Source organism: Diadema antillarum, unplaced genomic scaffold (assembly GCF_040938485.1).
Source record: "Diadema antillarum isolate AM-2024a unplaced genomic scaffold, OU_Dant_1.0 seq00000083_RagTag, whole genome shotgun sequence".
Lineage (NCBI taxonomy): Eukaryota > Metazoa > Echinodermata > Echinoidea > Diadematoida > Diadematidae > Diadema > Diadema antillarum.
In genome coordinates, this window is record NW_027271176.1 from 115,001 (window position 1) to 179,035 (window position 64,035).

The 64,035-nt window shown below is 37.4% G+C and overlaps 2 protein-coding genes across 2 annotated transcripts; one reads left to right on the plus strand and one right to left on the minus strand.

Annotated features, from left to right (window-relative positions):
- Nucleotides 1–6,729: 6,729 nt before the first annotated feature.
- LOC139726436 (uncharacterized) lies at nucleotides 6,730–32,781 on the minus strand. Its single transcript, XM_071637393.1, has 7 exons — nucleotides 32,610–32,781; nucleotides 31,244–31,295; nucleotides 22,101–22,216; nucleotides 17,128–17,247; nucleotides 16,077–16,100; nucleotides 10,735–10,758; nucleotides 6,730–6,839 (listed from the first exon to the last, which is right to left on the minus strand). The coding sequence occupies exons 3-7, from the start codon at nucleotides 22,186–22,188 to the stop codon at nucleotides 6,730–6,732; spliced, it is 366 nt and encodes a 121-aa protein (XP_071493494.1). The 5' UTR covers nucleotides 22,189–22,216; nucleotides 31,244–31,295; nucleotides 32,610–32,781.
- A 3,760-nt stretch (nucleotides 32,782–36,541) lies between these two features.
- On the plus strand, nucleotides 36,542–54,697 carry LOC139726437 (uncharacterized). The gene is made up of 16 exons (XM_071637394.1): nucleotides 36,542–36,669; nucleotides 37,700–37,798; nucleotides 40,400–40,500; nucleotides 41,348–41,443; nucleotides 42,158–44,414; nucleotides 44,757–44,852; nucleotides 45,660–45,821; nucleotides 46,117–46,769; nucleotides 47,043–47,816; nucleotides 48,517–48,731; nucleotides 50,334–50,569; nucleotides 51,337–51,522; nucleotides 52,234–52,421; nucleotides 52,854–52,971; nucleotides 53,879–54,053; nucleotides 54,542–54,697. Exons 1-16 carry the CDS (start codon nucleotides 36,542–36,544, stop codon nucleotides 54,695–54,697), a joined length of 5,640 nt encoding a protein of 1,879 aa, XP_071493495.1.
- Nucleotides 54,698–64,035: the final 9,338 nt, after the last annotated feature.

Consider the following 64,035-nt stretch of genomic DNA (forward strand, 5'->3'; position numbering starts at 1 on the left):
TCCACACCAGCAGAAATAATTATGGCGATTAATGACCGTGTCGGTAGCAAAGATTGCACACTGTGAAGAACGAACAGGAAGCAAGAGGGTTGATACGCATGATTAAAAACATGGCCTACCACACCCTTTCGGGGACACCAGATTCTATGATACAATGTATAACACTATTAAAAGCAGGCATCAAACATGTTTCAAAGGGTTGCTCAAGGATTTTGAACATTCCCACAGTGCTCAATCAGTGATGTTGAAATTAGAACAACGCTGCAGCGTTGGATTTGTTCATGTATGTTTTATATATATAACTCGGGACATTGTTTTTGTAACCTAATACAAGTAGAAGCAGGCTCCATATCAAGAAATATCAGAATTAAGGTTTGTTCTTTATTTTGGGTCGTTTTATGACAAGGATAACTTTTTTATATATATCTATAAAGCTGAAATATAACGTTTTTTATTTCTGTTTATGAAATGAATAGGAAATAATGAGAATATATCATAGTCAACTTGGTGATTTTAATATTCATAAGTACTGGTCAAGGAATTTTTTCCTTAAAATTTGAAATTTTGAAAAGTCATATCTTACTTATTTCATATCTGATATTTGTCATTTTTTAATTGTTCTGTAGGGAATATTTTTCTTTTTCTCGAGCTTACTTATCAAGGACCAGTGATGGCGAAATAAACACATGCAGGCTATGTAGGTCTGTCCAGGTGCGCTCGTGTATGTGTGGATGTTGATACATGCGCGGGTGTGCATACACATCGTAGAGATATATACTAATAATATATCCCTATGATACACATCAATCACTCACCTCACTCACCTCATTCTCTATACATATATTGTCTATACAACTTTTGTTTTCGCAATGTGATGCCAGAATGACTCCGGTTTGTTTGTTTTTTCTTTCTTTTCTTTTGTTGTCGATAAGTTTACATGGTGTATGTTTTGCCCATATTCTTTTTTTTTCTTCTCTTCTAAGGCTGTCGCTATCTTCAAGCTATAGGCCTATGCTTAATTGACGACAGTCTTCTGCATTACACTCCCAATACATGCGCCATAATTCAGTCAGACCATTTGATTCACTACATCCAGAGTGGTTCCCAACTGACGTGTTCTTTTATGCTTTTCTTCAATCTGTAAATGTATATCTCTGTTATGTTCGGATGTATACACACTGTATGTTTTATCGTCTTGAATATAAAAAGAAATGACTGTATTTCATTTGTAATAATATGTTCAATGCAAAAATTCCCAATAAATTCATTTGAATTGGAAAAAAAAATCCTATCACATTTGTTTGAATGAATGTGTAATGTGTAATACGATTTATGTAGACTGTAAAAACCTTTGACTTTTCATAATCAAATAAATTAGTGAAATATGTTTTGAAAATTAATTTGCATGTTAATATGTATACATTTGCGTGTGTATCATAACAATATGTAATAGGCAGCTATATAGGCTGTATTCAAAAGCACCATTAATGTGAAAATCATTTGAGATTTTCTAATGTTCTTCTACTTCTTAGAAAGCCTTTCACCAACTCCATGTCACACACTCTATATAATAGCGCCTTGGGGGATTAACTGTGCTATATACTCACGTGGGTCATCCGGCGTCGCTGTGAAAACAGAGAAAAAAGCAACAGACAAAGTCTGAGAAAGTTGATTGGAAAGTAAAATCAAAGTTAATATCTTTCACATGATCCAATAACACAAGATTGCGAGTGTGGAAGACATTATTTCGATAATTCAGAATTCAATTGCTTATGAATTTACATCATTATCCCGACAGAGTCCTTGTTATTTTTTTTTTTGTTACGTAGTAAATGTGCGTGATGTCACAATACAACTCATGCATGTATTATCAGGAATAATTGATGACAATGTAGACAAAATTGACACGCAATCCACACCAGCAGAAATAATTATGGCGATTAATGACCGTGTCGGTAGCAAAGATTGCACACTGTGAAGAACGAACAGGAAGCAAGAGGGTTGATACGCATGATTAAAAACATGGCCTACCACACCCTTTCGGGGACACCAGATTCTATGATACAATGTATAACACTATTAAAAGCAGGCATCAAACATGTTTCAAAGGGTTGCTCAAGGATTTTGAACATTCCCACAATGCTCAATCAGTGATGTTGAAATTAGAACAACGCTGCAGCGTTGGATTTCTTCATGTATGTTTTATATTATAACTCGGACAAATTTTTTTTAAATAAGTTAATACAAGTAAAAGAAGGCTCCCATATAAAAAATATCAGAACTAAGGTTTGTTCTTTATTTTGGGTGGTTTTAAACGGGATGGCTAGTAACTGATCAGTGGGAATGTTGGGGGATGATTGTTCCAATCCTTGCGGGATTAATTTAAGATTACATTATATATCCATTGTTGTGTGAAAATTATTACTTGCTTCAGAATGGTCTCATATTTAAGTAATGTGCAATTTAATGTTTCCAGGTTAGCATGCCTGTACAGTGACGGGCGATTAAACTGCCCATTACTTGAATATGAGATCATTCTGAAGCAAATAATTTTCACACAACAATAGATACATAATGTACTTTCAAATGAATCCCACAAGGATTGGAACAATCACCTCCAGTATTCCCACTAATTCCCACTGATCGGTTACTAGCCATCCCCTTTAAGACAAGGATAACTTGTTTTATTTCTACACTGTAAAAACATCGGTGTTAGATTTAAAACCAGGGGTGTTAAAATCTAACACCGATTAAACTTCAATAAAGGACCACACCAACAGGTGTAGAAAATGCACTGTGATGGTGTTGAAAAGTGTTCACCTGACACTTCGTGGTGTTAATTTGACACTGTACCTGGTGTTATTTTGACACTGTACTGGTGTTAATTCAAAAATGACACCACATGGTGTTGATTTGATATTTGTTGGTGTTAATATCAATGGTTTAACACCCGTCTAGCTTCAATAAGAGACCACATCAGCTGGTGTTACTGTGGTGTAAATTTATTTTGACATTTTTTCAAAAATCTAGTATTTTAATGTAAAATTCTTGATCGTCTTGTTTAAATCAAAAATCAACAAGAAGTGCAGTTACTAAGAAACTCTTCAAAAAACAGTTTAAAGTTTGGAAATGACACCCGGAGGTGTTAATTTAACACCAGAAATGAGCACCGAAAATTTAACACCAGCTCGGTGTTCACTATTTAACACCGGACTTTTTGCAGTGTATAAAGCTGAAATATGACCTTTTTGTTATTTCTGTATATGAAATGAATAAGAAATAATCAGAACATACCATCGTCAACTTGGTGATTAATATTCATAAGTACTGGTCAAGAACTGTTTTCCTTAGAAATGTGAAATCCAGAAATGTCATAGCTTATTTATCTGATTTTTGTCAGTTTTGAATCGTTCTGTAGGCATTTTTTTTCTTTTTAAGAGGCTTATTTCTTTTTCTTTCTTTCTTTTTTTTTTTTTGGGGGGGGGGGGGGGTGGATTTCCTCTTTGAACGTAATGTTCTTCTACTTCTTAGAAAGCTTTTCACCGACTCCATGTCACACACTCTATATAATATAGCGCCTTGGGGGATTTATTGTGCTACTCACTGCTTGTGCCAGGTGTCATCGCTGTGAAAATAGAGAAAAAAGGAATAAATAAAGTCTAAGAAAGTTGAAAGGAGAGCAAAATCAAAGTTAATATCTTTCACATGATCCAATAACACAAGAGTGTGGGTGTGGAAGACATTGTTCCGATAAATCAGAATTCAATTGCATATGAATGTACATCATTATCCCGACAGAGTCCTTGTTATTTTTTTTTTTTTACGTAGTAATGCTCGTGATGTCACAATACAACTCATGCATGTATTATCAGGAATAATTGATGACAATGTAGACAAAATTGACACGCAATCCACACCAGCAGAAATAATTATGGCGATTAATGACCGTGTCGGTAGCAAAGATTGCACACTGTGAAGAACGAACAGGAAGCAAGAGGGTTGATACGCATGATTAAAAACATGGCCTACCACACCCTTTCGGGGACACCAGATTCTATGATACAATGTATAACACTATTAAAAGCAGGCATCAAACATGTTTCAAAGGGTTGCTCAAGGATTTTGAACATTCCCACAATGCTCAATCAGTGATGTTGAAATTAGAACAACGCTGCAGCGTTGGATTTCTTCATGTATGTTTTATATATATAACTCGGGACATTGTTTTTGTAACCTAATACAAGTAGAAGCAGGCTCCATAAATTATGAAGAAATATCAGAATTAAGGTTTGTTCTTTATTTTGGGTAGTTTTATGACAAGGATAACTTTTTTATATATATCTATAAAGCTGAAATATAACGTTTTGTTATTTCTGTTTATGAAATGAATAGGAAATAATGAGAATATATCATAGTCAACTTGGTGATTTCAATATTCATAAGTACTGGTCAAGGAATTTTTTCCTTAAAATTTGAAATTTTGAAAAGTCATATCTTACTTATTTCATATCTGATATTTGTCATTTTTGAATTGTTCTGTAGGGAGTATTTTTCTTTTTCTCGAGCTTATTTATCTCTTTTTTTTTCTGGGGGGGGGGGGTCAGTAGATTTCCTCCTTGAATGTAAAATTATGAAGAGCATTTCGTCCTCAAGAACTTAATGGACTCACTGCTCATCTTCTTGACGACATGAAGATAATGCCTGCAATGTCTGATACAAACCGTATTCAATTGTATTAGACATTGCAATCAAGTTGAGCAGCATAATCTCTCTGCGTATACTATAACCAAAACATCTCTTTCCCTATATATGCTCATCAGGGTCTCGCCCCCGAAACCTATACATAAAGATAAAATATACCACATCATCAAGTTTGGCTGCATATTGGACATTCTACATTTAGATTGGACATGACAATTATTTTTTTTATTTGTGTAGGTAGTGCTAAATATATAAGACGAAACATACAACTGTGAAAGCATTAAATTGCACAATGTACATGCTAATAAGTTTGCCCAAACATGACGGGAATTTACAACATTCATGTCAATAGTCAATTATCTATAGATTATTTCACTCTATTTAATGGCTGCCATCTTTCCCACATTATAGTTTAATTTCAGACTCTCTGTGATGGGATAAACATAAGGTAGGAACTCTATCATATAAGGACAGGGCAAGACATATATTTTATCCCAGCGTTCACAGCAAAGCAACACAACATCATAAGTTGCCGGTCTTTATTCAATTATTTTTTTTTAGATCATTGCGGAGAAACGGAATCGTGTATTTTTCTTTACACATGTATCTCATTTTATTTCTTTGTATTATAAAGATTCACAAACAAGAAGAACCATATGGGAACATAATGAATATGGGCACAAATAACTACTCATAAACATGCTAACGCGTGGTTTTAGACTCCTGTCATGATGACATTTTACTTGAATTCTTTTCTGAGAAAACAAAATCTTTCAACCGTTGACATTAAATCTTTACTATTACAGTACATATCGATCTCAACTTAAACACTGGTATATAATTGACTCCAAAATTGTGAATGCGATGTTGCTGCTTCAAATTCAGTTTTATTCTGGTCCATTCAGTATACTTTCAAAGTTGGATGTCGTGTCGCAAAAATCTCACAAGCATCACGTTTAGGTCTCGGTTTTTGCTGTATTCACCTTCAGTCTCTCAAAAAGAAATGATAAGTACATTGTACTATGTATTATGAATTAATCCAAAACGAGTCAAGGAATACCGATAAGTGATCATATTTCCTCATCCTTGACAATATACATGTATAATGTAAATTTTATGCTATTTTCTATTCATTTTCTTTTTCTGTAGTGTGAGCACATTTCTCCGTACTACCTCCTTTTTATCATTTTCCCGATCTGAAGTCCAGTGTCTTACAGCCCATTATTTCTAAACTTTCAAGAAGCTAGTAAATAATATTTGGATAATTTCTGATACACGTACAAACAGAAAAAGAAAAACAATTCTTTATGTGTGTTTAGCACCAAAACTGTATAAGTAACCACAGATTCTCTTTTTTCGTAGGTGGTAAAATATAAGAGTAAGGAGAAGAGTCACGACGTGTACTCGCAAATTTGTGGTAAATCGTGATTTGCCGACATGCTTTGAAACGATGTGCTAGCCCAACACTACGTAGAGTTCATAACTTGTTTCTATAGTTCATAGGCTAGGCCAGATATTGGTACCACCTGAGGTGGCAAAACCTTATTGTGTCATTTTGTTTGTCGGACATAGTTATACGCTTATCAAGCTATGTATGAGTAGCTTTGTCATAATAAATGTACTTTCAAACAATTTGGTCTCGATTTTATATCCCTATACTTCTGAATCGAGACTAATCGCTGTACAAAGAAGAGTCTTCTGTATGTCCACATCCATCCAACAACGAAAGATAATGCAATTATACAATGTACCGGTACACTACAATGAATTATAACTAATAATATTGTAAATGAACGTAATGACTTAAAAAAGTAGATCTGCTTAAAGAAGAAAAGGCTTTTGTAGCTGCGCCTAGTCTTCACAATATCCACCTTTATGTTTGAAGAATTAGGGGAGGGGATCTTTGTCCCTCGCTCAAACGTGAAGATGAAGCAAAAGTTGCTGCCATATAGTGCCGGGGGATACAATCGCATTGCGGGGCAATGGACATTACTAGTTTGCATACAGCACGATTGCTTATACGTTAAGTTACAGTGATGTATTCATATAAGTGTTGCTTAGATGGGATATATTCAGCTCTGTCGGAGGGCCAAGATGAGATCTTCGCCACTCACCTGTCGCTACTGTAGAAGTTATTTCTGCGTAAACAGAAAAAAAATATGGATCTGTTCTAAAATGCCGGTACGAAACCCACTGATTTACTTAGCATGGATAGATTGAGAGGTTATGTTCAAATCGCGTGATTCTGTATCCGTCTTTATGTTTGTCTCAGATTTGTCTTTTGATAATAGTATTTATCTAGAAAACAATGTCTGTAAACAACCCTATACCTCATCAAACCCATCAATAGATTAAACCATTGGCGTTACACATTTATTATTCTCATTATGTATTCTACTATCTTGCCTTGCTCTTGATGACCCAGATCCAGGCAATGAAGAAAAAATTCCAGTAAATATAGATATCACTTTGTACTTTCAGGAATGTTTAATTAAATCGAAATTGAATTAATGTAAGTAAAAACAGAAAAGAGACCAAAAACAAAACGTTAAAAAATCAAAAAAGAATCTGAAAATGAAAAGGTGGAAAGGGTTAACCGAGAAGATAATGGATGAAAACTGCAACATATTATGTTATGAAGTATTAATGGCTCAGATGATAATATGCAAGCATGAACAAGAAACATAGTTTTTATGTCTGATTTAAAATTGCCTTGGCTGTTTCAATGACAGAAATTCAGGCTGATACGGCATAAATAAGATACAAGCGTGGACTGAATCAAATGTCTGGACTTGGCTTGCCTGTTTGAATGTTTGGAACTCAGATTGATAAGACAGTCATCTTATAGGCATTATAGGGCTCACACCTGTAAATAAAATGGACTGTCCCAGACCCCTTCACAAATTCGTACCAAAGATACCAAAATAAATGAAGAAAAAAATTAATTAAAAATCAATGATGTAGTTTGGCAAAAAACTGAATAGCTGTAGATATTGAGTATGAATTCCTCTACAAACTGCATTTTGGTTGGAAGATGAAAGCTTTTCTGATGGAATTTGAGGGGACTATATTTCATTGGGTACGTGTACGGAAAATAGGTGATTTTTTGAGTGACAAGAACTCGTAGTCTGGCTTTGCGGACCCCTGGACAGAATTAGAGCAGAACAACCCACCCTGGAAATCTGATGGATGAAAGGTAATATCTCACTTATTCAGGTTAGTGAAGATGAAACACCTCATTTCTCCCAGCTATTTTACAGAATTTTTTGAAATTTGAATTTTAACACACGTCTCTATGGGGAATTATTTACCCGTGTGAGCCCCATAGAGAATGCACGCAATACATACAAGTCTATGGGAAGTATTCATCCCATACAAGCTCTGCTGGTTTATGTCGATCTTGTATTGTGTCAGATCTCTCTTCCTCCCTCCCCCTTCTCCTCCCTACTCCCCCCCCCCCTCCCTCTACCTCTCTCCTCTACTCCCCCCACTCTATCTTGCTACAATTTCTTTTCTTAATATTATGTTCTTGTGGCACTAGATCTTAGTAAATAGCAGTCATCAGTATCACACAACTTTGAATTACTTCTTGTATTGAGTATCTTGTATTGTGTCAGATCTCTTCCTCCCTCCCCCTTCTCCTCCCTACCCTCCCCCTCTCTCTCCATACCTCTCTCCTCTACTCCCCCCCTTGCTACAATTTCTTTTCTTAATATTATGTTCTTGTGGTACTAGATCCAGTACATAGCAGTCATCAGTATCACACAACTTTGAATGACTGTGTTATTCTTGTATTGTGTATCTTGTATTGTGTCAGATCTCTTCCTCCCTCCCCTTCCCCTCCCTACCCCCCTCTACCTCTCTCCTCTACTCCCCCCCCAACTCTGCCTTGCTACAATTTCTTTTCTTAATACTATGTTCTTGTCACTAGATCTTAGTACATAGCAGTCAGTCATCAGTATCATACAACTTTGAATGACTGTGTTATTTTAATATATTTCTTTGTTTTGGCTACCACTGAAACAGCTCAAAATACATAAAGTTAGTCTGTTTGACAAAACAAAGTCTTATCAAGTACTTTGTAGGCTATAAGGTGATGATGACACCCCCATAATCAAGGATAACTGCCTGGATCTATGTATTCATCTTATGAAGAACTGATCAAAACTGCAAGATTTATTTTTAAAAAACCCCTAAAGAGCATGATTTTCTAAAAGTGTCCGTTTGAGAAGCTTTATAATTCTTGAATGTGTAATCTCTCATATGATGTAGGGGCAAATATCATAAAAAAAAACACATTTATGATGTTTAAAAGTCAAATAAGAAATATGACCTCCACTATAGGGCTCACACCTGTAAATAAAATGGACTGTCCCAGACCCCTTCACAAATTCGTACCAAAGATACCAAAATAAATGAAGAAAAAAATTAATTAAAAATCAATGATGTAGTTCGGCAAAAAAAACTAAATAGCTGTAGATATTGAGTATGAATTCCTCTACAAACTGCATTTTGGTTGGAAGATGAAAGCTTTTCTGATGGAATTTGAGGGGACTATATTTCATTGGGTACGTGTACGGAAAATAGGTGATTTTTTGAGTGACAAGAACTCGTAGTCTGGCTTTGCGGACCCCTGGACAGAATTAGAGCAGAACAACCCACCCTGGAAATCTGATGGATGAAAGGTAATATCTCACTTATTCAGGTTAGTGAAGATGAAACACCTCATTTCTCCCAGCTATTTTACAGAATTTTTTGAAATTTGAATTTTAACACACGTCTCTATGGGGAATTATTTACCCGTGTGAGCCCTTTAACATACAGCAGTGGCCACAGTCACGTGATTTTTACGCCGCATGCGAAGAAATCTTCATCTGCGCTGTTACGAATTGTACTTTTTTTATTGCATCAAGAGAAAAAAGGTGCGCTCATACACATCCTTAACAACGAAACCATCTTCATGCTTATATAACTTGCCCCCCCCCCCCCGTAGTTACGCCACTGGTTACATTTTAAATAATTTGACAAATGAACTTGAACATGTTTTTCCAGAACCTTGGATACAGATGGTAATACATAGATATGGGTCTATGATTGTTGGCGGATGTTTTATTACCAGATTTATAAATTGGCAATATCTTAGATCGTTTCCATTGTGCTGGATAAACACGTTCACATAAAGACCTGCTGAATATTTTCGTTTATGATGGTACTACAGTAGGAACAGCCATTTTAAGCATTAATGTAATATAAATAGTTTCATTACTCAACCCTAAGATTGCTCTAAATACTTCTTCCGAAACAGGCTTAAAGTCAAAACTAGAAATAATATCACGAGTAACTTTACCCGTGTTTCCTTGAGGAACATAAGGGATTTCTGAAGCAAGATTAGACCCAACATTTTCAAAAAAAAAATGAAAATCGTTAAATCGACTGGCTAATACCGAGTTATCGGTACATGAAACATTTAATTGTTCCTGTTGACAAACTTTTTCGATGGCAGCAACGGTTCTAATACTGACCAAACATTTTCCCCGGAAGTACCTTTAGAAGCTTTAAACAATCGTTCAGCAAAATAAACTCTTTGGCAGCTCTATTTTTTTTTTTGTAACCAAGTTTCTTACTTTACGATACTTATTCATTTTATATGACTTTCATCATTGCATTTGGATGCTTTTCTTTCCAATTCAACTCTTTCTCTCATCAATCTGTTTATATCATCATATAAACATGGAGCTGGAAATTTTCGCACACGTTTCTTTCTTGACGGGGCGAAGTTATCAATAGATTCTAAGAAGAAAGATTCCCAGAGATCAACAGCTTCATCAAATTTCCCTTTGTCAAATTTCTACTTGTATAATTCTGTTATAGTCTTAAGACGATACGTTGATTTAAAATTCAGATTAAAAACCACATAACTTAAATAATGATCACTAACTGCACTACTGATTACAACAGAGGTAATTCATTATATCAATGCTATTTGTTAACAAATATAGGATGTGGAACCAGTATGGGATCTTCGCCACTCACCTGTCGCTACTGTAGAAGTTATTTCTGCGTAAACAAAACAAAACAAAAAAAATATGGATCAGTTCTGAAATGCCGGTGCGGAACCCACTGATTTACTTAACATGGATAGATTGAGAGGTTATGTTCAAATCGCGTGATTCTGTGTCCGTCTTTATGTTTGTCTCAGATTTGTCTTTTGATAATAGTATTTATCTAGAAAACAATGTCTGTAAACAACCCTATGTCTCACCAAACTCATCAATATATTGAACCATTGGCGTTACGCATGTAGTATTGTCATTATGAATTCTACTATCTTGCCTTGTTCTTGATGACCCAGATCCAGGCAAAGAAGAAAAAAAATCTAGTAAATATAGATATCACACTGTACTTTCAGGAATGTTTAATGAAATCGAAATTAAATTAAAGTTAGTTAAAACAGAAAAGAGAAAAAAGTAAAATTTATTAAACATACTCAAAGTGAAAAGGTGGAAAGGGTTAATCGAGAAGATAATGGATGAAAACTGTGATATTATGTTATGAAATAACTAGGCCTATGGCTCAAATAATATGCAAGCATGAACAAGAAACAGATGTCTGATCTTAACATTGGCTTGGCTGTTTCAATGTCAGAAAGGCAGGCTAATACGGCATAAATAAGATACAAGCATGGACTGAATCAAATGTCTGGACTTGGCTTGCCTGTTTGAATGTTCGAAACTCAGATCGGAAGAGAGTTATCTTATAGCTATTTCAACAAACAGTATAAAAGTGGCCACAATCACTTGATTTTTACGTCGTATGCGAAGAAATCTTCATCCGCACTGTTATGAATTTTACATTTTTTATTGTATCAAGAGAAAAAGGGTGCGCTCATACACATTCTTAACAAAAAAGCCATCTCCATGCTGATATAACTTGCCCCCCCCCCCTCCGTAGTTACGCCACTGGTTACATTTAAAATAATTTGACAGCTGAACTTGAACAAGCTTTCCAGAACCTTGGATACAGATGGTAATATAGATATTGGTCTATTATATTAGACCACACGTTTCCCAGAGATCAACAGCTTCATCAAATTTCCCTTTGTCAAATTTCTATATGTTATAGCCTTAGGACGATACGTTGATTTAAAATTCAGATTAAAAACCACATAACATGAATAAGTAGAGAAGCACTCTGAGAGTGCAGACCTCCGCCAAGCATGCAGCTCATTTCCACCACTGATCTTGTTCTTCCATAGAGATATCAGTGATTTCCACCCATACGTATACTTATAGCATTTGTGCTGAAAGTCGCCCGATTTCGCAATATAGAAGCCTTTGTTACGTCATAAACCCTCAGCTTCACGGCGCGCCTCGCCCTAGCAGAAACTAGAGCACGCGCTTTAGTGCGCGCATGCAAACCTCAATACGCGCAGCCTGAACTCCCAAGTTCATAAAAGAAAAACAGAATGATAAAAGAAATTATGAAATTGATATAGACCTTAACGTACTTGAAGAGCATTTTAGGTGCGTTTATAAGATTTTTCTTCTGGCCAGAAACAGTGTTTTGAAACACTGTTTCTGGCCAAACAGTGATTCTAGCTCGAAAAAAAATTCTTATAAACGCTCGCCGTGATTTTAAACAGTGTTTTGAAACAGTGTTTGTAAACGCACAAAATAGTGCGTTTACAAACAGTGTTTCTGTAGAATCAGTGTTTCAAAAATCTTATAAACGCAACCGCGATCGCAAACACTGTTTATGTGACGTCACAATGCCTTGCGCGCACCCTGCTTGACCTTTTGCCGAGGAAAAACTGCGCAGAGTGAGTTGCGCAATGGCACAGTCTGAGCGAGAGCCCCAACACGCTCGGAGAAAAACATCTTATAAACGCTCTCCTGACGAAAGTGTGATTTGAAACAGTGTATCAAAACAGTGTTTCAAAACAATGATTCTAGGCCCGCAAAATCTTATGAACGCACCCATAGTCAGACTTGTACACTCCTATCCCAGTTAGTCCAATAAATGAAGATTTGAACAAACCTATTGATATTGACGAATTGGTCACGCAAGTTAAACGTTTGAAGAATGGTAAAGCTTGTGGAGTTGATCAAATTCTGAACGAATTTCTGAAAAACTCTTCTGGCCGTTTGCTATCTTGCATTGTCGTACTATTCAATATTGTTTTAGACAGTGGTGTCGTTCCTTCTGATTGGACAATTGGACTAATTAGACCTTTATATAAAAAGAAAGGAGACGCAAAAGATCCCAATAACTATCGAGGCATCACTTTGTTCAGTTGTTTAGGGAAGCTCTTTACAAGCATATTGAATAAAAGGTTAACGTCTTATCTCGAGGACAATAATTTACTTGGAGAAGAACAAGCTGGCTTTAGAAATGGCCATTCAACTCTCGACCATATTTTTGTTTTACATTCCATAATTGATTTGTATTTAGCCGAAGGTGAAAGAGTATACTGTGCGTTTATTGACTATAAAAAAGCATTTGATTTAGTAGATAGATCAGCTCTATGGATGAAACTTATTAATGCAAATATTAATGGAATTTTTTTTTAAAGTTATACATAACATGTATGGCCAGGCAAAATCATGTGTAATAAAAGATAACGAAGAGTCCTCCCTATTTCAATGTAATATCGGGGTTAGACAAGGAGAAAACCTTTCACCAATGCTGTTTGCCCTCTTTCTCAATGATTTCAGTAACTTTCTAAAATGCAAATGTCATGGCTTGAATTTAATGCCAAAAAAGCTCAACACACAAGCCAGACAAAATGAAATCCAAGTGTACATTAAACTTTTCACGTTACTCTATGCAGACGACACCTTGATTCTAGCTAAATCACCTGGTGACTTGCAGAATGCGTTAAATGCACTCTCTGAATATTGTTACAACTGGTCATTACATGTTAATTCAGACAAGACAAAAATTGTTATCTTCTCTAGAGGTAAAGTTAGGAAACTACCTTCCTTTCATTTCAACAATAGCGAATTATCTGTAGTAGATGATTACGTATATTTAGGCACAACATTCAATCATAATAATACATTTAAAAAAGCGCAGAGGAAACAGTTGAATCAAGCCAAAAGAGCTATGTATAGTTTGTTATTAAAATCACAATCATTGGATCTACCTATTGATATACTGTTAGGATTATTTGACCAACTTGTCATTCCAGTTCTTCTCTATGGCAGCGAAATCTGGGGGTTTGAAGTTATACGTGATCTCGAAATATTTCATGTCAAGTTTTGTAAACAGATTTTGAAATTACATAAGTCAACGGCAAATTGTATGGTGTTAGGCGAACTAGGTAGATATTGTCTTGACAAATATATTATCAATAGAATGATCAATTTTTGGAATAACTTAGAACACTCTGGAGAAAACAAACTTTCGGGAATGATATATAGAGTTTTGAAAGTTTTGTATAATGAAAATGTATATCAGTCTTTGTGGCTGAAAAAAATAAAAACTACCATTGATATGTTGGGAATGTCAGATCTGTGGTTTAAATGCGAAACGACAAATAGTACTTGGATAAAATGTTCAATTGATCAACGTTTGAAAGATTGTTTGTCTCAAAACTGGTACTCTGCTATGTATAATAATCCTCAATGCATTACTACAGAATCTTTAAAAAGTCTCTTCAATTAGAAAAATTTATTACTGATCTTCCTAAAAAATATCGAATACGTTTTTGTAGATTCCGCTGCCGAAATCATCGTCTTCCTATAGTTACAGGGAGATATGGGAATGTTAAGAGAAGTAATAGAGTATGCAATCTTTGTCAATCACAACTAATTGGAGATGAATTCCATTATTTGTTTGTTTGTCCGGCTTTTTCTACGGAGAGAAAATTGTATCTAGACAGTAACTTCACAAAAAGGCCAAATACTTTCAAAATGGAAAAATTATTTAATACAACCAACTTAGGCACACTTTTAAATCTGGCTAAATATTGCAATACCATAATGCTTCGTTTTTAATCTTCTTTAGTCATGTAATTAATCAAAATAGTTTGACTAATCATCAAGCAATTGTTTTTTGTAATACTTTGTCGTGTATATAATGTACAAAATTTTACACTTATCGTTATTTTTTGTTTTCTGTTGCTGCTGGTACCCTGTTACGCATCATTGTTTTACTGTTATAGTTCACCTTTAGATGTATTAATATGCCAAATAATTTCACATTATTTCCTATCTAGGGTTATACAAATCGATTTTCGATATACATAATTTTTCCTCTATGTGTAAACATGTTTTATACTTCAGTGTAAATATGTTTCATCATATTACTTTGTAAATAAGTTTCAAACTGGATTAGGTGTAAATATGTGTAATAGTGTAAAAGTGTTTAAAAAATCTGCATCAAAGTGTAAATATGTTTCATGTTAATAATTACGCTGAAATTGCGTTCTCCAATACCCTAATGAGGTGACATGAGAATAAAATTACTGTCATTACTGTCATTACTGTCATTACACTGCAAAAAGTCCGGTGTTAAATAGTGAACACCGAGCTGGTGTTAAATTTTCGGTGCTCATTTATGGTGTTAAATTAACACCTACGGGTGTCATTTCCAAATTTTAAACTGTTTTTTGAAGAGTTTCTTAGTAACTGCACTTCTTGTTGATTTTTAATTTAAACAAGACGATCAAGAATTTTACATTAAAATACTAGATTTTTGATAAAATGTGAAAATAAATTTACACCAAAGTAACACCAGCTGGTGTGGTCCCTTATTGAAGCTGGACGGGTGTTAAACCATTGATATTAACACCAGCAGATATCAAATCAACACCATGTGGTGTCATTTTTGAATTAACACCAGTACAGTGTCAAAATAACACCAGGTACAGTGTCAAATTAACACCACGAAGTGTCAGGTGAACATTTTTCAACACCATCACAGTGCATTTTTATCACCTGTGGGTGTGGTCCTTTATTGAAGTTTGATCGGTGTTAGATTTAACACCCGTGGTGTTAAATCTAACATCGATGTTTTTACAGTGTACTGTCATTGACCCTACCAGCCAAAATGTCAAAAATCCTTCATAAATTCCCCCCAAATTCTTGGATGACTACCAACATTTAATCATCTGTTACTTGTATCATTCTAGATCTTTCCTGCAAGTTTCATCCAAATCCGTTAACCACTTTTTGAGTTATTTTGCACACGGACAAACTAACTAACAAACGAACACACAAACCAAAGGTAACGAAAACATAACCCCCCCCCCCCCTTGGCGGAGGTAATGATCACTAACTGCACTACTGTTATAACAGAGGTAATTCATTATATCAATGACATTTGTTAACAAATATAGGATATGGAACCAGTATGGGATCTTCGCTACTCACCTGTTGCTACTGTAGAAGTTATTTCTGTGTAAACAGGAAAAAATAAAGGAAAAAAATATGGATCAGTTCTAAAATGCCGGTGCGGAAGGCACTGATTTACTTAATATGGATAGATTGAGAGGTTATGTTCAAATCGCGTGATTCTGTGTCCGTCTTTATGTTTGTCTCAGATTTGTCTTTTGATAATAGTATTTATCTAGAAAACAATGTCTGTAAACAACCCTATGTCTCACCAAACTCATCAATATATTGAACCATTGGCGTTACGCATTTAGTATTCTCATTATGAATTCTACTATCTTGCCTTGTTCTTGATGACCCAGATCCAGGCAAAGAAGAAAAAAAAATCTAGTAAATATAGATATCACTGTACTTTCTGGAATGTTTAATGAAATCGAAATTAAATTAAAGTTAGTTAAAACAGAAAAGAGAAAAAAGTAAAATTTATTAAACATACTCAATGTTTCATGAAATCGAAATGAAATTAATATACATAAAAACAGAAGAGAGAGAAAAATCGTTAAAACAATAAAAGAGAAGGTGAAAGTGAAAAGGTGGAAAGGGTTAACCGAGAAGATAATAGATGAAATTGCGACATTATGTTATGAAATATGAATGACTGAAATGATATGCAACCATGAACAAGAAGCAGATGTCTGATCTTAACATTGGCTTGGCTGTTTCAATGTCAGAAATTCAGGCTGATACGGCATAAGATACAAGCGTGGACTGAAACAAATGTCTGGACTTGGCTTTCCTGTTTGAATGTTCGAAACTCAGATTGATAAGAGAGTTATCTTATAGCTATTTCAACAAACAGTAGCGGCCACAATCACGTGATTTTTACGTCGCATGCGTAGAAATTTTCATCCGCACTGTTATGAATTTTACATTTTCTATTGCATCAAGAGAAAAAGGGTGCGCTCATACACATTCCTTAACAAAGAAGCCATCTCCATGCTAATATAACTTAAGTTGAAGGTGTGTCCCTGTGTTTCACATTGGTATGTAGAGTATTCCAAGGGGGAAAAAAAGCAATGTTCCTTCAAACCTCTTTCGGTTGTGGACATCGAGGTTAGTGTGGAGTGAAGTGTTGTCGATTTGTCAGTGCTTATCAAAGTTGTAGGTAGCTCCGTGGTGACTGTTGTCGGACCAACAGTAGTTGAGTCTTCTGAGTGGACGATAATTGAAACAAACGGTACACAGATATGTGTCGAAAACCACTGTCGACGTTATCAGTGATGTAATACTCTTCAAATTTATGTGAATATGTTACTTGCGAAAGAAAAAAAGAATGACTACTATTTTCCCCTTTGAAATGTACAAACTAAAACAATTTATGATTCACCAGATTTTTTAAACAATTCAGGAATACCGCGTTAATGTTCCTCAATGTGTAACATATTGTTCTGATCTTCTGATTTGTTCATACTGAATTTTACATCAAACTAAGTGTACATTCTGGGCGTTGACCCAAAGAGCTGAATTCCACAAACCACATCCGAGCGCCCTCTCACGTCCTCTTGTCGTCATGATTACGAGGTCTAAAATAATGTTCTAAACAAAGCTATAACTAGCTACTGTATAATAAAGTCGAGAATGAGAGGATGTTAAGAATCGTACAGTATAGGGGAATGAGGAAAATATCGAGGAAAGAAATGCACCTAATGAGATAAATGGAGATGGGAAAAGAAATTTCAAAGTGAGGAGCGTATAGCCCCAGGCCAGGAGTTGAACAGAACAGGCAGATAGACTAGCCAGGCTACATGATCACGAAGAGAAGACAAAATACAATAAACCAATGTAATACATATTGGGTGGAAGGTGGGCTAGCGGCTGCAGGTTAACTTTTTTTTTTTTCAAAATAATCTTGCGGTGGAATGGATAAGAGCCTCTGAATGTCAAATTTACCTTAAACGTAGATAAATTCAGTGATAGTAGCAATGCGACTATAGAAGTTTAAAAATTATTACTTTTGAACAATTCACTTTTCCTCAAACTTCATCAATATGTTCTCCTAGTAGTTCCGCATTTACTGAATTTACATTGTTTGTTTGTTTGTGTGTGTGTTTGTGTGTGTGTGTGTCTGTGTCTGTGTGTTTGTACTGGGTATCCATTAATGGGATTAAAAGCAGTTTTACTCAGTTGGGTTAAAAGTCACTAGCTGTTAGCAAGAGTGAATTATATTCATGCATTTTCTGCCGTGATTTGTTCTTTTGTTTTTGTTTGTAGGTGTCTCTGAAATATTGCTTAATTAAAGCAGGCACAGGATATATAACATGAAAAGAATGACAATACAAGAAATTTCATGTCAATGCCTTCGGTGCCAAGTCATCAATCGGGTTCTAAGCAGAGCGCCTTTGCGGTAACAGTGTAGGGCTGTAGCTACACGCAGCATATACTCATGTTTTTATTTCTGTCCTTCCGTATCTGCTGTTTGTCTCTTGACCCGAGTTCGAGTCCCGCCCAGTGCTTACGTCCTTGGACAAAATGTTTTTACCCACCATGTCCCTCTCCACCCAGGTGTATAAATGGGTACCTGGTAACACCATCCCGCAGGGTAATAATAACGGCAGGACACTCTGGTAGAGCAGTGGAAACACTGAAAGGCTACCCTGGACAGATAAGACCTTATTATTATTATTATTACTATTATGATTATGATTATTATTATTATTATTATTATCATTATTATTATCATTATTATTATTATTATTATTATTATCATTATTATTATCATCATCATCCTCACCGCGGGGCTTTTAGAAACGCTGTAGCCCTTTTTACACTTGTGTTTCTTAATCCCGTACTTTCTCTGACCCAGGACTTTCGTTAATCCCGTACCAATTTTTTTTTCAGCTTTTTACACTCGCCAATAAATCCTGTATTAAGCTCTTGTCCTGGGCTAAAGAGAAAACTGACCTTTTTAGTCCCGTACTTTCCAAACCACATGAATATTCATGATATACGCTGTGCACTGTACAAGTACACGCACGCACCGGCAGCACTTGATTCCCTCGTTTCTGATTGGTCAGTGGGGGTCGGACTTCGTCTCCGTCGCTTAGCCCCAGATTATTTCTTCGTTCTGTTTACACTCATTCAATTGTGGTGTTAACCCTGCTTTTTTGCAGGGCCAGATAGTACGGGATTGTCGGTGGGGCTAGCCCACTTTGGCAAAAACAAGTGTAAACAGAAAGTGGACTAAAGGAAAGTCCGGTACCAACGATGGGGCTAACCCCCCCCCCCCCCCCCCCCAGCCCCACCGTTGGTACGGGACTAAGCAAAAATTTGAAAGTGTAAAAAGCCCTTATATCTCTCAGTTCCATCAGTTCATAAGGTCTTCTTCATTCTTCATTCCTGTGAAATTACCTCACCCTGTATGTACTCAGTACATTGTCCAAAGGATGTGTGACATTAAAATGGCAATATAATTATCTGCATAATAATGTGTTCCCAAGGCGCTTCTCACGCCTCTTTGGGTTATTACTTTTCCATAGTATAGTTCAGCGCCGAATGTGAATGTGACGTCGGGATGTTATAATTCACATCGGATTCCTCTCTGAGCCTGCAAACGGATTCCTCTCTGAGTCTGCGAATACTCCTGTTAGCACCCTCCCCGAATCGCCACTTTTTGATAGAGCAGTGCGTCATTTCCACCTTCTTGCAGCCTGCTGAAGGAAGAGCTTGTGTTATGGATCTCCTCGTAGCATGCAGGTACTAGTGTTCACATTCTGTGGCCAGTGGTTCTTCCCAGCTCCTTAACCTATCGGTCTGTATTCTCCTTTTCCAGCTGCAAACCTCCGTAAATTCCTGTTTATAAGGTTCTCCCTTCAATTCCTGTTTATAATAAGGTTCTCCCATTTTTTGTCACTTTCCCCCCACTTTTTTGCTACACTGCATCTTGATCACAACTGTCGTGTATTCATTTCCAGTTTACGCTTGTGTGCCAAAGCAGTTTGGTCAGAGTCTCTCGTATACGCTTATCCAGCTCAGTGGTTTGTCTGTGTTTCCATACATTTTGATGGAGGGCGGGGTTATCGAATTGTGATTCTCATCCTCAGCATTAAATGCATGTAATTTTGTGTCTTCCTTTCTCGAAGTAGGATCGCTACCACGCCCTAATAACTTGTGTTCCTGGCCCAAATAACCCCACAACCCCGTCCTCTGCAGGGACCGTCTCCAATGCCTGATACAACATAGCCACCATAATCGTCACCCTACAGCTTCTTGTTATCCATATCCATTCTGGTCACCTTATAGCAAGTCTCTCATGCGTCAAAATCTCTCTGATGGTCTCCTTAATGTTTTCAAAGAATGCAAGCAAATCAAGCGCAGGAAAAAAAAAAAAGATCTCGAATTCTTTCTTTCCATATAAGGCACAGTTTCACTCTCTTGCCTGCATTTCCCCCTGGATTTCTTTCGCCTTTTCCTTTCGTGACACGGCAGCCGCTCTTTTCTTACTGTGTACCTCTCCGTACTTAACTTTTTATTGCACATTACCATGGTGTTGAATTTCTACAGGCTATAGATTGTATAATATTGCTTGGGCTAGCTTTTACGCCGGATGTCTCAACCGCCCGCCATTATAATGGGCTTGGGATGATGACGATGACGAACATAGTCGTCTAATTTCTGAGCTGTGAACGAAGGTGATGCAGTATATCTTCCACTGCTCAATATAGCCACTGTAACCAACACGTGGGTTATATAACTAAGATGATTTGATTTAATCTATTCTCGTTAAACTAAAGTCATCAAAAGTGTAGTATACCATGACAACGACATGTCTTCATCACGTGTCTTCAAAAGTGAAATACTAGTATCATAACTGGAATCGATTTCAACAGATTATGTCTAATGATTACACTGAAAGCGCTCCATTCATTTTACCATTCATGATCACGATCATGTTTTCATGATTCTCATGCATGGAAAAGCTGAAGATAAAAATAAAAATAAAATGAATGATAGCTTGGATGAAGTAGACATGCAGCTTCATGGGCGTTATCGACGAAATTAATACATGCAATCAGGTGTATAATTAGTAATTTCTAATTAATTCTGTTATAGAAATCAGGATAGATGATATTCTGTAACGGAAATAGTATTGAAGGGTTATGTGGAATGTTCAAGCTGGAATAGAAAACGGAGCAGGCAAACTAACGGCGAAGAATTTGGAAGGAAAAGAGTGGGAGAAGTTTATCAAAACATTAAATGTAAGTGACACAAAACACATGACATGATTATGGCAAGAGAGTACACGTTCAAAATTAATGTAAAGAGTTCAAACTCTGAGAGTGACGGAACAGCTATGCATATTAGAGTTCGAATGAAGGAGTTGAGCTGATAATCTGCCTATAAGTAATGTACACTCGCTCACAAAGTATGATCATTACTCACGATGCATTGGACACATGCCAATCCCTACTTACACAAGTGGTTTATGAAAACCTCTTTATTCGCGTATTACTTTCGAGCTAAGATCAATTAGCATGATCTATATGATATAAGATATCCTTGCAACGGCGTCACTCATTGAAACATGGCGGATATAGTTTGTTCCTTGTCTCCGAGAACCACTGGAATCCTCATTCTTTACACTCTAGAGGGATGGTTTTGCATTGGTTGAGGTGAGGATTCAGCTTTTAACTTTTTACGAGATACTTAGAAACCATTTTATAAAATGTTAGATATAGCACACACTTCTACGGAGAATTCAAAGTTTGTTTGATTTAAAAAATCGGTTTTGAAATGGCTGAAATATCTACATGTAGAAACAAAGCATGAAAACAAAGGATCTTAATGTCTTTTGGATCGCTCTTGTTTGGAAATTAAATATCAACGTCTTTAAAACCCAATTGTCATCAAATAAACTGAATTTGAATTACTTAGAATTATATGCTCTTTAAGAGGTTTCTCATTATCTAAAAAAAAAAAATCATCATAAAAGAGTTGGAAACATGATGTCACATCTCATCCGAAACCATATACTATCCATTTAAACAATGCAGGAGCTCATCTTACCTGGACATGATGGGAATTCCACCTCGAATTTGGGCGGTGCAGCGCTGCACTGAAGTGTTTCCGCCGATTGAGGAAAACACGCAGCCATCTTGTTTGTACTTCGATGTCAGACGAATCTTTAGAGGTACAAGCAAGAGAGAGAGAGAGAAATATTTCAGTTCCAACAAAAATAAAATTGCAATGAAACGCAATGACTCCATATCAGTGCAATATAATCATAGAAAATATCGTGAACTGAAAACAATAACAAGTTGTGACTTTTATGAATATAGCATACACTTCTACGGAAAATTCAAAGTTTGTTTGATTGAAAAAAGAAATCGGTTTTGAAATGGCTGAAATATCTACATGTTTAAGAAACAAAGCAAAACAAAGGATCTTATACTGTCTTTAGGATCGCTCTTGTTTGGAAATTAAATATCAACGTTTTTAAAACCCAATTTTCATCAAACAAACTTAATTTGTATTTTATTTCAACCAATTTTATTCTATTCTATTTCATTTCATTCTATTCTATCTTTTTGAATTGAATTGAATTGAATTTATTTTTATTTTGTTTTATTTTACTATCTTTTTTAGGGGAGAAGGTGGAAGGGACTGCTAAAAAAAAAAGCATGCAGTTTTCAGTCTCTCATAAACAATAACTCATAACTGACCCAGCAAAACTATAATACGAAAATTGTCTTTTTGAGAAAAAGGAAAGAAAGGAAAGTAGAAATACAAACACACACATACAAACACGATGCAACAGTATCTTGTGAAAACAAAAAGAGAAAAAAACCCCGGAAGGAATAACTATGTACAGGCTCAGTGAAGTGGACAGGGAATAGGGCGAAGGAAGGTTGCAGAGTAGGTTACCTACAGGTTTCATTTGTTTTGTTAAATTTAACTTTATTCTAATCGAACATTTTTGTTTTTACCCTTCAATGTTTACATGAATTTGTCTATGTGTAAATTCACAAACTTTTCAATGAATGTATGGGCATGCATGCAAAAAGAAAAAAAAATCGTGTCAAAAAGAAAATATAATGTCGGTAAGTGTAAACATGCATTAACCGCCACACGAATGTGCTAAATTTGATTGACCATAAAATATACTTTGATAGACCATACTTATTGTTAAAACTGTTTATTCTTTGAGGCCTTGCTTGCCATCAGATACATCTGTTTTGGCTTGTTTGTTTGTTTGTTTGTTTGTTTGTTTTGGGGTGGATTTTTTTCGGGGGGGGGGGTAAATCAACACGTAATCAACATGCACGGTTAAAAAAACTGCAATCGAAATATTGGCTTAAGTCAGTTTTCTGCCTTTGAGATAAATATCATTGTTACATATCGGACTCGGCCTACTTGGTATTTCCATGGTTATATTCTTTATTATCCAATAATCTTTACGGGGTGGGCATTACTTTCCAGAATGAAATTAAAACAGTAATTTTATATATGGTCGACAAACATTGCAATACTACTCCCGCGGTGAAATGCATATCCACTGTTTTCATGCTCAGACACAATAAAACGTAAATACATTCACAAAGCTACTATTTGTTCCCTCTAATGGTTAAACTGCTTGCAGGAAAATAACCCCAACTAAATGTGTCACAGGAAACTTGAATATGGATTGACACACACTTCGTTCATAAAAATAAAAAATCGAAGAAGTTCATAAATACACACACACACACACACACACACACACACGCAGGCACACGCACATAACATTTAATATGCACACACCTACCAAGTGATACGTAAACAATATTACATGGTGGAGAGAGATATACGACAAGAGAGCGTAGAAATCAAAATTGAAAGCCTATCATTATAGTACGCAGTTAAAATGCATATAAAACTCTGAAAACAGCACATGCTAACGCAACCAGTGAGTACCTCACAGTGAACAGGGATGATTTTGTCTCACCTCCATGCAGTGAACGAGACTCATGTATACATTTATGGCATACCGTGGCGTATGAAAATGGAGCTAGCCGCTCCAGTAAACGGTGGAAACTGCTGAAGTCAAAGTATATGTTCCGTCAGCTTCTTCGGTGAAGAGGATTGTGGTTTGTCGTCCTATGGCTTACTTGACGTATAATGAATATCATGTACTGTGAGTCTCCATTGTAAATACGACAGCTGTCCACACCTACATTAACATGTTTCCCAGGATCAATACAAGTACACAAGCAACGCACGATCGCTCGCTCCAGCACGAAGCGAAGCAGACAGCTAACAGAGAGATTAGGAAATCAGTGACTCGTAGTCTAAAAACGATGCAGTTTCTTGCCGGAATATACGAATTGTATGCACTGTATGAAATCAAACTTTGCGTACAGTTTTTCACGACACCGACATAATGCAAACCTATGTCAACAGATCATTTGTTACCTTTGACCTGTGTATGTAACATCGTAGTGTAGAAAATGCAAAATGGTATTCGATGCCCTCATTTTTGTATTTACATCCATAAAGTATAGACCGGCTGTAGGAGTCGAGGGCGTGTCTCGCCCACAATCTGCTGAGCAAAGTCCACGATAAAGTAATTTACGTCGCCCTCGAGATGTAATGTGATCTGCTGGTATATGAGGCAACGTGCTGTTGAAGAGAATAAGGTTTGATAATTATGGCCTGGCACGTACCATGATTATATTGTGACATTATTAGCGACATTCAGATACTGTTCCCATTTTATCGTATCATCATTACTAATTCTATCCGTGTAATATTCATTACCCAGCTTTGGATTGATGAGGGTACAACAAAATTGCAGTAGGCCGATACAGTAACAGAGTTGACAGCAAAGGGTATCAAAGTCACTCTGTCCGTGTAGACAGCAAAGAGCCTTGTTTTATTGTTCCTTGTGTTAATAATGCCACTCCATATTTTTGTTTATATAGGAGACCCACCGAGACGCACAGCACGACCGCTAGAATAAAACGATCGGCTATAATTATTATCTGCGTTGCTCCTTTTAGTGCCCAAACTGCTATCTACCTGAGCTGGGAGAGCAAAGCGTTGCAGTGGCAGGCTATTCACAACACTTATACATGCTGTCTATTTCATAGACAGAAACTGTATGATCGGGTATGGTGCGAGAGAGAAGAGACACACACAACCAAATCGCTAACGAGTTCTTTGACAGAGACTAACAATGTATGACTGCGACAACAAAAAGAGTTCGAAGTTCGTCACCTGTACGACGCACGCAGGCCATGTTGTTGACGTGGGAATTCCCCTTGTTTTCCCAATCTGTACCCGATGTTCAATTGAGATGTTTATTCGTTCAGCGTTACCAACTTCGATGCAATGCCACTAAAATTGCTGAATAAGTCGGGTCCGAGTTGACCTTTACAATAGATCAGACTAAAATGAGCACATTTTCATATTTTTTCTCGGTCTATACAATATACACTATTATGTTTCACGCGATAAGTGCACCCCGGTAACTGCACGCCCTTTAGCAGGATGGTAACTATAATTTTGGGTGAGATGGGTTTCCAACTCTTGTGTGTGTGTGTGTGTGTGTGTGTGTGTGTGTGTGTGTGTGTGTGTGTGTGTGATAATGAGAAACCTCCTATGAAATAGGAAAGAGCATACAATTCTAAGAGATATGCCTTATTCAAATTTTATTTGATGAATATTGGTTTTGAAATGGTTGAGATATCCAGAAACAAAGAAGTCCTTACAATAAAAAGTGGGACCCAACCTTTTTTCAGGACAACTTTGTCTAACGTTGTTTTTGGATATCTCAGTCATTTCAAAACCATTTTTCATCAAACAAGCTTTCAATACCCCTTAGAATTGTATGCTCTTTAATATTCCATAAGTAATTTCTAATTATCTCGCCTAAAGCCAAGATCTGAATCCCCCATCTCGACCAAAACTTTTCCCTTTAAAAATCATAGTGCTGTGTTACTATACTATACACCAATAATCTGTCGCAAAGAGCAAGTTTTCTTTTCATGCTTTTACACCTTTCATTTCAAAATCTATCTGATTAGGGAGAACCGTGAGGCGATTATCACGATCACCTGTGTTTATGGGAGTGATTACCTATAATGATTACGTTTCGAAACATGAAAGTCACATAGCTCAGATATACTTTGTCCGATTCTGTATTGTTTTGTTTGTTTTGTTTTGTTTAACAACACTTACACTATGTTATCAAAACGTTATTTTTCATTCTATAAATAAAAAAATATTGTTGAATAGTGATACTTTAATGATAGATAGCAATGTTATTGAAAGAACTGAATCAATTCCTTTTCTAGGTATACTTATCAATGAATCCCTTAGTTGGAAACTTCATATATCCAATGTTTCTTCAAAGATCTCACGGACGGTTGGGATTTTATCAAAACTCAAACATTTTTAACCAAAAAAAAATATTGATTATTATTTATAACTCTTTAGTATTGCCACATTTGAATTACTGTAATGAAATTTGGGGCAAAACATATAATGCGCATATTAATAAACTTGTTCTTCTTCAAAAACGAACAATATACGTTTAATAAGTAATGCCCCATATTGTAGCCCCAGTATATCATTGTTAACTAAATTACAGATTTTGCCATTGCATGAATTTGTCAGATTGAATATCCTTATCTTTATGTTTAAATATCATAGAGGCATGCTCCCTTCTGTATTTGATAATATGTTCCAAACAAACTCTCATTTTCACATGTATTCCACTCGTTCTCGAAGTACTTTACGGTACCCTATTACTCGTTTGACTGTGCGATCTCATTCTATTAGGTTCACCGGTGTAAGTGAATGGAATTCAATAAGTACTGCTTTGAAATGCAGCACAACTCTTTCTAGATTTAAGTGCTTACTGAAGCGTTCTCTCTTCGAACAGTTAGCCATGACTGAGTAGACAATGTTCTTTTTTCTTTCCTGTCTTCTATCCTTATGTTTACTGCATGTGTGTGTGTGTGTGTGTGTGTGTGTGTGTGTGCGTGTGAGTGTATATGATATGTACGTATTAATGTGATGGTATTTTGTTTATGCTAATTTACTTGATTTCACACAGAATCAGTTGTAATGTTGCTATTATAAAGTATATAGTATTTTCATGTGTAGGCAACCTATAACACAAGCACAAGATGCTTTCAAGGCTGCCTGGCTCTCGTTGTAAACGCCACTATTATGTTTTTGTGTTTTATTTTGCCGAATAAATGGCCTAAATAGGCCTCGATCAATCAAAATTATATTACATTCCAGTAACAAACTCCATGAAAGTTATCATTTTTGCAGAAAAGGGGTTTTAAAGATCAAGGTCTTTAGAATTGCACTGACTCATTCCCTACTGTATAAATGCACAAAGACACGAAAAGGGGATGTCTGTCTCCATAGTAACCACTGTTAAGGGACAATGAGATCACTCTGAAAGTTGGCATACTCATTCTGTCCGTTGTGTATGGTTGGGTAGAGGGTTTGGTCATGTTTTCGAGGGGCTTTTTTTCTACTATATAGACCCACAAATGGCATTAATGGCATTGCCCTATCCATGCCAGGAATGTTAGCAACTTTTTGTTTTCAACAAAAACAACATAAAATTACTTTGCACGTCTCAAAATATACATCAGCGAATATTACCTGAAATAAGCCTTACCGAAATGTCAAAGTTTTCCTTTGTGTCCGAAAAGGAAAAGGAAATGATAAATCATAAAATATGACAACGGTAGAACTAGGGTGCTGGAGGAGACACAGTGCGTTCGGGTACATATTCTAAGATGAGGATGAGATGAAATGGTACAGTACCCAGTAAGTGATGATAATATTATATATAGTAGATGTAGAAGAGAAAGTGCAGTGTCGTAACGCTGAAAGGGATGGACTAGTTTGTGCTGATATGGGGATGTTGTTGTTTTTGTTTATATCTCAGCCATTTCATAACCGATTTTCATCTATTAAGTTCTAAAATCCCCTTTTGTATTGTATGTTTTTTGATGTTTCATTTTTAATCATCTCGCAAAATGTATTACAACCTGAATCCTACATCTCAACCAAAACTTGGATGGAGTAAGTAAATGACCCGAGCTTGAACATATATCATGACGGCACGGCATTCCTAACAGACAGGGGAGGATCAGAGTATTTGACCTGTCTACTAACACTGTAGTGTATATAAGATGAAGAATTGAAATTGGCTTACGTACACGCTCACCATCACACATGCATGAATATCATACATTTGCGTAGTCTTGTGTTTGATTTCCGAAAGAACTCGTCATATCAATGTAATTGTATGTGATATATGTGATTACAGAAATATATTATACATGTACAATAGTAATGTCACGATACGGGAATGCATTATATGCCAATCTCTATCTATTAACATCCATATTTTCGGTGGCCTCCCCCTTCGTCAGGGATGAAAATGATAAAATTGTCTTTTCAGTTGATATCACTGGATATCAAATATCGTGCGAGAAATCGATCTTGAACGAAATGCCATTTCGCATATGTGGAAGAAATATGTATATACATGTATCTATAATATAAATATGAATGAATATAGATATTATATGTACATATGTTTTGTATGAATTTATATGATATGCATGTATATATCTATACTACAAATTTGTGTAGGCCTACATATAACAAATAGTCCTAACAGATTTCTCTCATACTGACATAGTGTTTGATTTCCGCAAGAACTCGTCATACATAAAATATGTCGTTGCTGTCATGAAATCTTATTGTTAGCATCATTATCACCATGATTCTTAACATACTTATCATTCGTCAGCAAAAGCAACAAAAAAAAAAAAACAGAGAGAAGAGAGGTATGGTTATGTCTGAAATCAGGGAAGGGGAGTGTTTCATTCTCTGAATACACCCCCCCCCCCCCCATATGCAAATCGAAGAGTTATTGCCTGGAAGCAAAATCAATTTGTACAGTCCGAGCACGTATAGGTGTAGCTCATCATGAGGGGCGGGATTAGTGTGTTCGACAATATCGCATTTATGGGTTACCGTGGTAGAGCAAAGTTCATTTAGCATACGCCCGTAATGGAAACAATACGAGTACTGCATGCCACTGAGCAAACATCACCGCTTGATGAAGTCCCCTACAGTCTTTGCTGCATGAGCGATAAAAATACATACAAAATTTTGTTTGATAGATAAATTCAGTGAACAAGGAGTAAAAGACGAAGGAGACAAAAACTATGTTTTTTTTAATGAACTTACTTCCTGGTTGCACACAGTCCCCGAGGAAGACACTGTCAATGCGTATGTAAGATAGACCAGATTTATGACAGTGCAACATGTAATTGTAAGCATATTAGGATCTCTCTTTATTTTCTCCCAAACTGTGACTTGACATTATGTTTATTAACAACTTTAGTGACCGTCTGATATACAGGAACTCCTGAATAATAGAAACAGACTGCGGAACTGGATTGTTTCGATTAGACGCAGGACTGGGATCCCAGAAAACACCATTAACTGGAAAATGTTGTAAAGCATGCAGCCATAATACCTTGGAGAGTCCATTGTGCAAAAGAGAAAGACTGTGAAATATTTGCCAGTATTATCACTGAATGGGCCATACATGAAAATATGAACGAAGAGGAAATCACAGTTTCAACTTCCGTGTAATGATCATCCCTGGAGGTTGTCCATGATTGTAATAGATACGGGGATCATCGTGACCGGATCGGAGAGAGAGCTAAAGTTTCATGTCAGAGATTGACAAGAATTGACATAAAGATAAAAATGCCTCTAATGATAATGATAATAATAATAATAATGATGAGAATAATAATAATAATAACAATAATAATAATAATAATAATAATAATTATAATAATAATGATAATAATGAATTCTTATACAGCGCATTTCAGACTTGAAAAGAATTTCAGCGCGCTTTACAAACAAACAAATTATACCATAATACAAAATATAACAACAAAAATTTCAATTTACCAAACACAATGATATATTAATCTACCATAACTGATTTACTCTTAAAACGTACATAAAAGGTTAGGGTTGCCAGTACTACTGAGATATAGTTAAACTACATTAATGACTTCAAATTTAACAATCATAGGCTTCCTTGTATAGATAAGTTTTGAGTTTTTGTTTGAAATTGTGTATTGGCATCTGACTTCTCAGTGGGTCTGGCAGAGAATTCCATAGAGTAGGTGCGGCAAAAGAAAAAAAAAAAACTTCTCCCCATAAGACAGTTCGAAAGGTAGATACAACAAGTAAGTTTCGAGCAGAGGATCGCAGACATCTACAAGGCTTGTATGGGGTTAGGAGTTCTGTAATGTATAGTGCGGGACTGTTCCATGTATAGTGCTTTGAAAGTGATGAGGAAAATCTTGTATTGCCTCTGAAATCTCATTCAATGAGGCAACTAGATAGTCATCTCGATATTCTAGAGCAAGATGTTGTAGAACAAAATAAAACGGAGACCAGACACATTTATGTATCGTTGCTGCTTGATTTATAGGCTCACTGCAATAAGTCTGAATTATGCTGGTCGGTTGCAAATACTGCGGCATATCAGTAGCACGGCAACCCAAGCCAATGCATGGTTATATAGCTCCCTCCCCAAACATCTCATTGTAAGAAAACCCCGACGCGTGAAATAACAAGCAACTTCCTGCAACTCACGAACATTTTGTTGACTTATGCATGACGGCATTATGGTGTCATATCATTTTGCCTCATCTTTTTTAATCGAGTGACTTCCTATATGTAAACTGTTATTGGATTACTCTTTTGATAACGTTTGATTTACAATATGTGATATATTGATCACTTCAATATGAGGTTTCAGTCAATACATTAACATATAATTCAAAAAGTGTGAATTCTTTTTATTTATTTATTTATTTTCAGGAACCGCTTTCGGAAATATTACAATGATAGGTAATGATAAATGAAATTTCTTCGAATACACAGATCATTTGGAGTTTCTTTTAATGTGATGGTTAAGTAAAATCAACGTCAGATATTCGTTTTCACACTGAGCGCATTTTGGCAGTACATTTTGGCATTATAGTGCAACAAGTCAAGTCTGGATATTGAGATATAGGCCTACACTACCTATATACAATAGTTTGTATATTACTTAACATCAAAACATGTATCCATAAGAAATAGATATTACTCACAGAAAAGACGTCTACAAAACTTTCTTTTACCAGAGGCCAGCTGACGTCAGTGCTGAAATAAAGATCACATATTACGAATTTACAACTTCCCACTATAAGAAGGAAATGATCATATCGCAGCTTATCAATATGTTACATCAGGAGTAGGGTTAAATGTCGACGTAAATTGGGTTCCTATCATCTCTATGAGTAGACATAAATATGCTAATGGCTAAATGTACCCAAGTACTTTGGGGAAAATAACTGGGTATCTTTGAATGCTGATCAAACCGTTATGCTTTTATGGTCATTGTTGTGTATTGGGCCCAGATTTCCAAAAGACAATTTAAGCCAATTTCTGTCAAGTATCCAACAAAATACCAGAAAACATATTTTCACTTAAAAACGATTTAAACTGCTAATACAAAACTAAATCAAAGCAAAATATCGATAGTAGAAGACTCATGTACATGAAATAGAAATAGGCTCAAAACGCTAACAACAAAATGAGATTCTTAACCCCTTCTATGTCAAGGACTTCGGACGGCGTACGCATTGCTCTGGGGTTTTCAGTCTCAATCATCACTGAAAGCATTAAGAGGGTTAAAGGATAAAACTTTCCTTCCCTTTTCTCCCCATCATCCCCTCCCCTCAAAGAAGAGATAACTTTCTTACTTCACATTCACTCTCTCCTCACCCTCTTTTCTTTACCCCGCCCTTACCCCATTTAGATATTGAAATGATACTAACTGGTAGGTGACCCTGTGGTGTCTTTTCTTTTGTACACACATCAGACAGTATAAATCTTGAGATCAAGTTCAAGTTCAAGTTTATTCAAAGTTTCCACAATACAAAAATTACAAAAGAACAATAATATGATAAACTCACACCATATAGAGAGAAAGAAGACAATAATGACCAAATGGACAATTTCAAACAACAAAACATGAACCATAAGATAAATAAATTAAAAATGGACGGCCATGGTGTTTTGCGTCATTCTTAAAACATTTCTTCTACAATCTTTTAGATAATCTTAATTATGTTAGTTGTGTTTCCGTTTCCTCTATAGTATTTTCACATACCATACATCATATAAATAGAACGTTCAAAAGATGACCTTTCCGTTTATGAGCCTTTTTCATATCAAAACAAGGCATCTGTCCATCTACAGCTCCCCAAATCCGCAAAAGTAATCACATTACTTTTAATTTTCCCAGGTGATTTGAGCATGCTCACAGTGTGTAGAATATACATGTCTATTTAGTCCACTCTCCTTTCCTACTACATGAAGGGAACAGAAGGTGATTAGTGTGTTGTATAATAAAGACCATCAACATAATCTACTTGCACAATTACGTTAATTTAACATAGAATATATTCTTACCTGTCCTAGGTATTACATGTTGTGATAATTCCTTTCAGCTCCAGCACACACGGTCTTTCGAGGAATGTGTTTCGTCTCGTAATGAAGCTTGTAACCTTGTATACACACACGACTTGATGGGACAGTCACTACAGCTTACTGCAGGTCCGGCTACAGATGGCGCTTCGCCATTATTGCTGTCGGAGCCTTCTATTACATGTATGATCTGGGGGGCATTTCATGAAGGAACTTGTCGGATAAAATATCTGACAAGTCAATTATATCCGACAAGTTTTGAAAAATTCTTTTGTCTGATTGGCTGATTTCTCTGAACTTGTCGGATATAATTGACTTGTCGGACATTTCATCCGACAAGACCTTTCATGAAACGCCCCCCCCCCCCCCCCGATTGCTATGCAGCCACGCAGTAAGGGCGGACTCACACTGTGCGATTTCTGGTGGTGCGACATCGCAAAGTGTAAATCGCAGTAAAAATAGCACAGTGTGAGTCCGCCCTAAGCAAGCGTTAAATCTGCTATGCGAATGCCATAGACGACGCTAATTAGACAAAAATGGTGTTCAGCACAATCCATGCGCGAGACGGCTGTCTCCATGGTCCACCCGGATGGCTGCGTCATCTTAGCATTCGCGTTGAGAAAATGAAAAACATTTAATATGAAAGAGCATAATATAATTCTAAGAGGAATGCAAAGTCTATTTTGATGAAAATTGATTTTGACATAGCTGAGCAATCCAATACAGAGCGATCGTAAAAAAGGGGGACCAGCCTTTTCTTTAGATTTTTTTGTTTTACTTTTTTTAATGTCTGAGCCATTCAAAACCCAGCAATTTTCATCAAATAAACTTTGAATTCCTCTTACGATGATAATAGTTTTAATGTTCTGTGCTATTACAAAAGTAGTACCTTGGTATCTCACAAAAAGTTAAAAGCCCAATCCTCATCTCCACCGATACTACTTGTATACCATCCCTTTAAATGTAATTACTATCACCAAACCATGATGGTTGAAGTACTTTCTTGATTTTCAGCATCCGTTGTACCTCTAGTCGTCGTTGATGACTAGCAAGATTGGAATGTATTGAATGAGGCAATTAGGAGTTAGCTCGTGAGTGCATTAATACGAATGACCTTTCTTTTTTTTCAGCCGGTTAGGAGCACTTCATTCGTTCTCAGAGTGACGGAATGCATAAGCTTTAAGTAACAATATGGGACTCATCAGTCCTGTTCAAACAAAGAATGAACTTGCGTAGACCAGATGACCAGAATGGTTCGTCCATTAACACTTGGGACGGCATCCATTTCATCATTTTGCATTGAATGTATTAACAATCTCTTTCTACTGATATTGCCAAATACCACTTTTGCTGTCAGATGTATGTGCTGGCAAGCAGCATTTATAAGGATTACATGAATAATTGTTATACATCGCAGATGCTTATCCCAATGATTTTAACCAACATGCCTGTTGGTATGAATAACTTCTTTTCTGTTCATGCGCAAAAAGGAACCCTGAACTGGCTTATTCGCATTCATCATAAACATGTAATTGCTTCCGCTTCCTTTCGCTCGATGACGTCATTTGGTATGTTTCCGCATAGAAATTCTGGCCAAATTTTACCCTGGAGGTTTTGAGGTGGCATACTTTCAAAGGCATCGACATTTGTGTTTAAGACAATTATCATATTATAGTTGCTATACCTGACTCCAAACTCCAGCCATCATCTGTAAGCTAATAGTCTTCCATTATCCTCGGAGTCTTGAGCATATACTGTATACCAAAGTCTTATGATCAAACATCACAGTGCTCGATTGCGAAAAATAATGTGGGGTTCTCAGTTGTAACAGTTTTGTACGTTCTGATTAATAGGTGAAAAAAAAATCACTTTTGCCGCGCACAAGGACTCCAAATTAAAGACAACTATTATGTCAATAATTATTATGGTCTCGTCAGCTTTATCTACCTATACAGTATGTCCACACCCTCCCCCCCCCCCCAAAAAAAAAAAAAAATTAAAAAAAATACACACAATCGAATTTCCGTATTGCTAACTTTCAATATGATTGAACTTTCTAAATAATATTTCAGGGTCTAAAAATCTAACATCTTACCAATATTTTGCAGAAAATCCCATTCAATTTGGATAAGCGGTCACAGAGAAATGTGAATTGTTGCAAAACATGTCATGGGTCTGATTCTTCCAAGTTTAGCACTTGGATGCTCTTGAAACTGCGTGTTTATGTGAACACAGTGGACAGAATTTGGGATGAAGGGGATCCCTGGCATGCTCAGCAAAGATCCCCATTTCTCTTTGACCACTGAAGCAAATCCGATGAGAAAATATGTATAGATGTGGATGATAAGTTATAGTTTCATACCCTGAAATTGTATTTGGATTGATTCACTGTTTTGAATTTTTGAATTTATCGTTGCGGAATTCCCATTGTATTTTTTTTTTTTTTGGACATACGGTCATGCAACACCTTTGTTCGTCCTAAGGAGGAATACTGGACTGCTGTTCTCTGCAGACTACGTAGGGCTAATCTCCAGGATGATCACGGTGTTTTTTTTTTCAGACCAAAAATATATTTCCCCAACTATATCAAAAATAGTAATCAAAGTTTAGAATGATACTATAGTGACCCTTTGATACGTCAGGCACAGTGATGCACATTAATATAATGTTGCATAAGACTTGGCCACACGGTTTTTTTTTTTCAATTCTTCTTGTGTTTGGGGACTTTGGTTTGTTTAGATAAAAATATACTAGCGTTATCCCGTCACGATAATTAGCAATCTGACGCTCAAATATCCATTTGTAGGATGTTTTCCAAAAAGCAAACCTCATGAGGCTTTAATCAACTGGATGTCCCTAATTCTTGATCAAGAAACGAAAACGGATGGAAAGCTACAGTTGCACAATATTGTGCCTTTGTTGTTTGTTGATCATGGGTATACCACGTCATCGTTCGTCGTCTGTTACTACATCCTAGCTTTACTCCCGCTCTTTTGCGCAAGGTGGCATTTGGATATATCTCACATCCAGGGCAGATGAAATAGCCAGATTTCAGCAATGTGCAATGTTGCACTTGTAGACTACTGATTAACCTGTTTGTTTCAAGAGGTGTTTAGGGTTGTTGGCAGTTCTTGCGCATCGTTCACTGGGGGCTGTGGACAAAATTTTGATATATATTATAAACTTTAGATTACATAATTAATTACAAACTCCAATATAAACTCTTCTCCAATAAACTGTCCAAAGTCAAAGCCTTGTATTTGGTCAAGAGGTGATATTTAAAGAGAGGAGAAATATCAAAATATTTATTTGATTAATTAGAAATCGACATGTATACCTGACAAACCACCATCAGAAGTACTGGGGGATGATGAGGGCTATTACCTTATTCTCACGCTCTACTACCATTTCGAGAAGAAAGACGCTCTCGCTCTGTGAAAAGTAAGCACGAACTATACTTGAACTTTCATTACAGTAGTATGTTTTAAGTTTGATGCTTTGATATGTTTGATACGTGAAGTGGCTCGGGATAATGAGATAACGAGCTAGGGAGCATACTTTCATGCCTTGATCTATAAAATATTTGCATTCTTTCTTGAATACAGTAGCATGTTGTGAGAGGCGGAATGAAAACATTGTACTAACGTAACATCATTGATGGGAAACTGTTGTTACTCCGGGTAAACTAAAAGATTCACAGAGCTTCTGAAATGACTTAAAAAGTCAAAAAGAGGTCGAAAGAATAAAACAGAACAGGACAGGGATACAAAAGCAGAAGGATTCTTTGAGCTTGGGTAGAGATGTGAGAGCGGTCGGAGAGGGCCCACAAAGAAGTCTCGAATCTGGTGTGGTAGAAGACAGTTGTTCAAGAGGAAGAAAGCTTTTCAAAGAGGAATGAACTAAACCGATGTCTCAATATGTTGTATCTGCTCTGTCTGTGCACGTTCTTCTTTCAGTACCTCGGTCCGACGGCGGCGCAGAATGTTGAGTTTCCAGGGAACTGTCCAATTGCAGAGCAGACCGGCGTGTGTCATTATGAACAGACGTAAGTGGATAAACTACACTCATCTGCTATTTTATGGTTTTTTGAAAATCATTCTTAAAGTAGAAATATCAATAGATGATAAAGACATGTGTGAATGGATATAATGTACAAGTACGAGATTCAGATATTATATAATGCGTGAGTCATCACTGATATTAAGGGCAAACGTACATTCTCTTTCAATGGCAATTTCTCTGAAATCTTCACATGCCTATCATGTCCATAGATCGTTGTGTGTAGGCCTATTTACAGGCATTTTGTTCCTTGTACTATAGAAAGTGAAGTCTCGTATTGTACGAAAATCACATTGACATTTGCTTTTCGCGTTATGGATGTCTTTCCAGAACTGTGTTAAAGTAAATAAAGCTACACGGTATAGACTCTGATGTAAAGAGAGAACAATAAATCCCGAGTTCGAACCCTGACCATTACATACGTAATTCTTGGACGATATGAATTTTGTTTAAGGATATCCATCTCTTGGATGGTCATCTGTCACCGTCTATTTATAGGGTATCAAAGTGTGATGTCATAGTCATATATTCATCGTCATGGAAACTGGTTCCAAACAACCTCACCTTGTCCCTATGTTTATGCGCACAACTGCATGCTTCCCAACTCGAGCTTTAACAAAAGACTGTGACATCATCACTTCGTTCCTCGAGCAGTTCTGGGACTATAATTATGATACATGTAATAGCAGGGCCGATTGGGATACATCGCTTACACTGAACCATGTTCTCGAAATCGCAGTTGAAGAACGACTTAAGAGACAGGTTAACTCGGTTTGTTGGAGCAATAATCCTTGATCAGGAAGATTATTCTCTAGTGTTGTTATGATTAAATCTGTAATCCCTACTCCTGTCGTCCTACTGTTTATGATTTTTCCTTTTTCAAAATATATCAACTTTCACTATCTTAATTATCTAGATCTATCCATCACTTTATAAAGATCTTGAATGCTTGTTGAAATTGAATGTCTTCTTTACTTGGACATCACGGATTTCATTTCACACATATTTGTTCGCAGTTTTACATTAACACGCACGAAGCTGATTCGAGCATCGAAAGCCGAGGCATTTCAAGTCCTGTGCGGCTGGGCGGGAACCTCCAAATGTACCCGCTATAGGTATGTGAAAGCTTTGATAGCCCTCGAAAGCATAATTATTATCAAATTGGTCAAAATCATCCGCACGCCCTTGTAAGGCCGATTGTTACCTCTAGTCGACGTTCTTTAATCAGAGTGGCGTGCATATCCCCCCTCTTTTTTTTTTTTTTTTTTGAGGGGGGTGGTTTTCAATCTACAGAAGACAGGCATTTGATAATTATCATCCCCTCTTAATTGCGTTTTCCCTTCCACCAATCATAGTGGATGAGGATCAAAATGAGAATAAATCACCGTCATCGTGCTTATTTACCTGTTATTGACATCAGAATGCAATTTGAAATAACATCCCTATAGACTTGGAATGAATTATTTTTAAACGTTTGCCTGTGTAGGCCTATTAGCAAATTCTAAAGCATATATTACTACAAGACGTTGGCCGATAGCACGACGAGCACTGCGCAAGTAATGTTGTTGTTGTTTTTTTTTTCAGGTAAGCTTACCTCGGATAAGATTAGAGATTTAATGTGTGAATGCTGAAAACATAATCATGTAGCCGTATTCATGTGTACAGTTAAGCAATGCAACCGCAAGTATAGACGTATACATGTGATATTATTCAAAAATTGGTAACCCCTAGAAATTCCACAACCCTCTTATCATAGTATGGCTACCGGGCCTACACCACCCCACACATATATCAATAAATACACGAGCATGCATTTAGACATTTTGGCACACCCAAAGCGATGTAGAAATATATGGCTTGGTTCGCAAATTCAAATTAATGATTTCTTGCGTCGAGTTTTTTTTTAACATAACTGATTGACAAATCGCCTTACATCGACGAAAATAAGTACCGATTATTCAGTGCCTTAGCAGTAGCCATGATTAAAAAGAATAAAAAAGAAGAATCATGGGCATACATACTTTGATATAGGACTCGAACCAAGGATCTCTGATATATAACATACACTACACCGAACTTTTGCCCTATCATAGCCAGTGCTGGTTCTTGTCCCTTATAGCAGCGGACGCTGCGTGTTTATTCAAATGAATTATTTCGAGTCTGAACAAACTCTGGCAATTTGTCAATCACTTGCAACAAAAACATTGTCCCATAACGTCCATGAACAATACGTTTACAACAACATAGCTTCAAAGCAAAAGACCAATTTATGCCATCTTAGAAAGTATTTCTGATTGGTGTATAGAAACAAAATTTAAAATCGGCAAAATCAATCTCTGTAATGCTTTTCATTTGGACTGCTAATCCAACTTTGCCCTATTTGAGGGATGGATTGAATATCTTGTGTATTATGAAAACAATGTTAACATAGATCTGTTCTGAATGAACAGATTATTTTTGAACAATCATAATTATTTTGAGAAAGAGCTTGATATAATAATATGTAGAATGCTTCCATGATGACCTGTTTCCCACGGGACAGTTTGTTTTCAGTGGCGCTTTTCTTTATAATCATAGCTTGCGAAATGCAAAATGTTATTGTATAACTCATATGATAAACCAAAGAGAAAGTGTCACAACATCAATTGTTGTAGCTTTGGTCATAATGCTGTTTAACGTTCTCGAGAAACAAAATGACACGTCCCACTTTGATAAATGGAAAGTATACACCTCCGTGACAAAGCTCCCGTAGAGTGCATAATTTCTCGAGCAAGTATCGCAAATGTTGAAATAAGAAAAGTGTCGAACATTAAACAAAAATCATGAAAACTCGATTATGTTAATCATTGTACAGTTCAATAAAATCACTGAAGTGATTTTGGAAGACATTCATCGAAGTCAATAGTAACTTTGTATTGTATGTACACTGACCAATATCTTAAGCGACAGATGACAGACTGCTAGTGATCTGACAAGTGTAAAATGATTGTTTGTTTGTTTTGCTTTGTACTTTCTCTGTTTTGTTTTGTAGATACTGTTGATTTTTTTTTGTATTTTTTTACAATTGTTTAAGGGCTTTGTGTCTATTTAGAAAAAGCGCTATATAGATATTGGTTATTATTATCATTATTACTATCATTATTATTATTGTTATTATAACTATTATTACTAAAAGAAAAATCAACTAAAATCGTGCATTTCACAATCAAAACTAATAGCCTGTCAATCAAAAAAGATCCCATCTCGAGTAGGAAAACTTACAATCACGTACACCTGATTTACGGCATGAAAAAAGAAGGGAAAAGCGTAAAGAGCAAAGTATTGTGTCATAAATATTTGGATAAATATTGTGTAGGTATCAGGGGCGGATCCAGGAATTCTGTAAAGGGGGGGGGGAGGGCGTGACAAATATTTCTGGTGGCACTTCCGGGTTTCATTTCATTTTTCTTCTCTTCATTTCTTTTGTTTTTCACGAAAAATAAAGGGGGGGGGGGCGTGCGCCGGTTGCGCCCCCCTCTGGATCCGCCACTGGGTATTGTGTTTATCTCATTCATGTCTTATTTCGCAATGTGTCAAATACATTTGTCTTGATAATAACAGCACCATCATTACTAATTATGATATACAGACAATATCTCGTTGCGTCACGATTATCTCATCGAGTATCATTAACTGATACGCCTGGCTTTCTACACTGTAATGTTTCTTTGATGAAGGCCTGTGTACTACCAGGTCTCTGTGATTGGAGTGGAAGAGGCGACCAGATTAGTATCAAGATGCTGTCCTGGGTTTGCCAATACCACAGGACGATGTCAACGTGAGTGCTTTCTGTTTTCCCTGGGGCCTGCTCATTTACAGATTTTCTTTTCTCATTTTCATGCTGTAACAAGATCTTTAGGCGCAGCGACTTTTGCAATGCCATGATAAGATGAAACGAATCATTAAGTATATAGACAGTATTGACAATAACTCTGTTCCATCTTTACTTTTATCATAGCTTGTGAGTTATGACAAGAGAACGTCCTTCATATATAGGTAAACACAGAAGACTGTGAAAAGGATGCGCTGCGGTCCGTGCAAATTACATAAGTATTGTTCGATGTTGTTTGTGTGATATCGTTATTGAATATTGTGTGCAAACCAGGCGCTTCACGAGCTGCCGAAGTATAGCGTTATATTCTAGGACATATTAACACCAAAGCTCAATTCACACAATCAGCTCAATTGTACTATACGTAATCTACAATGCCAATAACTCACCAGGATGATTGCAGCATGTTCACATGAGAAACTTAGTCAATACTCCGTAATTGTCACAGGACTGTCTAATCAAACTCGGTGAGTTCTGCAGAAAAAAAAATGCGCCTTTGAATGTTTCTACAGATAAATGGCGCTATATACATGTAAATGCTGTTTCATCATCATCATCATCATCATCATCATAAAATAAGCTTCCTTTATAGTCCCGACAGTAAGGAATCTTCAACATAGACGGTTGAAATACCTTAGTATATATCGCTGTGTTATGAATTTGTTGCAGTGACATTCGGTTTATTTTAGATAGGGAATAACCTGTCCTGTTCGTCCTTATACATTCTTTCTGTTTCCGTCTTCATGAAATGTCTATCTCTTTGTTTCTCTTTTATGCCCTTTTCCATCAACAGCCATTTGCTCCCAGCAATGTGAACACGGTGGTAGTTGTGTAGCCCCTGACCACTGCGCATGTCTGCCAGGTTGGATTGGTGACTTTTGTGAACGGGGTGAGTAACCGTGTTACTCTGCAGGGACTGCCTTCCCAACAAGGCTAATGCTCAGATTATCAGCAGCAGAAACATGACATATGAAATATGATTTCAGCAGGAATGAAATCCAGGTTAGCTAATTGATATCCATGATCCTACTTTTAATGATTGTAAGTAACAGAATAAATACAAGGCTTACGAAAATAACTCATAGACACCAATGGTTTGTTTGTGTTTGCATATTCATGCTGGTGGCTCATAATACCCCATAAGTCAGTTGTTTTCATTGATGTTGCATTTATGTTTATGCGTTAAGATAGAGATGGGTCGTTCCGAGGTGCCTCATACGGTGTCTTGCTTTCGGCATCACAAATAAACAACAACATAAGTTACAGCATACTTTAAAAAAAAATCTCCATAATGTGATTACTAGTAGGCCTATATAGGCCTATACCCTACGTAAAATGGATCTTACATTATAGATTTTACCATGTGGATCGAAGGAAAATATTTCTTCTCTTTCTCTTGATAATTGAAAGTGATTACTATTTTACACAAGAATTAATATCACACTTCTTTCAAGATTGTTTGTTACAAGTGATCTTTCACACATGGTGAGGGATACATAAGTGCATTAATGGAGGACAGCAGAATCAGTCATACGCACAAAGAGTTAAGCATATTTCAAAATCAATACTTTTTGTTGTATTTTCTTTGTTTTGTTATGTTTAGCGTGTCCGGAAGGGTTGTTTGGAGTCCAGTGTCGCCAAGAGTGTTTATGTGAAAATGGAGGAACGTGTCAAGCGGCGTATGGCATTTGTTACTGCCCTCCTGGTTTGACGGGTGTCCACTGCGAAAGCCAATGTCGTCAGGGAAGCTTCGGCGAGGGATGTTCTCAATCGTGCCGTTGTTTCAATGGAGCGTCTTGTGACCCAGTCAACGGCACCTGCTTTTGTTTAGCAGGATTCAGGGGTGACTTCTGCAAAGAGGAATGTGAGCAGGGTACATATGGACCTAACTGCAGCAAGTTATGTCGATGTCGGAATGGTGCACATTGCAACCCTGTTGACGGCACTTGCTCGTGTGCCCCTGGTTTCGTTGGTCAGTATTGTCAGGACGAATGCAGAGAAGGATCATATGGGCTTGGATGCAGTGGAATGTGCATGTGTGAAAACGGAGCAAGATGCCATCATGTGACTGGTAGATGCGACTGCCGACCAGGTTTCACAGGTGTGACATGTGCAAACTTGTGTCCGTCAGACACTTTCGGGGATGGCTGCGCTGAGATTTGTTCTTGCCAGGCTGGCAATTGCCATCATGTGACTGGAGAGTGCATCTGTAACCCTGGATGGATTGGAGACAACTGCACCATCCCCTGCTCGCGTGGAACGTATGGCGTGAACTGTGCAATGCGATGCGAATGCGCAAATAGGGCTCTGTGTAATCATGTCGATGGGTCATGTCGTTGTTTACCTGGGTTCAGCGGAGAGCTCTGTGATCTGCCATGTCCTTTGGGACGATATGGAGATGGATGCCTTCAGTTTTGTCAGTGTCAGAATGATGCGGAATGTGACCCTGTGGATGGCTCGTGTACGTGCACTGCAGGTTGGCGCGGACATTTGTGCGCAGAGCCATGCCAAATTGGACGTCACGGACTCAATTGTGCAGAGAGATGCCTGTGCCGAAATGATGCCGTCTGCAACCACATCGACGGATCGTGTGCTTGTCGAGCAGGCTGGCAAGGTGCGATATGCTCTCGTCCCTGCCAAGAAGGCATGTTTGGCACTGACTGCCTACAAGTATGTCGATGTCAAAATGGTGCAGAATGTGACCACGAGGAGGGAACATGTTCTTGCACACCTGGTTGGCGAGGTCCTGACTGCAGTGAGCCATGTGAGGATGGGTATTTCGGGTATGAATGTCATCTCCAGTGTCGATGTCAGAATGGTGCCGCATGTGATCACATTGATGGTCGTTGCACTTGTTTATCAGGGTTTACTGGACTGGCATGCACCGAAATATGCCCCGATGGGTACTTTGGACAAGGCTGCGCTGAGGAATGCCAATGTGACTATGCCGACAGTTGCGACCATGTATCTGGAAGCTGTTACTGTGCTGCCGGCTGGACTGGTCCTGCATGCAGTCTCCCATGCAATGAAGGTTTTTACGGCGATAACTGCGAAATGCAGTGTCGATGTCGATTTGATGGAATATGCGATCGATTCGATGGTACTTGTTCGTGTCCACCAGGATTCGAGGGCGATGCCTGTGAAAACATTTGTGATGGATCCAGGTACGGTGTACAGTGTCTTGAAGTCTGCAATTGCCAGAATGGAGCTTCCTGTCATCCAGTGGACGGCTCATGTATCTGCACTCCCGGTTGGCAGGGACCCTTGTGCGTTTCTTCGTGTGCAGAAGGTTTCTTTGGAGCCAACTGCTCTCAGATCTGTAGATGCCGAAATGGAGGCGAATGCGACGCAGTGACAGGCATCTGCACTTGTCCGCCGGGCTGGCAAGGTTTTTGTGCCGAACCATGCATGGCTGGATATTTTGGACAAGACTGCAGGGGTGTGTGTCGATGCCGGAACGGAGGGTCATGTGATCGTTTTGACGGCCGCTGTACTTGCAGCCCAGGATGGCAAGGTCCTATTTGTGATACTCCGTGTCCTAGGGGAAGATGGGGTCCCTCCTGCCAGAATGAGTGCCGGTGCCGAACCGGAAACTGCTCGGCGGTGGATGGATCATGTATCTGCGCTTCAGGTTGGACGGGCAATTTCTGCCAGTTGTCTTGTCCTGAAGGTAGCTGGGGACCAAACTGCGGTAACGAATGCACGTGTGAGCACGCAACGACTTGTTCACGTTTTGATGGATCATGCGTGTGTTTGGCCGGATGGACCGGGGAAAACTGCGACCAAGCGTGTGAGAATGGATATTATGGGGCCAACTGTCGGCTTCGATGCCGATGCGGACACGGTTCTACATGTTCAAGGTATGTAACAATGCAGCTGCTGTTGCGTCTTTCATTATCTACCAGGAAAGGATTAAAAGCCTAAAACATGACGTTATTGTATCTTCATCAGAAATTTCTTAGATCTATCATGAATCCTTTTCATTCAAAAGAACTAAAGCCATCATTCTTCCTTGAATCTAGTTATGCGCACACTCAGTGATGATTTTTTTTTAAGTATCCTGATGTATATGAGTTAAATTAGCTTTTAATTTCGTGAAATGATGAACTTATAAGATTCTGTTATCCAATTTTCCACCTGTTGCAAAACATGTTGAGTACAGACCTCGCTGAAACTATGTAAAACATGATCTCTCCAAACAGAGTCGACGGAACATGTCAGTGTAACTCGGGTTGGACTGGTCAAGAGTGTGAAGATCGCTGTGCAGAAGGAACATACGGTGTAGGCTGCTTGTTGCAGTAAGCGTTACCATCTCCTTCTCGTACAACTTACCGTACGGTTGCGTATAAGTAGAGTTTTGACGTGACGTCATCACAATTTTACCAGACAAGTTACAAAACTACGGTGTTACCAACTGCAATTAGGAGATTTCGCACAATTGCGTTTTGCGTTATTTTTCCTCAGTTTTTAATGTTCGCTATCATGCGAAATTACTGAAGGAAACGGCACAGAGAGACCAAAGAGAGACTAACAGGCAAAGAAAATGGAAATTGCAATCGCAAACCATGCGAACGAGATAATGACATATCATCCATTAGGCACAGCTTTTTGGATACATGTATTTCTTTTAGCGAATAGAAGTTTGCATACATGACCTATCATAAAATCAAAATAACAAATTTAAAAAAAAAGATGTGGCATAGGATTTCGTTTAATAATCCTGAGACAACGCCAGTAAAAGATGAAATGGCTCCCATCAGGAGTTATCTGGGTCTGCTCGTAGTGCAGTTGAAACGACAAATTTGAGTATAAGATATATGTAGATGGTTTGGACCTTGTAATAATGCAAAATGAAAGAGCGGATAGAAGGATGGAGAACACATCATAATGATAATTCCTACGTGAGATGTCAGAAGGGCTGCTTGCCTCGTGATTTTGTGCATGACCATCTTTTTTTTCCCTGTTACCCTTGAAGAAGCTCCGTTGTTGTATATCAGACTGTGACGCCATTGGACACCATCTATGTTTCGTAAAGAGCAATGAGACTGTGACTTATCGATACGTATATAATGCAATTTGACATCTCCTCCTCATCCTAATGATAGATGTCAGTGTGCAAATGGAGCGTCATGTTCGCAATTTGACGGTTCCTGCGAGTGTCCAGCAGGGTGGATGGGAGACCGATGTGACGTTCCATGTCCTCAAGGTCGTTTTGGTCCGTTCTGCCAATTTGAATGCCGCTGTGAGAACTATGCTGTATGCTCAAGGTAAGATTTCTTTCTGACATTTCTGGAATAGAAATATTAGATTGCCGTTTTGTGAGTCTTGTTGATGACTCTGATAAGATTTTAAGGATCCCGTTTATATCACATTGGTTAGAATACATAATGACTAAAGATTAGGCTAATACACAAGTTTAAAAAAAAAATGCATTTCATAAAGGTATCAGGAGTGTATTTTATTGAAAATATTCGATACAATCCAAATATTTGTTCTTTTAGTTGTTAAGAAAGTCAAAGTGGCTATTCTTTTATTACAACAAATTTGAACGTTATTTCCCAGAATCGACGGTCGGTGTTCATGTCCCGACGGCTGGACTGGTCCGGCATGTGATATTCCATGCCCATCCGGTTCTTATGGGCCAGACTGCTCACGTACATGCCTCTGCGAACGAAACGCTGAATGTAACAGATTCAACGGCTCCTGCAAGTGTACTGTAGGATGGAAGGGCATCTTCTGCAACACACCATGTGGAGTCGATGAGTGGGGGGCAGGGTGCACTTCACGATGTTACTGTGAGAACGGTGCTCTGTGCACTCGGTTTACTGGAGTCTGTCAATGCGCCCCAGGTTGGACAGGGGCGAGATGTGAACGTCGCTGCGATGAGGGATTCTACGGCCGTAACTGCGCAGGGAGATGTAACTGTCAAAACGGAGCTACGTGCAACTTTTTAGACGGCTCATGCACCTGTCCCGCCGGGTTTACAGGTGTGCGCTGCGAGCAGTCCTGTCCCGGTGGGAAATATGGCATCCAGTGCAGTCAAACATGCGTCTGCCAGAACAATGCCGTGTGTGACCCTGAAGACGGCGGTTGCATTTGTACTCCAGGGTGGATTGGGGTGCTATGCGAGGATCCCTGTCCCGTTGGGAGATGGGGACAAGATTGCGCCTTCCAATGTCAGTGTCGGAATGGCGGATCGTGTGATAGGTTTACAGGTAAACCTGACTCTCACTGTCCATGTTAGAGTTTGTTTGTTTTGTATTTGTTTTGCCATATAGGCCTTTCATCGGATTTTATAAGTGTACTTCAGTCTTGTGGAAACCCTCCTTTTACAGATTTAAAATCTGGAGAAATTGCTATAAATTAAATTTTTTGCATCAAGGATAATAATACAATAATCCGTTTCAATGTAAAAATAATGGAAAAGTAAAAAGAAACTCTGCAAAATCTATGAGCTAATATTGTTTTTGTCTGTCATTTATATAAAGGTGAATGTTCTTGCGATGCTGGCTGGGAAGGACGTACATGTGACACACCCTGTGAAGAAGGCACATTCGGACTAAATTGCAATTCGCTCTGTAACTGTGAGAACGGAGCAACATGTTCCCGCTTTGATGGTTCATGTCAATGTGCAAGTGGTTGGTTCGGCAGACGTTGTGATGTTGCCTGTCCATCAGGAAAGTACGGGCCATCTTGCACCTCAGTTTGTCAATGTGAAAACTCCGGAACTTGCGACCGGTTCGACGGTTCCTGTGTCTGCGAGCCAGGGTGGCAGGGTCTGCTGTGTGATCAACCCTGCGAGGATGGCACGTTTGGCCAGAATTGCCGCCACCAGTGCCAGTGCGAGAACCAGGCGTCGTGCAACGTAGTTTCAGGTGATTGCGAGTGTCCTAGTGGTTGGACAGGCAATAGGTGTGACGTACCTTGTCCTGAAGGGTTCCACGGCCCTGACTGTACCGAACAGTGCTACTGCCAGAATGACGCATTGTGCTCTAGGTTTGACGGTAATTGTCAATGTAGGGCAGGGTGGACGGGTACATTTTGTCACCTAGAATGTCCGCCAGATCGATTCGGTCGTAACTGTGCTGCGACATGTCGCTGTGAGAACGAAGGTACTTGCAATCGATTCACTGGAGTTTGTCACTGTACCGCTGGATGGACTGGCCTGACGTGCTCAACACCATGCAGCAGAGATCAGTACGGGCCAGGATGCATTCACCAATGTCTGTGCCAAAACAATGGTCTATGCGATGCCAGCACAGGTAAAGCTTTCGTATTATCGCGAGACCCTAAAAACGTATTAAAAGAAACTTAGGCGAAAAAGGGAAAAATCGAGCCATTTCCTGATTCTTGTGAAGAAACATTGATGACATTTACAAAGTATAGACATGCAACTTTGCTCGCACAAAACTGAGCATGTATTCCATGTGGAATGCTAGAAACAATGCGAGATGAATTACTGAAAGGCATAAATTTTGATTACATATATGCAGTAGAATTCACATTTATGTCATGCACTGTGATGTCAGGAGGAAATATAAGAAATTGGAGAATGTTGACAGGTGGCTTTTGATGTGTTTCCAACTTACAGCCATTTTATACACCTGTATGTGCATTTTCATCTACTGTATGTGTCCAGTCTCGTTAGGTTTCAAATTACTTTGTCAACATTTTGGTCACTTATCCTGTCGCGGTCTTTACAAGAGCACTGATACGTTAGTCAGAAATCTAGGTAATGTCTGCATTCAAAAGCATTGTAGCATTACCAGGTGAAGTCTTCTTTTGAGTGCGGGGCATTATTATGGTTATAGTCTTGAGTATTTGTACGTGATCATTATCTGTCTTTAATATCTTATCTATGTAACAGGAATATAGTGATGTAAATTATGTACTTGTATGCTCCCATAATGAAAATCCTTCTACCCGCTACTTTTTGGCTTGTCATTTGACTATGATATGGAGGTGAGTGTCTGTGTCCCGCCGGTTGGACTGGGGATCGCTGCGAGTTACCATGCGAGGATGGATTCTTCGGTCCGTCTTGCAGACAACGCTGCAACTGTAGGAATGGTGCAACGTGTGACCGCTTTAACGGGGCCTGCAACTGCCTCGAAGGCTGGCAGGGTGACCAGTGCGACACAGCATGTCCGGAAGGACGGTACGGCGTCGACTGCATACAGGTATACTACAGATGGCACTGAAACATTAGATCCTTTTGAGTCTATCTTTTTTCATGTCATGGTATTGTAATGGTCAGCAAATTTAGTATAGATTATGGCATTCCTGCTTAATCCCACCTTAAGAGCTTGGAGTGATACCTAATTGTGAAAAAGGTAAATGGAGCCCATGTATAAAGGTGGTACGTATGAGTGGACGCAGCAATATCAGTAGAACACATCTGGAAAGTTTGAGGAAATCGGATAATCCATTGAAAAGTTATTAATTCTTACAGTCTTGGTTCGGCCGTTGCTAGATGAAAAGACTACTACAATTCTTAACGTCACTGTTGGATGATATAAAGTAAATATAAAGAAAAGTCCACAATCCTTTTGAACGTTAAGTACACCTATCCTCGACTTGTTATTGATATGTTATGGGTAACATGGTTTCCCTGCTTTTCTGAAGAGGTAAGTCAAGTGGTCTTTCATTAGGAAAATGGAAATATGTAATGATTATTTTCTTTATATCGTTGTCCATGTGTGACGTCCCCAAAATGTTGTACAGTAGTCTTCTCGTTTTTCTACGGTTGTCCTCAAACTTTGCCGATGTTTTCTACTAATATTGCTGTATTCCCTTAATCAATCATTTGTTTGATTATCATACTTATTTGAATCAACGTGAAAGGTCCGTGAGTGTACCAATATCTAGTATGTATTAAAAATCATATGAAACAGTGTCACCAAACGATCGTATCGTCTCAAGGAATTATCGTTTACTGAGAGTGACATATCGTAGTTTGCGGTAGTATTTTGAACGGCCAGACTTGGTGCCCTCACGTACCAAATAAGAGATATTTTCGGCGTATCTTATCTTTACAGATAGGTCATGTTTTCAATAAATTGAATACATACAACTCCAAACGACAATGTGCCCGATAATGTCAAAATGGGCAAAGTCTATTGGGCGCAAACAATTCTGTCAAGTTAAAGGTCGTATACGAGACAACGAATCACGGATGGCGAACAGTACTCTCGCTTGGAAGGGGGGAGGGAACAGGGAATGGCCAGTTATCGATACCACTGATATCACACACACAGATAAACAAACACACACACACACACACACACACACACATATCCTTATATACCTATATTAGGAATTGTATGTTAGTGGGTCGTATACATGTTTTATTTCTCTCTCCGCCCTCTCTCACTCTCTCTCTCTCTCTCTGTTTATTATATAATCATATATATATATATATATATATATATTATACTGACATGTAGCAATATTGTACAACTTAGATCAAGTTATTACTGACATAATGTTAAGGTCAGGTGACATTATTACACCTGCCATCTAAAGAGGTAAGTCAAAAGCTTTTTTATTATGCTGAAAATTTTCAGTATGTGGCATTCTACTTATAATTTCCTCAATATCAATCCACTATCATAGGACATCACAAACTGTTGTAGTTTTCTTATCCAGAAATGGCGGCACCATAAGTTTGAAAATTCATAACTTTTGAACAGATCGTCCAACTTTCCTCAAACTTCATTGACATTATATCATAATCATTGTGCATTAGCTCAAGCCAGTTAATGAATCCCCCTTTGCAATAGATCTGTCGGTGCCAGAACAGAGCAACATGCAGTGGCAGGGATGGCAGATGTACCTGTGTCTCTGGATGGACGGGAAGACTGTGCGACACTCCTTGTAATGCCGGCTTCTTCGGGCCGAATTGCGCCGAAAGGTGCGACTGCGAGAACGCGGCATCTTGCGATCGCTTTCATGGATCCTGCACATGTCTGCCGGGATGGACTGGGGCGAGATGTGACGTGACCTGCGATAGGACGCGGTAAAGTGATTCCTTCTCAGATATATCATAGGCTTGTGCAGTCACTACAGACATATATTTTTTTATGTCAATGTTAGAAAGGCATATAAATAATTATTACAATGTACTATGTAATTTGCATTGTACAGCTTGATCTGCCTAAAGGTTTGAATAAATGCCGATGTCAGATCAGTGAAAAAGTGGCCCTGTATAATCTAATACAGTTTGATTTTTTTTTTAACCGACAAAAGAAACTACCTATGAAGAATATGCATTTTATTAGTTCGATCAGATGCATTTTTTATATGCCTTACGGAATATTCTGTAAATTGTCAGGAATTGTAAAAAAAAAAAAACAAACAAACAAACACCTGCTTATACGATGTTGATATCTCTCCGTTATTCAATGTGTCTGAATGAGATTAGACACTTCTTTTGTTAGCTAGCTTCAGCTTAGGGTAATATCTATTTTTCCTTTTCATCGATAAAGCTTTCTGAGATTTATCCCTTTGGTAGGAATGCAAGTGTCAATCACATCTTCTGCTGAAGTAAATGTGTATACTGATAGCATCATTTTTTTTGCATGCTCTCTCCATAGCAATTGACTCAGATGGGTGATGCTTTAGTGTGAAAATCATGTTTGACATTGACAGCAAGTATTTGTTTAGTAGGATTAGCTGCTCTGACAGAAGTAGCGATGGTGCAGCGCAACCATTAGAAACTGAAAAAAAAAACCACGACAAAATGTTTGAGTCAAGTTTACGGCATTGTTGATCTCTGATTTGCAGATACGGAATACAGTGTCAGAGTTTATGTCTGTGTGAAAACGAAGCCAGTTGCTCCCCGATAGACGGGTCGTGTCAATGCACTGAAGGTTGGACTGGGGAGTACTGCCAGATAGCATGTCCATCGGGTTTCTACGGTCCAGACTGCAATGGGGTGTGTGCCTGTCAAAACGGTGCTACTTGTTCCAGGTACTGTTACCGTATGACGACCTGTGGACCTGAAGAAGGGACGTGTCTTCACTGCATGAAGTTTATATGTACTTTTCTTTCATTAAAAGAAAAAAACCAATTCTAGAACAGTTGATATGACCATGCAGACTAAAGATTACGCTGATGCTTTCAATCACATCAAAACTTCCCATTGATCGTTTAACAAAACGAAAATTTGATTTTCTGCCGTAAAAGCATAAAACACACTGTTTTTCCTATATAACTGAAACTTCAAAAATAACGATCAGTCAAACATGTTTAGGTTTGGGACATAATTTCGCTTGAAAGAAGAAATAAGTGAACATTTCAAGATTTTGTGTACAAACTATATGAGGTGTGAGGCGATGACATTTTAACTCGCTCATGTGCATATTTATACTGACGACGTTTAAGAACTGTTCAGTGACACTGAGCGAAACTTTGCAAAGTCATAACTTCCTTTAATTCTTCATGCGATTTTGGTCAAGTTCCCACTATTACGCTCAAAAAATTTACTTTTTATTATTGGGGCTAACATTACTTTCAGCTGGTGTGGAATTCCCCTATATGACGCGTAAATTGTAGTAAAAAACATAAGTATTTAAGTGCGGACATGACAATATTGTGATCCTGATATTTTGAATATCAACTGTTTCGGAGAATTTAGTGTGACTGATCATTTGCAATTGCTTTGATGGCGTGAATTTTCAGATTTGATGGGAGCTGTGAGTGCACGGCCGGCTGGAATGGCGCATTGTGCCAATATCCGTGCGAAAGTGACAAGTTTGGCGTCGGCTGCCTCCAGACCTGTGGGTGTCAAAATGGCGCCACTTGCGACCCCGTAGTAGGCACCTGTACCTGCGTTGAAGGCTGGAAGGGGGATGAATGCGAGAGAAGAGGTACTCGAAACGTAATCACTGGTTGGATAATATCATGTCAGTTTCTTCCTACAGTTAACAAATGTGAGAAACGTTGCAAGAAATTTTAAAACCTTTTATACACCCCACTATACCATCTTCCCTATCCCTCTGACCCTAATTCTAACCTTAAACCCTTAAACGGAGACGAAACGGAACTACTGAGTATATCAAATGAGTTTACTGTCGTCGTCAGTGCTGCCAGGTTGGACAACGAAATTTATTGTTCTTTATGTATTGTGAATGCAATGTATAGATGGTCTCCCATTTTTCCAACACATCGAAAAATATTTCAGAAATAATCAGCATGCTAAAACTACAATTCGCTGTACTTCCACTTTTATTTGTGAGAGCATTTGACAATTCCACTTAACTGTACTTAAGTCTGACTTGTTTCATTCAATTTACTGCAAGATCTGATCGGATTCAGGACAAGGCAGGTTCTGGAAGGGAAAGCAGTGACGTGCCTGGACGCCCTAAACTTGGTAGATGCCGAAAATGAGCGGCATGTCTTTGAATGCCGATCCCTCGAGTATGTACCTTGAAGATCCGTTTGGCGGAGATTTCTAACTGAATTGATTAAACAGGAAGTTACAAAGCGGTGGCAGGAGATCATACACGAATCTTAAGTGCGGTAAATATTGGCGTAGGCAGTACGGATAGTGCGCGCCGATGTACATGTATTTCACTGCCGTTGCCAGGGCGGTCAAAACAATGTGACGAAAGTTATGACAATAAGGGCGAGATAACGACGCAACTTGTGATTGTGGTGAATGAACGGGATGGCTGCTGAAAGAATGATAGTTAAAGTGTACACTTTGCGATATTTCTTATTCAAACATTGATTGCGTACATGAGTGTTTGCAGAGGTAGTGATTATCGGGGTGTCTTGTTTGTTTTTATTTCTTCATATATACATAATAAAGGACTGGTTCAACCAGATCCCTATACTCTTGCTATAAAGTCTAAATTAGAACAACTTCCGCGGAAATGTTCGTTGGAATAGCGACTATGTAGCTATGAATAAATGAAATCTTAATTTGTCCTTCATTATTGTAATGTAACAGAACATTGCAGGGGACTACTGTACTGTATCAGTATAGCACAGTACTGTACTGTACTGAGGTCTGGAATAATTCTTGAAGAGAACATTAGCCTTTCTCCATTTCAAGCCACTACGTTGGCCTTTTAACACATGCACGTAACTTTGATCAATGATTTTTGTTGGTGAAAAATTAATTTGATTTATTTTTCATATAGTACGATAATTATTCATTATGTGGTTATAGGAATGTCAAAGGTACAAAATTTATAGTTGATTTACTATGATTACATTAGTGCTTATATCAAGACAGAGAGGATGGCCAAAAGCTACCGTTATTTCGAATGGAGGATTTGTAACTCTTTTTATAATAATTCTTTTAAAAATCATGCCATAGAGTTGATGGGAAACGCCTTCCGAATGGAATCACGTGCCGTCAGCTTTGGAGCAATCGCATCGCGAGTCCGGATGATCTGTATTTCTCGGGTCGCAGTGACCATCTTGATCTTTGTCTCAATATTCTCGACGTCAATGGAATCAGTCCGAATTCCTACAACACGGACACACTATCAGTAAGCTTATCTAAGTTTTATGAACGCTTCTGCAGGTCATTTTTTTTTTAAATTCAAGCAAAGGCCTTTCAAAATTATCAGATCGATCAAAATATTGTGTCTCAAGATTGCAGAGCATCAGTAATCTAAATGAATGTACCGTACCAAAACCGCTCACGTATTTGCTGGTGTGACGTCCTTTCTGACAGCCTCTCTCGCCGTCCCCCCCCCCCCCATCATTTCCATCCCTTGTTACCTTTTACCGTGCCTATTCACCCAATAAAAGACATTTGTGATTTGACATTGCTAAAGTGGTGTTCAAATGTTCTGCATAAGAACATAACATTGACATCAATCGTATTCATGTCATAATAAACTATTTTGTATGTCTGCTCCATCATCAACGTCATAACTGTGTTGGTGTAGGTCCTACAATATTATGGTGTCTTATCTTCAGTTTAGATTTGCCCTTGATAGTTACGTGAACCATGACTCATATTCCTGTTCAGGTTGAAGCGTGGTATCGCTGCACTGGCGAAAGAGAGGATCGAATCCAGTGGCTCTATGGGGCGTGGCAGGAGGGCGTGTCCAGAGATACAGGCTACACCGATCACCTCCGTTGCATCGTCCCTTTGGGAGAGTTCTATGGAATCACTTACAAATAACCACGTCACGTCTAAGAAGAACGAATTCATCTCTTCATGGCATTTTGTACCATAGCACTCTTTTTATATTTTGCACCCTGCGTGGCATTTTCGTTATATGTATAGTGATCATGATCCAGGCGACGAGAAATATATTTCATGGAAACACAACGTGAAGTTGGAAGAACTATACTTGCTGGTACGCTCGATTTCAAAAACCTTTCGCATATAAATCGTGAATATGCATAGAAAGACTACGAAACACAAGATGTTTGTTTCAAAGGAGACACCATTGATACAATATTTTGCAAGTCAATGGGCAACATCGTTCCTGTATAGGATATCAAATTTAACCCTTTGTTGCTCATGATATATCTATCAAGAGCAATAAATTTATCGGGGAAAGAAAGAAGGAAGCTATTATGCATTTCAAATGAATTATAGAAGATGATTCTCTTGAAATCTTAAATTGATTATAGTAATAATAGAGCAGTAAGAGTCTATTGTAGTGACTTTTTCTATTTTTTTTTAATGTAAACATTTTCCTTGAATAGAATGTTATCACTTTTCTCTTAAAACAAACCAAAAACGTAAAAGGAAAATATACCCAACCAGAATGTTTTGCGAAAGTCGTTACAGTAAATGCATATAGAAACTTAATTTGTCACACACCACAGTGAGTAAAAAAATGTAACTAACACGTGTGCACGCAAGAAACATGTTCCTGTTTGAATGAATGACGGAATAGATTATGTTTACCTATCGGAAATTAACTCTTGTATTACGAGTATCAGATAGCTACATACTCGCTAGCACAAAACGGATCTTTGGCAAAGTTGCTAATATTGTTGACAGGATGTAAGGTTTTGGCATCTGTGCCCAGTCAATCACTTTCTCTCGCATATCATTTTTTATTTCAGCACAATGTATAGCAGCAAATGCATGAAGATATACATAAACCTTTAAAGGGTAATTCCTATTTACGTGTTTTCTGATCGATATGAGAATCATCGCAGGCTAAATAAAGTCGTCTTTGATTGCATTTGATTATATCATTCTCGTTATAATATTAGTACCAAAAGTAGTGTTTGTATCCTCAAATAATCAATGAACTGTATGTATCTTCATAGTGTATAGCACATAAACACAGGCACGAGACAGGAAAGGTCTTTGATCATTCATTAGGTCACGAGGAGTGATTGTATACAAATCACGTTAACTGCACGTCTATTGAGCTGGTACAGTGATCGTTATTGATTGGAAGACAATCACTTTACATCACGAGGGTTCTAAGACGCATTCTATATCAGGCGTTCATACAAACCGCTAAGGAATGGAAAATAAACATCGGTAGTTTTAATAGCGCAACAGTATATTTCTGTTTCCTCATTGCCCCTTGATCACCCCCCCCCCCCCCCCTCCTTACCCAATCCTTCCCCAGATCATTGTTCATCACAGCCACTGAGAATGAAAAATAAACACTGGCAGTTTCGAGAATGTAAGAGTACATGTGCATGGTGTATTTTTATTTCAGTCTTCAGCATGCCCTTCTTGAAGCTTGCACATTCGTTGTATCTACAATGTTACTGGGTTGTAACTGGGACAGCTCCATTCTTATCAAGATGTCATGTATGTCTTGATATATTGTGGTTCTCATCTTTAATGATGTAACCTTACATGTCGTGCTTTTGTTCTTGATAATCCATTAATGTATCCACATGTACCACGTGACTTCCTGAATAAGTGCTCTTCCACTTTCACGTCCTCTTAATTCCATTTCCCTTCTTCATCTATTGATCTCTCTGTCTCTCTCTACAATGTACCATCATTTGTCTACATGTACTTTACCTCTCTCTCAGAGTCACCATTTGCTTACCATGTATGCAGCATTTTTTCTTGTTTTTATTTATCTATTCTTTTTAATGAAAACGATTAACTTCCACTTGAGCCTTGAAGTTGTATAGACTTACAGTCAGTGTTGCCATACAGCAGAGCCCCTCCCCATGACAAAAGCAAACACACATGGGGAATAATGTTCTAAACTTTATTATTTACAATATCTTTGTTACATTAACCAAGTACTGTACAACATTTTCTGGTCCTGGCACTCTGTTGAATAACACACTCTTGCAAAACAGAAATCCCTACTAAAAGGATCATGTATTAGCACAAAAATTTTGACAATCCAAATATCTGAATAGATCCCTTCCAGTAGGTGCACACACTCTACTCCTTTCAAACAATTTTTAAATTGGAATAAAGACACGACGTGTACTTGAATTAGATATAACTGTTGAACACAAAGTCGGTTTTAAACTTGGTCCAAAGCTACTCTTCTTTGTACTGTCATGAGAATATTACATGAAGGACATGATGACAAAAGATATGACTTTATGTGCATGCTCACAGCCTGTTCAAATGCAGTATGCATTTCCTCTATCTGTGAATGGACTGCATTCATTTACCATCTTTGAAGTACATGTCTAAACTCAGTGACAATGCTTGCTCACACACATACCCAAACAGTGTGGGGGAAATCCCTTGTGAAGGTTGCACGGAAATTAGGGACATTCCACACTTACATGCACACATATGGCCATATAAGGAAGTAAAAACCTATTGGCAGGAAAGATTTTACAAAGGTTCAATCTACTCATGTAACATACAGCCATGTTTTGATGAAAATCATTGCTTACAACCTTGCTTTTTTTTTGCAAATGACAAAGGACAATCCTTCTACAATCAGCACACGAAATAGAATATTTAACATATTATCAGGTAGAGGGTTGCATGAATATGTCAATCAGAGGCAGATCCAGGAATTTCCATAAGGGGGAGGCGCCTTTACAAAATTAAAGGGGACGCACATGCCCCCCCCCCCCCATTTTACTTTCTATCTTTTTTGCCCAGTGCGCCCCCTCTGGATCCGCCACTGTCAATCATAACATAATCACTGCAAAGTACTGTTCAGGGTTATTGTGTTTATCTTAAAGGCATTTAATTTAACATTTGCAGATGAAGCAAAAACCAAGTATTAGTGCTTCAAAACAGTTCCAAAATGTGAGTTAGGGATAGAAATGACCAATGAAAATTTTGAAGCAGTATTGTTAATATCATGTACAACATGTGAAAAATATTTGTAATAAAAATGTTTTCAGACTAAACCATCTACCGTTACCATTTGATGAGAAAAATAGTGATATCTCCTTACATTGTAGGCTTTAGTGCAAAAATTTTATAAGGTAGGATGTTGTGTGATACAACTACCTACACTATGCATCAAATGTGATATCTAGAACATCTTTTAAATCTCTGTTCCAAAAGGTAAACAGGACCTTTAAAAAAAAAACACAACAAATGAGATCCATAGTCCCACTTGCCAGTTAGTGTTTCTACTCTTGTGCAAAAGTGACACTGTAAGAAAAGCAATTATGTTTCACTGAAGTGAAAGAGTATGACTGATTAGATTTACAATACAATCATAGTTTGATATATAAATTCTTATCAACAGTAGGCCAAGAATGAATGAGTCCATGGTTTACTTTGGCAGTAAAAGTGCATATTTTTTCATTCATACCATGATAACAACTGTACACTTCTGCATGCTTGGATGATTCTTCACCAGCTCCACTGGCACATAAAAACATTTTCTCTCTTTTATAATGCATCCTAACAGCAAATCTCAAAATGGAATGTATGCACTGATTTAATACAACCAAACAATGCAAATTTCAGTCCTAACTGAATTTTCTGAAGACAGAAAATCAGTGTTAACACATAATGCAACAGGGTCTGATCCAAAAATCAAGGGAGCGCGACGGGACGGAATTTGAATGGGTTTTTTATTTAAAACAAAAAAAGTTTAAGTGTTAGCAGCCATTTATTACTAGAAATGTGTTAAGCTTACATGAAGACATCACACTGCACTATGGACAAGATCAGCATCTGTTTTGTTTCCATGGCAACAACAAATTTTATTGGCGCGACGGGACGGACTGAAAAAATCACTGGTTTTTGTGAAGAAAATTCAAAGGAGAATTAATTCAAAGTTAATGAGTAATACAGACCATGTCATGTGGTGTTTGTTTGTCAATATTCCAAACATTACTTGCACAAATAGAGAAACATCTAGATCTAATAGATTTTATTTTTTAGGTAATTTTCTCAAAAGCTGTTGAAGTCCGTCCCGTCACGCGACGGGACGGACAAAAATGAACTATGTACAAAACGAATGGGAAATTCTAGAGAATCAGCTAATTTTCATCAAAATGTATTTAAACTTTGGAAAACACAGTTTTATAACATCTTAGTGTAGATTAAGCACACCAAGAGTCAAACTACTAATGAGTGCTGAAAAATTTGATCAACAATTATTATCATAAGGCCAAAAATTCTCATTTTACGAGAATTCTTACACTTTTGGTGCGGTAATCCTTGATTTTCTTTCTCGAGGAAAATTCCTTTTCATGAATGATAATGTTGCAATGGCATTTCATTTGCCCAAAGATTGAATCTTTCCACCAAGATTTGATCACCAATGCAAAGGCTGTCTTTAATGAAGATCTTGGCAACTGTGGATACTCTTCATATTCTCTTCCATTTTTTTTTCCAATTTCCAGCGAGAAAAACAAAAATGTGGCTCTGAGTCTGATCCCAAAAATCAAGGGACAGCGATGAGACGGAATTTAAGAGATTTTTTTTGCTCACACACACACACACAAAAATGTTAGCATGATAGAAGCTTACATTAAAGCATGAAAGTGCACTATAAACAAGGCAGACATTTGTTTTGTTTCCATGGAAACAACAAATTTTACTGGCGTGACGGGACGGAATTAAAAAAAAATCACTGTTTTTTTTTTTTTTTAACAAAATTCAAAGGAGAATTGTATCAACGTTGATGAGCAAGACTTGCCATGCTATGTGGCATTGTTTGCTACCATTCCCTAGATTACTTCAACAAAAGAGCTAACATACAGATCTATTATAGTTTTTAAGTAATTTCCTTGAAAGATGTTGAATTCCATCCCATAGCGCAACGGGAAGAAACGATATGCACTATGTACAAAACAAATGGGAAATTTTTAACACTGACTAATTTTTATCAAAATGTGTTCGAGCCTGTAGTTAACACAGTTTTATAACATTTTAGTGTAGAGTACCAAGATTAAACTACTGAGAAATGATGGAAAATTTCAGTTATCACTATTGTAGTTAAAGATTTTCATTACACAAAAATCCTTGCACTTATGGTATAGTAATCCTTGATTATATTTTTCCTAGGAACACATTTTTTTCTTTTTTTTATGAGTGAAAATGAGACTCATTACGTTGCACGTCATTTGCACAAGCTTTGATTCTACCTCCACGATTTGACTGACTGTGCTATAAAGTCTATACAAGTTTTCAACAGCAACAATGCCACTCAGAGTAGTGGCAAATCATTTTGGGGAAGTAATTTTGTGATTATCTTAGTATCCAGATGCTGTTTTTTTTTTTCAATTTCCATCCACAAGGGGTTGAGCATCATATATTAGGATCACAGTTTTTGATAGCCATGTTGTAGTTTTTCAGTTTTAAAACTTCACCTCTTTTTTGAGTTGCAGTAATATTGTTGACATTTCTTTTTTTATATAAATTGCATTTTTAAACTTGTATGTCAGAAGTGTCTAAGAATTGAAACAGGTTTATGTATTTTTTAGATGAAGAATTTTGAATTGTCAATTCCCCATGTGCATTCCATCATGGGGATGCTCAAAATCAATGTTTCAGTATTGAAATTCAAACAATTGTCTAAGAATGCTTTTTTCCCCATTTTTCTCATAAACTTTTTGTGGCAATTTTTCTTCCCTATTTCTCAGACAGGGTAGGAATCTGCATGTTGATAAATAGTAATCTCAATTAAAAAAAAAAAAAAATACAGTTCGAACACATGGACAAGAGAATCAGGTTTATCTAAAAATGCAGTATTGACTTCCAGAGTAGACTGTGCATTTGTAATTTACAATAATTTTTTTTTTAATGTCTAAATGGGAATTGCCTTGCTAAAAATAAGTTGGTGAATTACATCACGGACAAAATGAAACAAAAAGTAAGCATAGATCTTAGTACATTACTCCAAACAGTAAAAGGCTATTCATGTACATGTAAAATGAATGCAACTACAAATCAGCAGAACATCAAACTTAAAGGGAGAGTACAGTATTGGTTGAGATGAAGATTGAGCTTTTACACTGATACCTTCTTTTTTTCCAGATACTAAGAAACCAATATATGAAATAATACAGAGCATACAATTCTAAGAGGAATTTAAAGTTTATTAGATGAAAATCAGTTTTGAAATGGCTGACATATCTCGAACGAAGTAAAACAAATAATATCCATTGCAGAAAAAGGTGGAACCCACCTGGCTTTGTTTTACTTTGTTTTGCATATATCAGCCATTTCAAAACCAATTTTCATCAAATAAACTTTAAATCCCTCCAAGAGTTACATGCTGTTTTATATTTCATAAAGGGTTTCTCATTACCTCACAAAAATAGATGAAAACTTGGTGCCCCATTTTGACCAAAACTATACCATCTCTTTAACTTCAATTGGTCAACCTCACTAGTCAATCAGATCATGGGATGGGGGTAGAGATAATTTAAGAACTGAAGGGAAGATGAAGGATCCATAAAACCCCTTGACCACATACAATGGTTACTCTTTTCACAAGTTTGCCAATTACATTGTAGTCTTTTTATTCTGTTCAAGTTAGGGACACTCTTTTTCTAGCCCATTGTGGTATAAAAATTCCGTCCCGTCGCACCTACCATTGTTTACATGTGCAGTCCGTCCCGTCGCGCCTGCCATTATGTAAAGTCCGTCCCGTCGCGCGACGGGACGGACATTATGTTGGACAGTTATAATTTTCTTATGAATAGAGAATTATTTAATTTAGTGTCATGGATATAGAGCCCCACTAATTCATTGATACATTATGGAATATGAGTGACCAAACTCAAGTCTATCATACAGAAAAAATAATAATTTTGTGTCAATGTACTGAAAAACATGTTTTTTCAAGAAAAAATGAAGATTTTGACCCAAAATTCAACTATAATGAGAAAAATGAATACCAGATATGAATTGCTCCTAGGAAGGGTACTCTATGATAAGAATTGATGTTTCCCCTGCTTTTGTAGTTTTTGTGCAAATTACTTGAAAAAGTAAAGTCCGTCCCGTCGCGCAAAGAGGGCGCTTTTCATGTTTTATCGGTAATTTACGGAAAAGTCTGACGTCAAATATATTAGACACATACTTTTCTGAAAACTGCAGATTCTCAGCTTTTATATGATATATAACATGAAATACAAGTGTCAATATGAAAATTTAGTCCAAGTGAACACTATTTTTGGATCAGACCCAACACAGGATCAGGAAAAAATTGGACATGTTATTGTACATGTACTCTCCAGCAATTGACATTATTTATCCCTTTGCTTTAATTTGCAGAAATATATCCAGATATATGTTCAAAAAACAGTACCCTGGCTTGTACAGAGCTGAAGTACTCTGAACTGATCAGTATACAAAACCATCAAGACACAATCAATGAGGGTACAAAGCAATTTCATTGGTCAAAGTGAATCTCTGAATTTTTTTCAGGGACTGAATAATTTAGTGGTGTACAGGGTAGTCTCTATTCCACTCATAAAAAATAATCACAATTGTGGATCAAAAAAAGAAAGCTATCTCATTGACAAGCTCTGTTTCAGCTTTCTGTCTCTTCAGTCATTACTGACAGTATGAACAACAACAACTCGAGGGCCTCTGAAAGAGACTAGGCAATCCATACATAAAGTGTAAAATAGAATAAAGAAAGAACACTGCCCTCGAGTCCTGAATCTGATTTGACTTTCAAATGAAAGCACATCACAAAACCTGGATATACTAATGAAGAAAAAAAAAAGAAACCAACAAACACATCAAATCAAATATTTGACAACGCATGGAAAATCAATCTACGAAGATAATGTATATACACTACATTCTGCTGGTACTGATCTATATCTTGGCTGTATCAGAGAAGATGCAGTAATTTTGGCAGTCACATAATTTCATCAAATCATGAATACAGATTGTTGATATAAAGGTGGTTAGAATGTTAAACTGTACTATGAAGTTTCCTTGATGTTAAAGAATACCAGTGGATAATATTAAACTGTGCTCAAAGATGATGTTGAATAAAACACACACAAATACAAGTTGTGATTTGGCAGCAGTTCTGAGGTTAAGGGATTACCAAAGTATGGTGTATTCAAATTTAACCCATGTCTTTGTTATAAACATGTAATCCTAATCACAATACTTAAACTTCTGCAATATGTGCTTAATTCTAAAGGACTTTTTTCAATCAGTTTCCAATGAAGTTTCCTATCATCAATGTGATATGTTTCACACCCCTTTAACCCCCGGAGAATGGACTGATTTTGCTACGACACGCATTTCCCATAGACACCTGCCCAAGTATACTCAGAACTCGTCCTCAACAAGTTAAAAGATGACATCTGCAAAGTGTAATCAAAATCTTATCATGCATTTCAAGACCACATTGAATATGTCAACCTTTCTGCTGGCCTAAAGAAATAAATGTAGGTTAATTGACATGCAATCACATACATGCAGTCTACAATTGTATAAAAAGTGACAGAATTGCATCAATACTTATGGATTAGCTGCATTTCTGGTAAAATCCACAAACTTGACCTACACCTTGAATAAACAAAAATGCAACAAAACAAAACAAAACAAAACAAACAATGGCAAATACGCATAAAGTTATTGTGTGAAGAGACTCAGCACAGCATTTGATACTGACCTTTGACCCTGACCTTCCAAAATTCCCTCTTCTTTATCATCTTACATGCATCAGCTCATCGTCCATTAGTTATCCTTGTTTGATGAAAAATGAACATTTCTTTCATTTTGTTTTTTAAGTGCTGATTAGTTTTAAATCATCAGTTTTCTGGGACATCCAGTTTTTTCAAGTAAATCAAATATAGGTTCATAACTAGCACAGGGCTACCACATGCCAGTGAGATAGCCAGCTATGTCCCACAAACAACAGCACTGTTAGGCCTTTCCACAATCTACTTAAAAACTACTTTCACTTGCATTCTGTGCCTAGAAGAGTGCACAAAGTGTACTCCTGATTTTGCTTCTTCTGAAAATCTTCAACCTACATGTAATCTGCAATACCACATCACACAAAACATTGAATGTGCTTACTGTAGTTTGCTAAACCATAGCATCAGTTCATTTATAATACGAAACAAAGTCCGAGGTACAGAAATGCATTCTACATTGCCAACAAT

Excerpts from the sequence above, each read along its gene's own strand:
- LOC139726436 (XM_071637393.1), bottom strand. The coding sequence starts at position 22,188 with ATGGCTGCGTGTTTTCCTCAATCGGCGGAAACACTTCAGTGCAGCGCT. Across the intron at positions 17,248-22,100 it reads GGAATTCCCATCATGTCCAG|AAGACTCAACTACTGTTGGT; the intron begins GTAAGATGAGCT and ends TCGTCCACTCAG. Across the intron at positions 10,759-16,076 it reads AACTTCTACAGTAGCAACAG|AAATAACTTCTACAGTAGCG; the intron begins GTGAGTAGCGAA and ends TTGTTTACGCAG.
- LOC139726437 (XM_071637394.1), top strand. The coding sequence starts at position 36,542 with ATGTTGTATCTGCTCTGTCTGTGCACGTTCTTCTTTCAGTACCTCGGT. Across the intron at positions 36,670-37,699 it reads GTGTGTCATTATGAACAGAC|TTTTACATTAACACGCACGA; the intron begins GTAAGTGGATAA and ends ATTTGTTCGCAG. Across the intron at positions 50,570-51,336 it reads GTGACCTGCGATAGGACGCG|ATACGGAATACAGTGTCAGA; the intron begins GTAAAGTGATTC and ends TCTGATTTGCAG.